Raw genomic sequence first — 64,293 nt, 5'->3', positions numbered from 1 at the left:
TGATTATGTGTGTATCATAGATGTATAATTGTGGAAGGGCAAAGATGGCATTCACCGGGGAATTGTCTCTGACAGACGGGGAAGGTCTGCACAATGGACTCAGACAACCCCTGCTGCTAGCCGCACCTCCTTCCGGCTGCAGCGGAAGTCTACACGCTGCCCGGGCAACACACCGGGAGTCAGAAGCACCGGTAAGTTTTTTTTGTTTTTTTTTTTTGGGGGGGGGGTTAAATGGGGGGCATAAGGCATTTCTGTAGGCAGAGTGCTCTATGAAATGCCTTTTAACCCCCTTAATACCACTCTGCCTCCAGAAATGCCTTTTAACCCTCTATACGCCACTCTGCCTCCTGAAATGCCTAATACCTCCCTATATGCCACTCTGCCCCATAATATTCCTTTTAACCCCCTAAATGCCAGAGTGGTATATAGGGGTATAAGGCATGTCTGGAGGCAGAGTGGCACATAGGGAGTCAAAAGGCATATAATGGGGCACAGTGGCATATAGAGGGTTAAAAGCCATATTATGGGGCCCAGTGGCATTTAGAGGGTTAAAAGGCATATCATGGGGCACAGTGGCATTTGCTGTAAGCTCTTGCGATGTGACATTGTTTTCCCTTATGGCATTCCTGACACCCCTTACTTTTTTTGGTTTGGTTTATTTAGTAGTATTTCTAGTATAACCAAATAATGCGCATTGTAATCATAATGGAGTGCTGTTTGCACTCCCAGACGTGGCCACCAGAGGGAAGCACTGCGCTGCCCATGTACAGAGTTTCTCCGCTAGACTTCTGTTGGATGTCGGCATGCATTACCGGGACCCGCCAGCATGCTTTACCGGGACTCGCCAGCATGCTTTACCGGGACTCGCCAGCATGCGTTACCGGGGCCCGCCAGCATGCTTTACCGGGACCCGCCAGCATGCTTTACCGGGACTCGCCAACATGCGTTACCGGGGCCCACCAGCATGCTTTACCGGGACTCGCCAGCATGCATTACCGGGGCTCGTCAGTACTTTTATAGGATGGCCTCTTGTTCTACATACTTTGTTAAAATCACTTTATATTGGGCTATATTCTTTCATTCTTTATTATTGGCTTTTGGGGTATTAGTGAGATGTGGGTGTCCAGGAGGACAAGTGCCCCCTCTTACCCCCTTCTGCGCATGCCTATGGCAGCAAGTGACTTAGTAGGATGATGTCCTTTATCCATCACATGGTAGAATATTGTGGGTGTCGTGCTGTTAAGCTGCCGCGTAAGGCAGGATAAAGTCATTGCACCCAAACTTTTTATTGCATATTTATTTTATAAACATCCTGCAATACAGGAAGCGCCCGAAGAGAATATTGTTACATTTCACCATAGAGGGAAGAGCAGTGATGATGTAACATTAGCTCCACACCTGGGTTCCAACCGCTCCCCATTACCTTGTGACGTCATCAGGATTGTATCACCAGCTACTATTGCACTTTAAGCCACTTAATAACATTAGGGATGTAATATTTCCCCCGGCCACTCAAATCCTTTTCTATGATAACGTTGTTTACCCCACCATGAAACTGTGACTCGTGACTCGATGAATAAAATTCGATTTCTACTGAACGGTGAATATTGCTGATTCAGCCCGTTTCCCAAATTTCCCAAATTAGTTGAGCAACTAGGTGTAAAACTCAGCCGATCCAACAAATACCTGGTTAGTTTATCTAATTATTCTTAGGATATCTCATATTTCTACATAATATACTGTATATATATATCTATATTATAGATATATATATATATATATATATATATATACACACATAATATATATATCAATATCGATATCTATATAAGATATATATTTACATAATGTAATATATATATATATACACACATCTACATAATATAAATCTATATATCTATATCTACATTATATATCTATAGCTACATCTTCATAATATATATATATATATCTATATCTACATCTATATAATATATATCAATGTATATCTACATACATAATATATATCTATATCCACATCTACATAATATATATATATATATATCTACATAATATATATATCTACATCTATATAATATATATCAATCAACATCTATATCTACATAATATATTTCTATATATCTACAAATATATCTACATCTACATCATATATATCAATATCTATATCTACATAATTATCTCTCTCTCTCTCTCTCTGTATATATACATACATAATATATATCTTTATATACACAATATATCTATCTATCTATCTATCTATCTATCTATATAAAACTACATAATATATATATAAACATATATATATATATATGAGATTTTCTAAGACTCAATATATATAAATTGTAAACAATCCTGACGAGTGGCCGCAGGTGTCCAGTCATCCATTTTAGAATGTAATAAATCTTTGAAAATGCATGAAAGTTTTAATGTTAAATATGGCACTTTATGTAGCATTTGTTTCCTTTCTGTTTGGGGGAAATTCTTTTGGTATTGTAATATTTTTGCCTTTTGTTGTGTTTTATGGGTGAAATAAGCGGCGTACAGCTGTATATGTACCGAGTGTTTTGCTTGTTTTGTTACAATGTAGCATCGCGCATTTATCACAGAATATTATTATTTAATCGGATTCCTCTTAGATGTAAAATTGTTTGAAAAAAATGTTTTTAGTATATATATATATATATTAAATCTTGTTGAGGCTCGTTTATTTTTCTGCTAGGCAAATCGTGGTGATGAGCCCCCCCCGCCCCCCTGTCTAATTATTTTTTCATATGAAATAAAATTTAATTAATTTAAATTAAAATTAAAAAAAATGTTTATATTGGATTGCGCTCCATTCCTCCATGTTTATATTGATATAATACTATTAACATGTTGCTGGGCACAGCATATTACCACACCGCACTGGGGTGAAAAAACAGGGCGCTTAAGCTCCTCTTAACTGACCTGGAGTTGTGGTCGGCCGTTGCCCTCCTCAGCGGGGTACGAGCTCCTGCGCGGCCTGCGGCTCAAAAATGTAGGGAAAGGAAAGGGAAGGAAGTAGGAAGCTGAACAGCCAATGAGAGCACACACTGTACAACAAAGCCCCTCCCACTCTCATGTCTGAGTGCGGAGTGGCACTGGGAGAGAGGAGCCCCTCACATCACTCACAGGCAGCACTGGCGGTGCTACTACTACTACAGAATGGGATCTCAGGGCTCCTAACTCTCGGGGGTCCTGTGGGTTGGGGTCCTCACCATTCAGGGACCCTGAGAGTTGGGGCCCCTAACCACTCAGGGGCCCTGTGGCAACCGCTGGGCAATTGCCTGCTGGGCCATAACTTATCATTTTATTAAATGTTTTGTGCCCGAATGACATAGAGAAGTTGGACAAAATTGGGGTGGAATAAGGACCTGCAACAACTGCCGTCTAGAAAAAGTTGTCTTAATTGTAATACCTTATGAAGGGCAAGTGCGATCCGCTCCCCGCTTCATGGTTATTCTCGCTAGAAAAAGAGAACAAACTGGAGGGTCAGAGGCTTGGATGCACTGTATGCACGGAAGTTTTACATTACTGAGACGGTGGTAGATAAGTGGAACAGCCTCCCAGCGGAAGTGGTAGAGGGTAATACATTGAGGGGGATTAAACACGCATGGGGTAGGCATAAGGCTCCTGAATCTAAGACGAGACCGACGACTGATTAAGGTTCGAGTCGTTACAGCAGGAAAGATGGGCCGATGTTTGTAAAAATAATCATAACAAAGATAAAATTAATCAAAATATTTATTTTTTTCCTCGAGAATATCACAAAATAAATAACAATAATAATAATAATAACAATAATAATAACATTAATAATAATAATAACAATAACAATAATAATAACATTAATAATAATAATAATAATAACAATAACAATAATAATAACATTAATAATAATAACAATTTTTAAATATTAGTTAAATAAATATTTTTCTTCATATTACATTAAATAACAAAAATATCACAAAAACATAGAGCAATCGCATCCTTTTTTTTTTGTAGTTAAACCCTTTCCACCAAAGACATCTTTTTTTAGAATAAATATTATTTTTCCAACAAAGCGCTATATTATTGAGCTTTCAATGTAATGTAATGCAGGACACAAGCGCACAGTTTAGTAGTTAAGTCCTCTAGTGCCCTAACATACTGGGCATTAAGGGCGTTATTGATCCTGTTTTTATAGGAAATAGGGGAAAATAAGCTAGATTCCAATATACGTATAGCACCTTAGAAGCTGTTGGCCAGTAATAAATATATATATATATATATATATATATATATATATAGTATTAAATATATATATAGTAATTAATATATATATATATATATATATATAGTAATATATATAGTAATAAATAAATATAAATAGTAATAAATATATATATAGTAATAAATATATATTATATATATATATATTTTTTTTTTTTCGGGAGCTTTCTTGGAAATGGAAATAAAATATTATTCTAAATATATGATAATGTTAACAGGGGGCTGATTTACCACAGACCCCCCCCAATGTTATATACACAATATAAACGTTATCTCACAAATTAAATAAAATCAGAAATGTTCTAGAACAAACAATACTCGGTGTGACATAGTCACAGGTCAGGAAGAATAAGCGCCAGAATGAGGGCTCCATGGGAGCATTCTTGCTTCCTACTCGTGTTACTGCTGGAAGCTCCTCCGCGGCCGCACGCACGTGCACCCCACCGGGACTTTGATGTAGTCCAATTTAAAGGTGTAGCTCGACTCGTTATTCGGGCAGGGCTTCCTGCGCAGGACCATCATGGTCTGGTGGATGGCCACCGAGTTCAGGCTGAAGGTCTCTTTAATGGAATGGGCGTCGATGCACCCGGTGCATAGGCAACGGGCAAATGCCAGCTTCTGTGGGTACCGGTTCTCATCGTAGTCAATGCTGGAAGAAAAGCGAGATCGTTAGGCTTCTGGGTAACCGTCGTTTGCCTAAAGGGCGTCTGTTTGTGTTAGTTGTAACTGGTAATTGCCACAGGTTGACACGCGCCATTGGTCTGGGCTACCGGCACGGGCAAAAAAATGCCCCCCAAGTGGCTCTTATCTTACCAGATAAAAACTGGGTAGTACACAGAAACGGCCGGTGTTCCTTTATAAGATACGTTTTCACCCGCTGTCACATCTCTCGCCAGCATGCAGCTAAATCCCTCTTCCCCGCTTATTTATGAAAAGATTTATAACCCTTACATATTATTCAGGGTCACCATTAACAGATTTTTCATTTTATTTATATATATATATATATATTTTTTTTAAAAAACCCAACCATTTCTGGTTAAAAAGATATATTTTAACCGGACTTTACAAAGAGCTAGCAGAGCTTGCACTTACTGGTAGGACCATGGCGAGAGGGAACGCTTGGCATATTGGTCGTCGTGGCCGCTTTGCTGAAATTCCTGGACGGGGCATTCTTTTTCCTGCGACCTCTTGCGTCTTCTCTTATTCTTCGCCTCGACGTTCTCCAGGTGAGGAACCAGTTTCACGGCTATATAGTTGTTCCAGGACACGTTCCTCCCGGTGAATTTTCTTACGATCTCTGGCGTTACCTCTTCCTGCTCGGAAAGGCATCGGTGGAGATTGTGTTGATGATGGTCAACCTGGTGGTGCATCTTGGCACCCTTTGAGGCATCGCAGAGATTGATGGACATGATGGCCAAGATGCATAAGGCCCACTGAAACAAAAAAAAGAAACTTTGTTAACATCTAAAAACCACTTCTTTTGATAAATCTTAAGTCTCTTTACAAGCCCCTTAATCTTCTTCCCATCACCAGGACATTCCAATGACCACTTTTGTGGAACCCATTTTTGTCCACCAACTAAAGAAGAAGACCTTGATGTTCTTTTGCCTTTCCATATTATGAATGCCACCAACACGTCACATCTTGCAAGTTTTGTTATTCCACAGAGAAACAAGTTTGATTTTTTTTAAACAAACCCCCCTCCCAAAATATTTTCAAACCTTTTGTAGAAAGAAGTAACGTTCCAAAGAGTTTCGAGACGTTCTATCAGAATGTATCCACAGAAAAGGTTCTTACCATTGGAAGCATCATCTCCATGGCTGGCTTGTCTGCTTGTGTGGATCCGATTATTCTCGTGGTGTGGATCTGATTACTCTCGTGGTGTGGATCCGATTATTCTCGTTGTGTGGATCTGATTACTCTCGTGGTGTGGATCCGATTAGTCTCGTTGTGTGGATCTGATTACTCTTGTTGTGTATTCCACTTCAGTGCCAAGTTGTAACTGCTCAGCGGTGCTCACTTTATATATTGCCCTGCTGGAAAGTCCATTTGCATTGTCAGGGAGGAGCTAGGACTTTACGTACGAGGAAACAAAATTCCATCTCTTCCCCGTCTCTACCTGCGATGTCAGCTCTCAGGCACACGCGCCGGCTGTTTACTTTGTGTATTTGTAATGCATCCAGCTGTGATTTTTAAATGACTGCACATTCCAGGGTATGTCATTCAGATAAGTTTTTTCTACGGCAGGGGGCAGATAAGAGCCCTGTGAGCGATCTTGTCTGCCCTTTTCTCGGTGCTGAGAGAACTCGGTCATCACTTGGTCCTTGCCTAATGTTCATTACAGCCCAAATGCCTACCACGTGCAGTACCATATCTGCTGGAAGACCGTTCCATGCATCTGCCACCCTCATGAAGAAGACCGAGACATGCATGGCAGTTTTTACTTTAACCCTATTGGAGTGTATAATTTATTACCACCTTTAACCCCTTCCAGTATGTTTTTTTTTTTTTTACCTTAACCCCAATTTTTGACTTTAACCCCTTAGGCTTAGCCAATGGATAACATAGTATTAAATATTACTGATTGCCAGACCGTCTAATTATAAAAGTTATTTATGACCTACTTTCTAGGCATAGTTACAGCGCCAGCCACCTGTGCGAGTTTAACCCGTTTGACACCACTTTAAAGTTAAGTAAGAAACCATTACCATCTGGTAATGCTGGGGATGATTTTTCTATACGTGGGTATATGGAGTCCTGTTGCCTGCCCCATATGCAAATTATTATCCCTTGTAGTAATCATATTGTGCTTAAAACTTCATGGCATTAAAAAAAGATGTAGCCTAAATACCTAAAACAATTATTCAGTTCTCTTTAACTACTGACTGATATAGCGCCGTCATATTCCGCAGCACAGTACAATAAGCATTAATGTAGACGGCAAGAAAAATGGCTGCCCCTTTTTTTTTTTATTATTATTATTATTTCCGGCTAGTAGGAGAGTTTGTGATCACAAGAAATACTACCTAACAAGCAAGTTTGGAATTCATTCATAAAAACATCTAGTTCTAGATTTATAGCCGCTGGTTAGTATTGATTTATGGGAAAAAAAAACCAAAGACCTGTTGTATTGACCTAGAAGAGATGTACCCTCTGTCTACCCTTTGGTAGCAGCAGCGCCACCGAGTGGTGAACATGTGCAAGTGTGCTCGCCACTCATTAATAAAATCTCAATTTATAAACAGACAAAAATCGAAGAATCTACATTAATAATATAATGAATACCGTATTTATCGGCGCATACCACGCACCGGGGTATAACACGCACCCCTGTCCGGACCGGAAGTGAGGGAGACGCGGCTGCAAATCATCCAGCTGTAGGATTTATTGGCGTATAACACGCAGGTAAGGTTTCCTCTTCTTATTTTAGTTATAAAAGTGCGTGTTATACACCGATAAATACGGTAATTTTAGAAGTATCCAGGGGATGCCCCATAAACTGAATAAGAATAAGTCTTTTTCCCTGTTCCAAACCTTCAATGTTCAGTGTTACCGTATGGAAATATGGGAAGCTGAACGGTTTGTTTTTACATTTTATGATGTTGTTTATTATTATATTTATCATCATAGAACGCCCTCCACTTGCGTTACATTTTCCAGTCTCTGTGAAAAGTTTCCATGTTTATTCTCACCTTTGTTAAATTATAACCACAATAAGTGGGCAGATAAAACATCGCTATAAAGTAACACAAATGACATCATGTGTTTGACAACCAGGGTCAGGTCAACCCCATCCCAGGATACAGCCGTAGAAAATCCCATAAAACTAACCCCTGGATCTACAGTCTGGAACTGATTCTGTCCAACGCAGATGATGATGTAAAGCAAAGAAGAGTTAACTGTTTTTATTGGGCTTTTATGACTGTATTCATTTTTCTTATCAAGACCTGGAATCAAGCCCTGTCCACCGCCCTGCTTGTTTCAAGGTGGAGCACCTTTAGCCCACGGGTCTTGGCATGCTTTTCCAATAGGCATTGCGAGACTACAATTCCCATGATTCCCAACCTTTGTCTCTATGATCCGAGACATACGTTATTCTTCACAACAAGGAGGAAGCAGAAACAGACCGCATCCCAACGCGACAGTCGTGGGTCTTCTAGACCATTCTAGATCTTTCCTCCTTAAAAGTGTAAGAGACGCAGAGGGCCGTGTTTAAGAAGCAATTCTCGGGGCAGAATTTCACATGAAGTCTCACTGCCATAGCAATAACAGAAAAGGTCCAATCAGCAAGAATTAAGATTATTTTAAGTAACTTGATTATAAATCTTCCGCTGTATTTTTATTTATTTATTGTTAACTCTTTATAAGAAGTCGCCTTTGGTTGTCTAAATGTGCGTGCTACGTAGCGTTAAACAGTTAAGGGTCTGGGGGGGGGGGAAATGGCTAAATAGTGATGCTGAAGAAAACTTAAAAAAATAAATCAATAAAAAAGAAAAAAGAGACAAAAAAAAAAATTCCACAGTAATTTCAACAATTCATAACCATGTGCTTTCCAGTAAGTTGATTTACCAGTCTAGTAACCTTAACCCCTTAAGGACAATGGGCGGTCCCTAAACCCTTTGAAAACAATGCATTTTGAGACCGTACATGTATGGGCTTTGTCATTAAGGGGTTAAAGAAACTCTAAATCTAGAGAGTTAACCCCATTTTTTTTTTTAGACTTATTCTATGAATCTATTGTTTTTTTTATACGAGCAAGTGCCAGCGTCACCCAATTAAATCCCAGTGGTGAACGTACGGCGTCATTAAGCCAATCCTTTTCTTATGTTTAAAATCCACATCTAGCGTATAGAAAGGGTCCCTGTCTCTTTAAATCTATGCAGCATAACACATATACCCTGAAAATTCCCTGCCTGCATTTAAAAACCCCAGTTATCACCTGCTTTTCTTACCCTAAAGCAATGGAAAAAAAAAAAAAAAAAGTTTACATGAACTTCCTAATGAAGTCTTTTTTTTTTTTTGTTTAAATAAAACTTCTTAAAAGGATCGGAATTAAAACATTACACCTTTATACGATTTTGAGGCTGAATTCCCCAATACCGATAACATTGATCAGCAGAAGCGGTAACCATAATGATTTAATGTTGATTGGTGACGCGAAGGCTTTATTACCTTTCGTTAATTAAGGCGTTACATTGTTTGTAAGGACGATTATCTACGTTTTCATCGTTAGAAGGTATCGGCGAGATAAATGTAAAAAGGGGTTTTCTTGTAGAATATTATTTTTCAGCTTAGCAGCATTAGAATGAATGATAAAACAATTTTACAAAATATGTATTTAATCACGGCCAAATGCTAATATTTACCTTTATTAAGCCTTGATATAAAATTTTAGCTTTTTAAAACATTTTTATGCAGAACTATTAGTGAGAATAATAAGCCCAGGGGGAGAAAAAACAGTATATATTTATACATACACATACATATACACACACACCGACGACACGGAACACACCAAGTAAACCGAGAGAGGTTTTATCAAAATACTTTATTCCGGGGGTATGCTGTGTCCCCCAAAAATGTCCCATGTCTACAGAAACACCCCAAGAGACAGCAATGCACTGGCTTTAATGTGTGTTACTAAATAATGCCCCCCACTTTCCTTCCCAACTAAAACAACCTATTCCTTAAAAATAAAAACGCATAATTCTCGACCAAGAACCAATCGAGAAAAATATTTATATATTTATAGGTTTTTTTCTGGGTTTTTTTTTTTTTTTGAAGTTCGGATTGGGACAGCATTCAGGGGGTGAGTAAAACCCAATTCTGGGACTCGGCTCACTGTTTTTTTTAACAGCGAAGACTGCCTGAGAAACTACAAAAAAAATTCATAGGAAAGAAAAGAAAAAAAAAAAACTAAAAACAAAAAAACTGGACACATTCATAAACAGCAGGAGAGGGCAAAACCACGTCAAATAAGATTTTAATATTTTAATCTCCTCGTCTTCTTTCTTTCCGCTAAAAGTTGCCTCTTGTCTGGTCCAACCAGAATACTGGGTAGAGAAGTTTGTAAACCGGGCTCTTACTGGAAATGTCCTCTAAAGCAGGGGTGGCCAGAATAAAGGAGATGGTAAGAGGGGCGATGACACGGCCCCCCAAATCCACCACGGCTGTATTCACGCTCAAACGGAACGTATAAAACCGAGAGTCTCTTTCCACCTGCGCGGGGGGCAGCGCTATACTTTGCCGGGGATTTTGGCTCTCTTGCGCGCGATGGCGTCCTCCACAGCTTTGAGTTGTTTCAGGAGCTCCTCTCTGCGGGACAGCGTGCTCGGTTTGCTCCCTTTGGCGGAGGCGCCCGGCGGCACGGCCTCGGGACCTTTTCCAGGGATACTGGTGACTTTGCTCGAGCTTTTTGGAGGTGGGGACAGAGGACGTTTCCTAGGGGAGAAAGGAACGGAACATTGTCTGGATCCATAGAACACAGCAGCAGACAAAAAATAGAGACTTATTTATTTAGTTTATTTAGGGTTTCTGTACATTATACCTCATTATGGAACAGCTTCTTTATTTTTGCCAATAGTAAGAAATAAAGAACTATTTTTTAACTATATTATAAACTTTAGCGATTCCAGTGGCCTGGATAAAGGAGGGCAGAATGCACCCTTTTGCTCAGATATTAAAGAATCAGTGAGTTTTTCAACTTAAATAAGGCTTCATTTTGTTTAACACTTCCAAAATTTTCAGAGAATATACCCTATTTTTTCGTGTATTATCAGGGAGATTATTCTCCAATTTTATTGACCGAGTTGAAATAGAAGTTACGTTTTCAGGAGATATACTGTACTTTCATGTGGCAGAAACTCAATGCCCCTCTATTCAATTATAAACAGGGGATTGTCGAAGCCGAGCGCGATCACAATTTGGTTAAAAGCCCCAAATCATAAACAGTATCTGGACTTTGCAACCACTAGAATAACCTATAAAGCTTAATGGATCTCTCCTCTTTCTTGCCGACCGCAGAAGGAGTCACTCACCTGTCTGTCTGATTGGGCGAAGGTTTGGCGATCGGTGCTCTCTGGCGGTCCGACCTTGGCGAAGGAGGTTTGCCAACCGGCTTCCGATCTCTGATTGCTGTCAGACAATTAAAAAAAACATCACATTATTTTCTTAAAGCTCTGTTACTAACTGTGGTGATTCATCTACTTTGTTTTTTCATATCGGAGAACCCCAATTTCTTTCCCCCAGCGCTCATGCCATTAAAAGGAACATCTGTCTTAAAGTATCACAGGGTTCTGCACCCACAGAAGCCTCAATAATGTGTTTAGAAACAGCAGGAAATTCTAGATTTTGTGATGTCTGGCTCGCTGTTTGAATTATACATTGTGCAGGGCTGTCTTTTATAGCGTACAATGAAGGCAGGGAGATAAACAAACTCCCAGCTTCGGTGAATAAACTCTTGGGAAGCCTTCCATGAGTAGTTTACAACTGGTGTAAATCATACAAATGTGTCAAAAGGCCACGGAACGAACTATGTACAAACAGGCGTAACTAAAAGAATACACTCGGAGGTAAATACTAGGACTCAGGGATATGCCGGCTGAAGCATGGACAGACATATTGTTTCACGAAAATAGAAATGGTTTTCGTTCTTTGCTATTTAAAGCCAATAATCCAGGATTCCACAACTCAAAATATACACATTTAGTCTGAAAATAGAAATACAGGTAAGGTGGTAGCTATTTTTTGCATCCTAAAATCACCAATAAAATGTCATTTTATGAACATTAAAAAAAAAGGACGCCAGCGAAAGCCTTGTGTAAACAGCTTCAGACTAACTCAACGCCAAGTCTGTTTGGTTTGGTTTAGAAGGGAATCCATCCATAAAACCATAACTTCAAAATAAAGTTCAAGCGTTAACAGTAACCTTTAAATCTAAACATAGAAGGTGCTTAGGGGCACCCCGCTGGTTAGACAAAACCGTAATGAGATAAAAGGCGAAAATAGGGCTCACCCATTAACATTCTCCAGGGGACCCTGAATTTATCTCTCTCTCTCTCTCTATATATATATATATATATATATATATATATATATGTTATAAAATATATTTATAATGATCCTCACCTCTGTCGGGTGAAAGAGCTGCTTTTTTGGCAGGCGGAGACTCCTGCCTCTCCTTGTCCGATGGTTCATAGCGCTTCCTACTCCCTTTATCGGTGGCCTAGAAGAAGATCCAAAAAGAAAAAGTTGAAAAAACAAAACAAACCAGGCCATGAAATAAATTGGGATCAGCATTCCTGGCTTCCACTGGATCAATGCGAAGAAATACCCAGTTGGTTAAAAATACATCATTTATCGCGACTAAGTGACGTGGAGTAAATAGTGCGCGATGCCAAGCGTTTGGATACAGTGCCACTCGAGTTGTGGGTAAATATCATCTGCAGAGAAAGGCCTGCCGGGGGCAGAGAAGTTCACGGGAATCATGGTTCCTGTTTAGTGTCAATGATCTGGAAGGTCACAGCGGCTGGCAGGCGGCGCGCTTGACGTGAAGCAGTTAATGGGATTTCCAGAGTAAACTCCACTTTTGATTCATAAACTTACTGTGGCTGAGAGCCAAAAGTGACGCAGAATGCCCCGGCCCTGCACCCCCCTCTCCATGAATCCCTGGTTAATATTACATTAGAAACACAGCACAGAAATACTTTAAACCTATAAGGAACCGAGCGTTATCACCAACTGAAGAGGAATTTCTCAGATAAGGAACGGCAGCTATGAACGGCTCCAGGGACGCCTGATCACCTTGTTCAGCAGCGTCAGTTTGATGTCCTTGTGTGCGCTGAAGCCGCTGGGGGCCGGTGTTGGAGCAGGACCCTGCGGGTTGGATTTGTTACTGGTCGGCAGCTTAGGGACTTTTGCCGGGGCGGTTTTGGGAGGCTGCGCAGCCGCGTCACGTGTGCGCTTCTCGTCTTTTGCACGTGGCTCTTCAGTCTTTTTCTTCTCACCTGTAGCTGCAATAATAATAATAATAATAAATACAACTGAGTATTTTTTTTTATGATTCTTTTACCAACGATAACATTGATATGACCTAATGTAATACATTTCTAATTTATAATCTAAATTACTAGAATATATTATTAATGTAGCCATTATTCTACATTCTATAGAGTTTCTGTGTACAGAGTTACAAGAAAGAACTTCACCGGGCTGCACTAGCCTTATTGCCCACGTGTAAGCTGGGGCCACAGTTAAGATCAAGGCAAGCGTGTTTTCTACAGTAATCTTTATAAGCAATGTAAAGTTGCTTAAAACATTAGCTTTTATTTTTTTTTTCATTTTTTTTTTATTTATTTGACCTGTTCTTTAAACCACAAATAGCACGGCTTCACCTTTCTCCTTCTTGGCTTGGGCCGGGGTCGGAGAGCGGGAGCTGGCGGAGGAGATGGGGCTGGCCAGGTCGGCGTACATGTCGTCGGAATCGGCGCTGCGCACCGAGCTGCTGCTGGACGACATGCTGGAGACGGACGAGACACTGCTGACGCTGAGCGATCTGAAACACACACGGAAACGTGTAGGTGGAAAGCCGAGCATCTGGAGACCACGCTGCTGTAGGGGGGTCTATTGGGGTTGGACAGGGAATGGTTTTGTATCCCAAAAATCCAGCCACAAAGCCTGGTTTCTGATGCTACTGTCTGAAGATTTCTGGAACAAAGAAGGCATAAAATAGCCCACGAAAAACAATTCACATACAAGCACCCACCTTGATTTCCTGATTGTTGGGTCACCAGGAGGAAAATAGGGAAGAAAAAAAAAAGACCTTTGTGAGTTTGCTGTATGAATACATAGAGCTCGTTTGTACTGTAAAAAGTAATTAACCAAGATCCAATCGCATTGCACTCCCCTACGCCGACCAATGGGACAGCCACGCTCGACGTACCTGGATTTCCGAGACGCAGAAAGAGAGGGTGAAACGGAGGCAGATGTGGAACGCGAAGATCTGGACAGGGAGCGGGAACCAGACTGAGACCTGGAACTGGAGCCACTGTAGCTGCTGACGCTGCCGCTTATACTGCCGCTCACTGTCCGTCTGGGCGAAACAGGAAAGCTGATGGAACCAGCGTGTGGGATAAACACATGGCGTCCATGAAGAAAATCCTCCACTTACCTTCTTGGTGGAGCTTTCCTCTTGGTCTCTTTTTGCCGGCCGACTCTCTTCTCCCCGCTGGGTTTCGCCTGCTCCGGGACGGTCTTCGGAGGTTTCGCGGTTGCAGCCGGGGCGGTGGCAGGTGCTGGCTTCTTGGCATTTTGCTTCTCCCTGAATCAGACATAAATGGGGAACATGAGCTAGGACAATGACCTGCGGCCAAGACGTAGTATCCCGGAACTTCAGAGTTTGTCCTGCTTCCGCCGGCCGTTCTTACCCCTTCACTGTAACAGATGCAGCTTCTCCTTTGGTCTTGGGGGGACCTTTAAGTGGGGCCGGTGACGGGGAAGAGGAGAATGATCGGGACCTGGCGGCAGCAGAAAACATTATCAACAGAGACCTCTTAAGACAAAGAAGACGGATCGGTGTCATGGTGCATTTATTAATGGGATGCCAGCTTCTATAGAAGTATAATTTACGACCGCAATACTCATAGTGACTTTCTTCGATACAGATTCATCAAATACCATAATGATGGTCATACAATTGGAGGGTCTACGGAATTTATGTTCCAGGAGCTTAGAAACGAGATCTCAATGCATGCAGATCATAAGCCCTATAATTTAAAGCTGCACTTGGCACGTCTCTCTCAAATTAAATATCAATTAAACCGCTGCCTCTTCCACTCGCAGACAGACATGGACACGGAAAGGTGTAAGTACATTAATGTCATCTCATTGCAGGGGCAATTATCTTAACAATGAGACCTAAAGTATCAGCTTCCGGGAACAAGTAATACCAGTCGGACTAGTAAGAGTTCCACTTTCATGCCAGAACTATCGTCACGCTCTGCCCGGCAGTGTCTAATACATTTACAGCGCACCCGGCACCAAAGACATTTTAATAATAGCAATACAATTATTTCCTTTATAAAAAAAAATTAAAAAAAAGTTTGGTGGTTTTTAGTAGCAGATTTTTGCTTATGGCGTAGCTAAATGGGGTGTGCTTACCTAAAATATGGACTGTGGTGAGCGGATGGCATGGTAAATAGTATAGCCTTATGTATTGATCAGCATTGTCCTTACAAAGAATGTACACCGATGTAAAGTCCATTATATTATTTTTAAATAAGCTGACAGGTCTGGTTTAGGAGAAAGTCTCCGAGACGCACTGAAGCCCAAATAAAACGGGTGGGGGTTACCTGGATCTGCTTCCAGAAAATGAGCTATGGCGAGAAGAATGACTGGAATAAGAGCTGTAAGAGGATGATCGAGAACGCGAGGACCCCGAACCAGAATACGAGGAAGAATGAGAAGATGATCTAAAACGAAATAAAATACAGAAATAGAAACCTATATGTAAAGCAGCGACTTAACACATTGCACACATACACTGATCTTCGGACAGACTGCTCCTCACATGGCATCTACGATGGGGAGTTGTAGTTGAGAAGGTTAAGAATGCTTCGGTCCAAATAACAGAAACAAAGACAAATAGTTGGGCGTATTTTGTGGCATGGCAGCCTGAGCAGATAAGGCCCCTTTATAACAGAATTATGACTACACCCCTTCTACTGACGTAAAGAAAAATATATTCCTTAATTTAAAATCACAAATAAAAGCGTGTATGAAAGAACAACCCTGTTTGAAGCAGAAGCAAGGGAAGGCAATCATAATCGGCACAAATACTTTGTGACAAGTCAGTGTTAGATCTAACGGTACAGGGTAACTGTTTCTAGAAACGGCAAAAAAAAAAAAATATATGAAAAGGTATATATAAAAATTCAGAAATAACATCTCATGATCAAGCGATAAAACATCCAACTTGCTCCTCGGGTGTATCGGATACGGACGGATAATCCTAGTGATTTTGTGCGCATTGATACATTTGAAGAGGGGTCTATTTATCGGATGATCCGGTGTGGGAAGTGCTAGTTTGTGGTGCGTCCGTGTAGTTGTACGTAAAACGCCCGGACTGTATCACTTCTTACCTCGATGAATTGGATCCGGAATCGGACGAGCCAGATACTCGCCGTCGTCTTCTCCCTCGGCTTGGTGACGCGGAGGCACCGAGCTTCTTCTTCGGGGACTTGGATCGCCGCCACGGGTCCTTCCACTCATCGGCTCTTTTAACCTGCGCTGGACCAGCGGCCGTCGGGGCAGCGGTTACCGCTGGAGCAGCTGGATTCACGGCGGCCAAGGCTGGGGACGGAGCCTCCTTCTTCGGCGCTTCATTTGGACGGCTTAAAAAGAATACGAATAAGAGTAAGAATACACACAAAAATAGAAGTTACAGGGAAAAAAAACACAAAAACCCCTAAATGACTATAAAAGTGTGGATTCCAGGCCAGAAGAATCCTCTCCAAGGCTCTACAACTCCCGCTCTGCAATCTTCACTGATGGATCATGGGTCATAGAGAAAAATTAGCATGAAATACCCTGACAATCCCTCAGCAGGGGGAGCAGGTATGATGTCAGAACCGGAAAATATACATTTGAATAAAAAGAGATAACAAGAGGATAAAATAATTTACGGATTGGCCTTTTCTGCTCTTCTAGACTAATAGAACCTGAGGATAACCAAACAAAACCAAGGTAACCGGCATTGCACGGAATCCAGGCGCTCATCGTGGGTTACGGTCTGGTTGAGCGGGTGGAGAAGAACGAGAATTTGGATTATTTATTATTTTTTTTAACCGGAGAGAAGCATGAAAATCAGAGCATCTTCTGCCAACCTTGCAAACAAATGTCAGCTGTATTCTTCTTACCACACGTGAAACGTACAAATCTGGAGCAAAAAGATACACTCGCAGAAAGGAACGCGGGGACGTTATTTACTCATCACAGAAGTAACCGTTTGTGTTGCGATACGGATCAGTCATAACCGCCCGGAGAAACCGCTCCGTTGGCGAATGACGTTATCGAGTCACATAATCTGAGCGGATTGCCATGGCTCAGATTCACAGATAACTTTCCTTTTTTCATAGAAGTTTCTTCTCCTTTGTGTTATTCGAATAAACCGGTTAAGCTACTTTGCTTCCATATTTACAAAGAACGAACTTTCCGACTGTGATTTTTTTTTTTGCATTGCATAAAAAAAATAAATATGAATAACACCGTGAAAAAACCAAAACTACGTGCTACTTACGTGAGGTGTAACAAATAATAAATTATTAAAAATAATACTTCCCTAATATGGACCGCAGCTGCCCAAAGCGCACTCTCCTCAAAGTGTGAAATTACAAGCGAATCAGAAATGTATGGGGCGCAGGTACATATACAGGGAAAAGAAAAAACAACACAATATAGTGTAGACGGTATGTTCAAATGTGATGGTTAAGTGATGTATTGCACTCACAAGTAAAGAGATAAATCCAACCCATCAATAAGGACTGTACAAGGCTTTAATATTCTTCAAATGAAGATCTAAAGAACAAACTTAAAATAGTGCAGTATCTTTAGGTAAAATAAATATACCAATGGGAATGCACTCACAGATTTTCCATGCACAACGTGCATATACAGGTATTTTGATTAAAATTCCATCAAAATGAAGTCCAATTGAGTCTTTCTTTCTACGCGTTTCGCCCCTTGGGCTTCTTCAGGAAAATCAACTGGTACAAATATCCGTAAATGTCAAAAAACAGCAAACAAAAGGCGAACAAAAGGAGGAGAGACCGCGTCACCTATAATCTTGAATTTATCTTCCGAGTGATGTCTCCTGAGGATCTTCAAGATTATAGGTGACGCGGTCTCTCCTCCTTTTGTTCGCCGGCTAACTTTATTAACAAACGGGAGAACAACTACATCTTTCAAACTAACAGACGAGACGCGATGACAACAAAGGGAAAAGGTCAAGACGCGATGACACACGGAAATACACATAGAAACGGCTATAAAAGAGCAGATATACGAAACGGAAATACACACAGATTGCTGTTTTTTGACATTTACGGATATTTGTACCAGTTGATTTTCCTGAAGAAGCCCAAGGGGCGAAACGCGTAGAAAGAAAGACTCAATTGGACTTCATTTTGATGGAATTTTAATCAAAATACCTGTATATGCACGTTGTGCATGGAAAATCTGTGAGTGCATTCCCATTGGTATATTTATTTTACCTAAAGATACTGCACTATTTTAAGTTTGTTTTTTAGATCTTCATTTGAAGAAAATTAAAGCCTTGTACAGTCCTTATTGATGGGTTGGATTTATCTCTTTACTTGTGAGTGCAATACATCACTTAACCATCACATTTGAACATACCGTCTACACTATATTGTGTTGTTTTTTCTTTTCCCTGTATATGTACCTGCGCCCCATACATTTCTGATTCGCTTATAAAAAAAATAAATAAAGATGAAGTCATTGCCAAGTCCAAAAAAGCTTCTAAAATCTATCACCGCTAAATCTGGAGCGGCGTACTTAAAATATTTGGAAAGATGACTTTTCCCCACTATACAGTTGTCCGCAATGAGCTAGGATTATGGTTATAGAACAGGGGCGTCCAACCTGCGGCCCGCCAGCTGCGGCAGGACTACATCTCCCATAATGCTCTTTCAGCTAAGGGGCTGGCTGAGGAGGATGGGAGATGTAGTCTTGCAGCAACTGGAGGGCCGCAGGTTGGAGATAACAACTGAGGCCGAGTCGGCGTCATTTAAGGAGAAATCAGCAGGTTACATTGCTAATGAATTAACGTAGAACATGCAGGTGGTTGTAACCATCTCTATGGATATTAGAATTACTTTTGCCGTAGAAACCTCCTTGCCGGGGCACTTGTTGGCACCAAGACTGAAAAAGCCATGGTGGTTTCCAGTGGTCTTGGCTTGAGTTTTCCATATCTACAACACGTAAGTGTGACCGAGGCGGGCGTGAGCCGTTATCAGGTCATTACCTAAAGTAACCTACTTCCTCGTGCTCGTTTAGACAAGAAGTGGAAACGTACATTCAGGCAGGGATCGCGGGTAACGCTCCCGTTGCCTCCCATGTTCCCCTGGCCTATGACAGTCTTTGCGTGTAAAAAGGTGCGATTTTGCAACCTGCCAATGTGACTTAAAGTATTTATTTCGGCATTTCATTGAAACTACATGGAATACATCTGCATAAATTAACACGGGCACAATAGACGGGCAGACGCTAATTTCATTAAACTATTTATAGGCTGATGAAACCTCACAGCCCATGAGCTGCAGAGACGTGTCCACAAAATGAAGAACCGCAACGCCGATTATTACTTTAAAGGTGCTGTTCCACTTAGACTAAACACTAGTGTGCTGAGCAAGTATCCCCTAGCACAGGGGCGTCCAACCTGCGGCCCTCCAGCTGCTGCAGGACTACATCTCCCATCCTCCTCAGCCAGCCCCTTAGCTGAGAGAGCATTATGGGAGAAGTAGTCCTGCAGCAGCTGGAGGGCCGCAGGCTGTACACCCTCGCAGATCTGTCATTTTGCTCTCTCTAATGGAAGTTAAATCACATACAAACAGAAATTGTTCAGCTTCTATGGCAACAGCCCATTAGTGCCCACTTGCAGCTTCCTTTAGTGATAAGACTAGTAGGTGGAACAGCACCTTTAATGTTTAATATTTTACCATTTTAAGTTTAAGCCATCAGCAGAAGGCAAGTCACCGGAAGAACATGCAAAGATGGACATGCGCCGTTTTATTAAATAAAATGTAAACAATAATAATTTTTTTTTTTTTTTAAAAGGATTCACAGGTGTTGGATATGCCTACACGGTTTATTTGGAAATAGCAAAAGTATCGCGGTTAAAAGAAAAGAAAAAAATAATCTTTTGGGGGGCGCTTTTGGGATCGTAATTCCGACAAAGCTTTAGGGGCTCACTCGATCTCCCATGACCACCAAATGAATTGCGCGTGGGCATTTAATAAGCTGTTGGGTTTCATTCTTTCCAAGGTGTGCGTGACAGTACGTTCCAGGCAGGAATTGCGTGCAATTAGCGTTTTCCAATCAATGAATAATTCATTTCATTTAAATACAATCTGTACCGATTCCCACTAATGTATAATGTAAAACGCACATTAATCTTGCACAATAAAGCGATTAAGTCACCTAGAGAGTGGATTTGCACGCAGGGGAACGGCAGACTGCGGCATGCCGGCCGGCGGCGTGCTGCAGAGCGGTTGGCGAGTGCATGGTGGCAGCAGGAGCGGTGAGAAGCCGGAGGCCGACGGCTCAAGCTATTTTTAGGAAGCTGCTGTCTAAACGAGGAAGTGAAATTCATCTCCCTTGGCTGTGATACATACACCTTACCTTACGTAACGGGCCTGCCTTCCTCTTATTTGCATAATGGCCGACTTATCTGTGACCCTATCCCCGAATGACATCACTACCTACTTGTTTTTCAAGCGTGTTGTAAATTTCCAATATTACATCGGACTTCCATAGACACCATTACAGCCAAGAGCAGTCTCACGTAGCTTATGTTTAACCTCTACTGTTCCCAGATAGGTAAACGACGCTCCGTTTAGACAACCTGTTGCATTAAGCCTTGGAGCGTTTGAGGAGTAAACCAGGGATTATGGGCTTAAAAAACCCCCCAAAGAAAGAATAAAATCCCGTTAGCGCCTAAATGTTTCTAGACGGGCGACGAAGACAAAAGCATGAATACGTCCGGCAAAAAGAGGATCAGAGGATACAAATTATGGCCATCTCGGCTTTTAAAGATTAGAACATTAGAATTTTAAAACACCGCCAGTCTCCAGCGCTCATCTGCGGCCAGAAAACTGTAGTTGAACTGCATTGGTGAACGAAGGACCGAATGCGAATACAGAATATTTTTAAATGTTCAGAATTATATTATGACTTGATGGATGGCTAAGTGCAGTAGCCTGGGATTTATATATTATAACACACACTAACTGGCCACTTTATTAGGTACGCCTTGCTAGTACCGGGTCAGACCCCCTTTTGCCTTCACTCTTCGTGGCATACTTTCTACAAGGTCTAAAATATATTTATTTAATATATAATATATATATGTATTTAATATAATATATATATGTATTTAATATATAATATATCTATTATATGTATTTAATATATAATATATCTATGTAATAAATATATAATAGATATATCTTTAATAGATAATAGATATATATACGTTTAATATACAATATATATAATATTTAATATACAATATATACATACAATATAATACATTATATATAATACATTATATATATTACATTAGATTGTAACTTGTTTGAGCAGGGCCCTCCTCACCATTGTACAGCGCTACGGAATTTGATGGCACTATATAAAACAAATATATAATATTTTTATATATTTATATATTAGATTAATAATATATATATATTATATATAATATTAAAATATATTTATATATTAGATTATGTATTATAATATATATCATAATATAAATATAGTTGAAATCCATTATCTTGCTCCTACAAGCAAGAAACGCACGACCCCAGGCAGCGGGCGAGACCAGGCATTATGTCCTCGGCTGCCCAGGACAACATAAACACCCGCCTATGAGCCAACGTGAAGTCCGGAGTTAGCAAAGAGTAAATATGGAAGTGATTTCATAGACACGCACTCAAACCCCGCAAACAATGTATTCTTCTATTGCAATAACCTGATTTCATCTCATTGTTTACCTGTCACATTAAAGTAATGCAAAGGGCTTGGCGATGCCAGCTTCGACCTCAAACATGGGCCAGCTATCAATTACCGTATGCCTTGCTGCGTTAATCACATCCATAATAACAGCTAGAAGGGCTTGCTTATCAGTGTTCGTGACAAAATTAGGTTAAAAATGGCACAGACATGACCTCACGGCACTGGCATCTGCATAAAAATCTCAAGACTGTTAGTGTACGGCGGCATTTAATGCCAAAGCATCAGTGGAGCATCCCGTCTTATAAAGTTTATCTAAAGGTTCCAACTTGAAAAAGGTTCTAATTTTGGAGAACGTTTAAAAAAAAAAAAAAAACCCAAATACTGTATGTGTGTATATATTAATATTATATATATATATATAGTACATTTTTTTAAAAAAATTAGATTTTTTTTTAAAGAGATAAAAGGAGGTTATAGTTGCTAGAAAGTTAACGGTATTGATTAGAAAACTGAAATTTTTTATGTCAGGTTGCAAGGTGTTATTAGTTCACAGGATGTGGACATGATGTAACAATTGCATCATAATACTGGAGAGTTACTTCCTAGATAGGAGGAGACCGGATGCAAAGCAAGTTTATTCTGTGATGATGCAAAGCTCAGGGGGGTTCTGTAAGCGTATAGGGAATTATTTTAAACGTATGTAAGAGAAGTATGCCCTAATAACCCTGCACTAACTGCCACCCCTGTGCGCTATTTTTGGTGATGGTGAAACCAGGAAAGTAGGAAGTAGAATACTTTTTTGTATATGTCACAAATGCTTCCTAAGCATTGACAAGAAGAGAGAAGGAATCTCAAGCCTGCCGTGGAAGTACCGGGGTGAAGTGTACATATTAACTTCGGGGGGGGGGGAGTGGTCTCCGAACCACAATGTCAAACACCAGGCTTCAACCTCAACGATGCATTGAAGTAAAACGCACGGGGGGTGAGAATCTGTTTTAGGATGAAGTCCTCTTCCTTCATCACTTGCCCAACAGTATTAGGAAGAAGGCCTAATGATACGTTAAAAGCTCACCATGTCAACCCTTTACGGGGATGGCTAGTTTGTTAGTATACTGTGATTGGCCAGGTGGCGAGCCAATAGGAAACAAGGAGCTGTGAAACGCGTCAGGAGCAAATCTGCCCCATGACAGAACGCATCTCGCTTTGAAAGGAGAAAAGGGTCACCTCCAGCTCCCGGGTTTCTTCTTATCGGCAGACATTCCGATTCATAAACACGGAGCGTACACTCAATAGATAGCGCTGCCGTGAAAGAAATCGCTTGTCTTTCGCAAACAAAGGCCCATTGTTTATGGAAGGATGGGAAACGATTACACGTGGAAGCCATGCCCATTTCCAGCCGCACCGGGAGCTATATTTAGAAATGCTATATTTAGAAGGCATGCCACCTAATAATAGAAACACTCTTCTGGCATATACTTTGGGAAAACACACACACTTGGCATGAATATCTGGAATTACAGGTATATCAGATTGTGGGGTAATTTCACATCCATAATGTCATCACCAGAGATATTGTTACACATGCAAAAACAAAGCCCAGATCAAAAACAGCTTTATGTGTCAAAGGTCACCGTCGGGAGCAGTCACTCAGTAAATGCCCCTGCTGGTGGCCACATGACTACCACTTTATCAGTAAGAGCGAAGCCAGAGTTTGTTTGTTTATTTATTTTTTTTCTGAAATACAACCAGATCCCAAAAATATCCCACTCCCCTTTATCTCAACCACACTAAACAGAAGCACATAAGGCTACGCATGCGCAATAACCGATTGACATCGGGGACCAAGCTGCCCTGGAATGGAAGACGAGACAAACAACTTATTAAGGTTTAAGTCTCTAAAGCAAAAAGAGCACTGAGACTAGACGGGCCGAATGGGGCCGATCTGACGGCAGATTGTGCAATGCAATCCAGTAAAGGCCGGCAGCATTCTCGGGTTGCCATGTCACTTGGGCAAGATTGTCTGCCGGTGACGCCAAGCCGCCATATCTACCGTAAATTACATACATTCATATAGCGGGCACCTTTCTCAAAAGAATGTCTGTCAAGACCCTCCACGGGCATCACGTAAAACAAAGGCCAGAACACGGAGCTGTACCTCAAGGTCTGTAACAGGGGTTCTAATTAACCATCTTTATGCCAATAACCTCCTTTTATTTTATAATGAATAATATAGAAACAGAGAATACATAAATCGGCATTAAAGCCCCCCAGATACTGCTCCTATGAGTGTCTCTGTAAATGCAGGGGAGGAAAAAAGGGAAGAAAGCAGCAGGATAGGATATTAGCTCATTGTCAAACTATGCCAACTTTTGCCACAGATCTGGCAAGTTAAAATAACCCCCCCCCCCAAGCGTGTTCACAGGCTACTGGAATGAACGTGGCAAAGGCAGAAGCTGTGATGGCGACTGCCTTAAAAATAAAGGGGGAACCAAAAGCTTGTTAAAAAAAGGGGGGCAATGTTAATAAATTGTTGTAATTAAGCTATTCAGCTTCATGGCTCTGCAGTCATCCGTTCACGAAATATACCGTGCTTCCCAGAGAGGGGACGAGGGAACGTGATATGCGCGGCTCGGTAGTGAAAGTAAAAGTTACCTCCAGGAAATGTTTATGATGTCATTATTACTACCAGGAAGAGCGACAAGGTAAAAAAAAAAAAAAAAAAAAAAAAGACCATTCAAACAATAAGCGTACGAGAGACACGCTAAGGGGAACACCATGCGTTCAACAGTCCCACGCTCACAATAGCGGTATTATTACTACTCAGGGAAATACAGCCCTGCCAGCCCCAGCTGGGGAAAGTTTGCTGAAAAATCCAGACACTGGAGCTTTTAAGTTAAAATACTTAGTTTTACGAAGTAGAGGGAAGTCAAAGGAGGAAAAACGGCAGAAAACGAGGTCATGATCTAATACTAGAGGACCAGCGGTTTAGGTGAAATTGGAAGTAAAGTTTTAGTTTGTTGAGGGGGGTGGTAGATAAGTGGGACAGCCTCCCAGCAGAAGCGGTAAAAAGCAGAGGATTTTAAATATAGATGAAATACATAGAGCTCCCATGTTTTCCAAACAAACTGGACATCACTCATGTTGGGTACAATGCTTGATATGCAACCATGTATGACAAGAGAACTGCACACAAACCCCCCTGTAACTGATAAGAAACGGCAAGAAGGCCACATTGATAATATAACGGGTTAATGCGGCATCAGCATGAACAACAAAGCCAGAACAGACAAATCCCATGTAGCCAAGAACCCATAGATATTACGGCTACCAATCGCTTCCGGGCTCCTAAACACATTGCGCGTGGCTCCTGGACACAGCAGGGGTGGAAGCAGGCAGAGTAAGAGCAGCGCCAATAACCTACCTGGGAAGGAGCGGAGACTTTATCTTGGTCTTCTCTTTGTCCTTCTCCTTTTCCTTCTCTCTGTCTTTTTGTCGGTCCTTTTCATCCTTTTTGGTCCTCTCTCGCTCGTACTCTTCTTTCCGCCTCTGACGCTCCTTTTCCCTTTCTCGCTCCCTCTCCCGCTCTCTTTCCCGCTGGCGGCGCTCCCTGTCTCTGTCCCTTTCGCGTTCCCTCTCTCGGTCCCGCTGTCTGTCTCTATCCTTTTCACGCTCTCTCTCCTGGGGGGGGGGCAATAAGGATGGGTCAGATTGCCTTCATCAATTTTAATGCAGAATATGACATTTTCATAACTTCCTTGATCTTTGAATATGACTCACTCGATATCGATACGGCTCAGTCTCTGTGTACTGTACTCTGAAATTCTCATACTGGCCGCCACGCCAGAACCGATCCATTTCCATGTCATAGTACGGATCCGCATAGGGGTCGGCGGTACTGAAAAGTAAAAAATAAATAATATATATATATATATAAAAATAAATTTAAACATAAACAATGCTTTGTCTTACTTTGTAATCACATTCTATGAATTGACGGTTGTAAAAATACCCAAAATCACGTTACTGCATCATAACGGCGTTTATAAGGTTCTACAACCTCGTGATCTCCAACTTCCGTTTCAAAACCTAATAACAGATGTCTGAAGTGGCTCAAGAACTGGAACATAGCATTAAAAAAAGTTTTATGGCCTCAACTCAAGTGCCAAAAAAAGCACGTGGATAAGTCCCATGTTTTGGCACACCGACAGAGTGTTTTTCCAGGCATGCTCGTCGGTTGCCGCGCGTTGCGTTCAGGTAGCATGGGCTGTAGTAAGCGTGTGCAAGCGGCTCACTTCAGAATTTCTGTACTTCACAAGTCGCTTTTAAACATGCGAGAGAAATAATTGTTTTGGGGCACTTTTGCATAGAAGGAAAAAAAATATTTTAATAAAAAAAAAATGATACGACGCACCCAGTTTCGCGGACTTCTCTGGTTACTCTGTAATTCCAGTCTCTGAAGTAATCGTTCTCTTTGTCGAAGTCTTGTTCGTCCTCGCCTATCGTCACCGTTAAACGCTTCTCTTCAAAGTCGGGCTCCTGCTCTTTGCGCATTGTGGCTTTTTTTAGGACCTGCGAGGACAGTCGTTTAATGATAAAAGGCAGAAACACACAGAAAAAAAAATCTATAACTTGTTTTACCCAAGTACTACAGCACCAGCCTTCTCCAGGTTAAATAATTTTTTATGTAATGAGGTCATCAAGATGAAATATTTCATGTCATCATACAGCGAACAAAACGCTGTACTAGTGGTGTTCTGCCCCCGGCCCCTGCTCACCTCCTTTGCTTGCCGGAGTCCCCTCTCCCAAGCGCTTTCCGCGGGGGGCTCTGCTACAGGTGGAGGAAGCAGCTCATCCGTGCCAGGAACTCCCTTTTAGGATAAAGTAAAGGTTAAAAAAAATACATCCAATAAACAAAGAATGGGAAAGATGACAGAAACGATGACATTACAAAGCTACAAATCCTTCACACAAACAAGATCTGACACAGATAAAAAATACATCCCTTGCCACGGAGCCATTAAATGTGGGCTTTCTTTTAGCACAACGCACACATCTAGAAGCAAGCGGAAGTGTTCAGGCGCAATGCCGGCTCACCCAAGGGTTTGGAGGTACCAAGGGAAGGGTCACAGGCTGAGGAGTGCCGTTTGAAGAAAAAGGGTCCGGCATGGAGATGAGAGAGTAATTCCCTTTATCGTTCATCCCGGGATGGATAAAGCGGCAGTTCATACCCCACGTGCAGTTACCTAAAAGAAAGATTAATAAAACATTAATGTAGCATCCCGCTGGGCGCTCCAACACGGAGTCTGAGGGAAGACCCTCTAGATTTTCAGCTTGCGAGCCGGGCTCTCAATGTATCGGCTCGTCGGACCCTGCAAACGTAAGGAGCGCCGCGGGAATAGTTGGCGCTATATAAATAAAAGATCATAAACCGGGGTACAATTAGCGCCGATACAAATGTATTTCACGCGTACCGAAAACGCGAGGGAATGAAGGACTATCCGGGAAAGCAGATCCATTAATAAATGAATTAATTTAATTAATAAACGGTGCATTCGTTGACCGGCTCAGACTTCCCCCGGGTACGCTATTAAAGCCTTCCGATTGTTATCGCTACATCTTATTTATAAAGATTCCGTAGCGTTATTACACTATTTACAACGTTATTAAAACAAACAGCGTTTAACGCAACACTGGCAGAAGTACTAAGAAGTGAAATCGACTCTTTTGTAACTGGTTGATGCAATCAAAAAAGCAGTTACAAAGAGCACGGAAAACACTTCATTCAATTAGTTTTGGATAATTTTGAGAAGTTTTTTCTTTTATAGGAAAAGCGTCTGTAAAATATCTTGCGTTCTAATGTAAGGGAGGCTGCAGCCTCGTCACAGGTGCGGCAATCTCGAAGCGGCCACCTGTGCCCAACACGGACAGCTAGTTTGGGCTTTAACCCCTTGGCGACAATGGCTGTTTTACAGTGTTTAGCTGTAATATTCTTAACTTTTTACTTTATGCACACAAAATATATATAGTTTTTTTTTTTCCTCGGGACAGGCTTTTTTTTTGATTATATCTGCAAATTTAGTATAAAAATGTAACCGAAAATGATGACATTTTTGATTCCTCAGACTTGTTCATGGATTGCGGAAGCCAGAAAAAAAAATACCCCAGCTTTCCGAGCACCATTGGGAAATAACGGCTGCCCCCTGGTGGCCACGTACAGCTATAGCAGGTTGGGTTGAACATAGAATCTGCAGGCAGATCGGCCCCGTTCGGCCCGCCTAGTCGCCTGTTTTTCCTGCTGCAAAGACTCAAATGTTAAACCCTCAGTGTATCAGCCTTTTGTTTGCACTCGTCACGCAGCCACGTGCTCCTGACATAGAGCTCTGAAGGGTGTGCGGCCTCATTGCTGCACTTTGGTTTTTCCCCGGCGTTATTAAATATGCCCCGTCTTAAGAACTTGTGATTAAAATGCCTGTGAATGGAATTTTTTATCATTCACAAATATGCCTCGTGTGAGTAACGTAAAAAAAAAACCATGAACATTTAAAGGGACCACATAACCATCACGTGCATTAAAGAGGGTCCCTTTAATATGATGGCGCTGCCGGTACCGCCGGACGATTGGCTGGCCAGAATAAATGACACTGGGGCATGACACAGATCTAAAAAAGCTGCTTGAAAACGCATAATTCGAGATTAACTTTTTTGTTTGGTTTTGCCCAAATCATTAAGAATGAAGGAAGAAAAAAAAAGTATATTTGGGAAATATTGACAGTAATGCTTATTTTCCCAAAGTTTCCATCCACGAGTCGTTCTTAAGACGGGGCATATTTAATAACACCGGTGGAAAAACCAAAGTGCGGCAATGAGGCAGCACACCCTTCAGCGCCAGGTGCCGGTGGATGATCGCGGGGCGAGCGCAAACAAAGGGCAGGAAGCGGCGACGTTACTCACACGATAAACAATACGGCGGGAGGAAAAAGCCCGGCACCTTAAAAGACACCGTTTGGCAACGCTTTATCCGCTAACGCAATTCTATTTTGACGGGGAGCGGTTTATGCAATAATATTCAGACGTCATCGAGCGTGTGTTGGCTTGCTTAACCCTTTGCACACTGGAGGGCTAGGAAATTTAATGCAAAACAAGCTAGATATGATAAATAATAATAATAAAAAAGTCAAAAGAGCTGAATTAAAAATGCAAAAAAAAGCTGGGTCAAAAGCTAGTATTTAGAAAGTTTTGGTATACGCCACAGATGGGGACAAAAACACGGCAGAGCCGGCTTATGGAGAGGCATCCGGGCAAATAAGACGCGTCGCTGTTGTCTCTTTTGACAGAGAATACTTTAATAACCTGAAGTGATATTCTGCCAATAACGGCATAAATAACAGAAAGGCATCGAGTATACCCAAAGTTTATCCAAAAGCGTTTGTTTCATAATGTAATCGATCGTGGAGCGCGTTATTTGCCGGTCTCCCCGCTCTCACGGGAAGCAACGTCGTCTTACAAGCCGGTGTTTGCTTCTCCAAGTAATTCGCTGGATGAACGGTGAATTAACAAAAGGCTAAAGCTCTGCCTCCCGTGTACCCGGGGCTAGTACCGTGCAGAACAGGCAAAGCGCGGGGGGGCGTCGGGGGCGACGACATGAACATACATAAATACAACAGCTTTAAAGTATATTCCTTGCCGTTATGTTTAAAAAAAAAAAGTAGGATAACGCTTTTGGGCATGCAACAGGACAGCAGCAATATTTTACACAAAAAAAACGTTTTTGCAGGTCTCTTCATCTATATACCTGCCGGCACGGCCTCATTTTTATAAAAAAATGAAAAGGTTTGGACATAAACAGCATCTCCACAAAGCCCAACATCCCCCTGGGAAGAGCCACGCACTCAGAGAATGGAAAGACTATAAATGATACCAATTGACCCATTTAAGCGCTCAGAAGATCAAAGAGGTGGCCAAGAAATGTCCCCTACTATCTGAAGCCTTCCCTGATCACCCCGCCATAATAATAAAAGTTACGCATCGTACCCTTCATGAAGAATCGGCAGGTGAGTCTCGGTCTGGTCTTTCTCTCGTTGGGGTCCTTCACTTCTCCTTCTTCCAGATCGTCGTCCTGAGGATGGAGATACACCAACAAGGAAGAAATCAACAATCCGATATGTTCAGATCGTTAAACTGGGTAACCTTGTTTAATATCACAATTTAATATTTGATTCCCGATTTCAGTAAAGGTATGTTTACAGGTTCGCTAAAAAACAGGATTATTTCCAAGAAACAAGACTCTAGTCTCATCAATCCTCACGGAGCCCCAGCCTCTCACATAAGTAGCAGCGAGTCAGTATCTGCACCTAAATGGGACGCTTTTGGGGGTCACGCATACAAAGAAATTCTGGTTTAAGGTTTGAAACAATGTCTTGTCACCCTAGCAACCAGCCAAATGTCCCAAGACATAGCCCAGCTGTTGCTATGGATATAAAGCCACTTTTCAGACTTTGCACCGGGACATGGAATTGCAGTGAAATACTTCCTTGGCAGAAGCAGATGCCTAGCGATTAACTGACGGAGCGGCAATCGCCGTACAGTAACCGGCACGGTATGTATCCCATATTACACAAAAGGCTTTCCCGAAATAGCAAAATGTGTTACAAGGTCATGTGTCTACATGAAGCGGCCCGTAGGGTTTGTGTAACTAGGTTGTGTTTTGGTTTCGTGTCGGTGTCAGTTTGCATATAATTCTATTTTGGTGTCTGCTTTCTAAACCATGCGCCGGTTTACCAGCACCATTCAGTAAGTCCCTACAGCGAGTACAAGGAAGCATAGAACGTAGAATCGTTTAATATTACACGCAACTTCTTTAAAGATCTGAATGACCTCAATGATGAGCAATGTCATTCCTGCTCTGGGTAAGCGATGGACAGGTAAGAGATTGGGAATGGGGCATAGTGCTAGGACAATAACACCGCTGAGAAATAATAACGTGTATTATTAACCAGAATGTGAAGTGTATTTTCCAATTCTCTTTTACAGATTAAGGGTCTTTGAAGCCCACCATAAAATAATTGAAGCAGGACACAGAACTCACATCTATTTCGCCTTCATCCATTTCTCCGTCATCATCCTCCTTTTTATCTTTTTGGGCTTCAGCGTCGTCCTTCTGGTCTTCTTTTCCATTTGGCTTCTTGTCATCTGTAGGAGAGTCTTCTTTTTCCTTGTCCTCTTCATCGTCAGCTGCCAGTTTCTCGGCTTCCTCCTCTTGAGCGGGTCCCGTTGGGTCTTCTGGCACCTCCTCGTCATAGTCCAGTTCATGTTCATCCAGTTCTCGCGTCACGGAGGAGGCCTCATCGTGTAGATCCGCGGCTCTTTCCTCCTCTTCGTTGTGATCGGGGGAGGTCGGGTCATCTGGGATCTGCTCATTATCCGAGTCCTGGGACTTTGACTCACTCAGATGGTCTTCTTCGTCTGAATGCCTAGAATCAGGCTTAGGAGAACTGATCTCCTTCACATCTTCATCAGAATGTCTGTCGGGGCTTGGAGAAAGGATTTCTTGTGGCTCTATTCTCATCCGATCCTCCTCTTTATCCAGTTCCTGATCCGAAATTTGGTCTCCGTCATCCTCATCATCTGTGAGCGGGGGCTGTATTTCATCGGGAGAAAGAGGGTCCTGGTCAGAACTCTCTGGCGTAGCCATCTGTATCCTAAAACAATTTAAAACATTTGATAAGCTCAACAAAGCAACTTCAGGCGGCATCGATCTAGGAAGCTAAACTCTCTTGCCATGATGCTGTTCTAAGCAGTCCTAAATGCAGTTGCCCACCAACTATCAACCACGGCTTTTTGGTGGCAACAAACTCTGGCTTTAACAATGAACGACAACTCACTCGGTTGAACGCTTCTACACATCGTCAAAGCCTAAATAATAATACTCGTAACTGTCATGTAACTTTAGCCATTAAAGGAACACCTCCTTCTCCTACCGCTACTAATTTCTCTTTGCGCAGAACAAACCTTGCTCTTGTTCGTGGCTCAGGGCCGCACAGAGTAGGGAAACTTACCGTTACAGAGGGTGATTGTAATAGAATTTCTGCTATTGGATTCTTACCTCCCACAGGCGTTACCTTACATTTATCAACATTAAAAAGGACACTCCATCCATCTTATGCACTTACGATAGTTGAGTGGCACCTTGAAATTTTGACCCCCTTGCATGAGGGGACTACAGGGTTTCTGTCTGGCTCTTTTCACCCCCATGTAGCACCTATCTGTAGGGGGTATATGGACTGGTGCCCTTATGCTCCAAACCCTACACACACTCCTATCTTTATCGTGTTTTTAAAGCATGCCGAGGGTATGCCAGCGACCACACGATGCCGGGGGGGGTTAGAGCGGATCGCTGATGGACGTGGATCAATCGATTAAGGTACTCCGCGGGCACTTCATTGTCTACCTGCTTATAGCGCATAAAGCCCCAGGACATGCAGTGAATATGGGGCAACGCTGGGGTCCCAACAGCTGACGGGTGTGAATACCCTGCAATCCACTCCACCTGACCGTTTCCCGATACCCGGAACACGCTTAGTGTCAGGGCGCCGTCTGCCACACACATAATTATTTTTCTCTTACCGATGATCACTGGGTTGGGGCATCAGCCGGTGACGGTAGGAAAGAGACCAACAGGAAAAGCCTGTTCTCTTTTGCCGTTAGAGAAGGGGCTATGCCATCAAGTGCCCTAATTCTACTTACTACGGGTAGCTCCTCACACACATACACACACTGCAGGGACAGTATACCCTTTACCCCCCATCCATACACTGCAGGGGCAGTACACTGGTACCCCCATACACACTGCAGGGGCAGTACACTGGTACCCCACACACACACTGCAGGGACAGTATACCGTTTACCCCCCATCCATACACTGCAGGGGCAGTACAACGGTACCCCCATACACACTGCTGGGGCAGTACACTGGTACCCCCCTTTACGCCACATACACAAACTGCCGGGGCAGTACACCATTTACCCCCCATACACACACACTGCAGGGGCAGTACACTGGTGCCCCCCATACACACACACACACACACACTGCAGGGGCAGTACACTGGTACCCCCCATACACACACACTGCAGGGGCAGTACACTGGTACCCCCCATACATACACACTGCAGGGGCAGTACACTGGTACCCCCCATACACACACACTGCAGGGGCAGTACACTGGTACCCCCCATACATACACACACATTGCAGGGGCAGTACACTGGTACCCCCCATACACACTGCAGGGGCAGTACACTGGTACCCCTCCCCCCCATACACTGCAGGGGCAGTACACTGGTACCCCCCATACACATACATACACACTGCAGGGGCAGTACACTGGTACCCCCCATACACACCAGGGGCATTACACTGTTACCCCTCCCCCCCATACACTGCAGGGGCAGTACACCGTTACCCTCCATACACACGCGCTGCAGTGGCAGTATGAGGGCATCTGTGGCTTTTTTACCCCCAGCAGCGTTAATTCTGCTGCACAGCCTGCCCGTTGCACTGAACTCACGGCCTCCCTGGCACTCGGGCCTGGCCCTTACCCGAAGCCCGGCTCTCCCGGACTACCGTGCACCCGGCTGCCTGGGCCCGGCTCACCCCACACTCAGATCTGCCCATTGCCCTCACTTACCTGATGCGGATAGAGTGTGCTGTGGACTCCTCGGTCGGGCGGCACACCGGAGGCCAAGCGGGAGCGCGATACACGGATCCCCCTACAGGCTCAGGCCGACCGCCGCCTGACGTCATCAGCCAGCGACGTCGATCATTCGCCTTTCTCTGTCACACAGCGTGCGGGTTAATGCTTCCGCGTTTGGCCATGTTTAGGGTATCAGTACCTGGGTATGTTCCTATCATGGTGTATTTGGGGCGTCAGGGTGTATTTGGGACATCAGTATCTGGGGTATTATATGTATTTTCTGTATTAGTGCCAGGGTATATCTGAGGTATCAGTATCTGGGGTATCGGTATCAGGGTATATCTGGGGTATCAGTGTCAGGGTATATCTGGGGTATCAGTGTCAGGGTATATCTGGGGTATCAGTATCAGGGTATATCTGGGGTATCAGTGTCAGGGTATATCTGGGGTATCAGTGTCAGGGTATATCTGAGGTATCAGTGTCAGGGTATATCTGGGGTATCAGTGTCAGGGTATATCTGGGGTATCAGTGTCAGGGTATATCAGGGGTATCAGTGCCCAGGTGTATTTGGGGTATCAGTGCCCGGGTGTATTTGGGGTATCAGTGCCCGGGTGTATTTGGGGTATCAGTATCAGGGTATATCTGGGGTATCAGTGCCTGGGGTGTATTTGGGGTATCAGTATCAGGGTATATCCGGGGTGTATTTGAGGTATCAGTATGAGGGTATATCTGGGGTATCAGTGCCCGGGTGTATTTGGGGTATCAGTATCAGGGTATATCTGGGGTATCAGTGCCTGGGGTGTATTTGGGGTATCAGTATCAGGGTATATCCGGGGTGTATTTGGGGTATCAGTATCAGGGTATATCCGGGGTATCAGTGCCGGGGTGTATTTGAGGTATCAGTATGAGGGTATATATCTGGGGAATCAGGTGTCAGGGTGTATTTGGGGTATTAGTGCCCAGGGGGTGTAGTTGGGGTAATAGTTCCTGGGGAGTATTTGGGGTATCAGCGCTCGAGCGTACTTGGGGTAATAAAATAGGTCTGCACAGAGAATACATTTAGAGAGTTCCCGATATAAAGTGTATATATATGACATATAAACAATACAAATCGCTCCAGTTAGCGAAACGTTGCAGACTGACGAGGACACAGAACACGAGAGTCCCCAAAGTGTCTTGGAGATCACAGTTGCTAAGATCATTAAAAAAATAGTACTACTTGCAGAGAACTGCCTCCCAGGGCTACTCAGATCTCTGGAGATTCTAAGAAATCTGGCGCATTAACCCTTTCAGTACCTGCCTGCTCCTATGAACACAGTTATGCAAAACACATTTCCCCTGCAGATTGCCAGATAACCGTGATATCCAGTCACCTTCTTTCACCAAACATTTCCTCATTCAAATAAGAGAATAAGGAATAAATGTCCTGGAAGAATATTCTTTTATTCCTTTTTAGATGTTAAATACATTTTTAAGTCATCATTAGGCCAAATAAAGCATAATAATAAATATAATAATAATAATAAAAAATAGTTATTTTTATTATCGTATTGTATTATTTTTATTATTATATTTTATTATATTATTGTATTATATTATTGTCATTGTATTACTACTATTATTTTATTATTATTATTATTTTATTTGTGTTAATATTGTATTGTTTATTATTATTAAGTTTATTATATTATTGTATTTTTTCTGTATTATTATTGTTTTATTATTATATTTTATTATTGTATCATATTATTAATGTCATTGTTGTGTCACTACATCGTGTTATGTTGTGTTATTATCGTATTATTATTATTTTATTTGTATTCGTAATATTTATTATTATTTGTCGAGTACACGCTCCCGTAGCTGCACAGATGCTGTGCCCGTGTAATGTTTTGGAAGCACATTATGTCGTATCTTATAAGAGAAAACATTTCCTCCCAAATGATTTCTTATAATTAGAATTCTACGTCTCTTATTTTACCCCCGAGTAATTAACACGTACACTCGCCAATTAGTCAAGCGCCGGCGGCCACCGAGTATACTAACAACGAGTGCAAACCAAATGACACAAAGCCAGCTTCGTGTTGTGAGTCCCTCGAGTGATCACCCACCCCTGTTAATAATGTTTCCACCAGCGGAGAGAGGATTGAGGCACAATTCACCTATAGTGACCCCCTATGCCTTGTAGTTTTTTGGGGGGCCTCAAATCCATGTGTCCCTTTTTCCTCCCCTGATGCCCCTTTTTTCTAGGAGCTCGGAATGTTTGCTGGGTATGAGGGTGTCACAGGGTTCTATAGCCCGAAAAGCCCCAATAATTTGTATAGAAACAGCAGATCGTGGGTTTAGATCATAATCTTAACCTAGAGACTCAGAGGCTTAGATGGAATGTTTTATCTTTACCAAGAGGTAGATAAGTGGAACAGCCTCCCAGCAGAAGTGGTAGAGGTTTATACAATGAGGGAATTAAACATGCGTGCGATAGGGATATGGCTCCTGAATCTAAGACGAGACCAACGACTGATTAATGTCAGCAGGAGAAGGGGGCAGACTAGACGGGGCCGATGTTTTGTAAAAGAAATAGTTTAAATAAAATGTAATTAAAATGATTTTTCTCAGCATTTTACCTATTAGCATATATATAGCAACTATGAATTTGATGAAAAAAGTGGAATGTGTGCCCTTATAACATGCCTTCTGCAGGGTTAGCTGGTCAGCAATCGTTTTAATGCGTAATCGTATGGCTACTCATCCTCTCATACTCTTTGCAGGTTATCCAGAAAAATGCACCTGACTTCATGTAGCCTACCCATCGCATCAAACAAAGAGCATTGCGTTATGACATCATCACGTCATCATCATGACAAGTGGTGGAGGAATGGGGCAGACAGAGGAGACTAAAGTTCCGTTCTGATCATTTCACGCTACAGTGAGTATCTTATTTATTTTTTTTAGACGCTCTCTTTAACCCGTTTGCTTTCTTTGATTTTTGTGTACTTGTTTAACCCCTTTATTACTGACGGGTAACGATAGCGTGACTGAGAGCCATAAGTGTTTTAAGCACGGTCCTCTAGGTCAATAAGACCCAGGAACACCGATTTGTGGAAAACTGTGTGCTTTATTTACAAGTGCAGAAATCAAGCACCCCAAAACAAAATCATAAAATTAGAGCCTCGCTCCCCATTGGAGCCCTGTCTGGCTTACTCCTCGCTGACCCAGGGTGACCAGCCGAAATGTCTTCTATTTTAAACCACCCTGCCATACCGAGCTAAGCCAGGCTGTGATAGATTGAACAGATAGATTGGCGGTCTCCGTAACTTCTAGCTGTATCTACCCCAATGACATCATCTCAGGTGTAGTCTAATTTATGGTGTAATAGAGCATTAAGAACTTTATGTAACCAGTGAGAGGACATAAACAGAGACAACTTTAGTCAAGGGAAGAGTTTAGTTTAAGTCTCTTGACACACTGTAGAGAAATCCAGTTACAAAGTCAATAAAGATTTAGTCCACCATAAACTCCATGAAAGAGTTAACGTCATATGTTTCAGTAGAAAGCTGCATTTGATTACATATTTGGAGTTGAGGACCCCTCTAAATCATAGAATATAAATAGAAAAGTTCACACAATGTCTAGCCAAACTCTGATTGACATTGAAGAGCATGCAAGCGTTTGATCAGGGAGAGCTAAAGGAGAAGGCAGTTACCATCGCCTCAGGTGCCCAGAAGAGTCCTCTGTAAGTTCCACTTAATGGATTTCACGTTATTAAACCCCCCTGCCTTCGGCTTTATGTACTGTATGTACTTTTCACATTTAGCACAGGCACTCGACCTCCCTCGGAGACGCAAAATGCTGTTTTTTCTTAAACTCTCGAGGACCACTTGGCTTTTAACCTGATCATTCACTTCACCCTCCCTGTGGATTAAAAATTCCACTCCATTGTGCCTCTTTTTTGATGTGTGACTTGTGAACGGCTAGGCAGAATAGAAAGGACGCTTATTAACCAGGAGGCTTACTGTTCCATCTTAAAAGTATAAATTGCTCGGAATTAATCCAGCTGGTGCTTCACGGTACAATAACACATGTGATTCCATAATGCCGCGGTTGGAGAATTAACAGAGTATGACCGTTACCTAATGCGTGTCTCTATACTGTGACCTTGGGGGGAATTAGACCTCATCCGGCAGGATCTTTCTTGTAACTTATCATGTGGTTGTCAATGTTTCTTTCGCTGTCACAGCTATTCTCCAAGGGACATTACCCTAAAAAGATAGAATTTTGGTTTAAGTGAAAGCTGATGGTCCTTGGCATTCCGAAGCTGTTTCTGTTTCTCTCTTTTATTCAATAATTGCATTGATGAGCTCTATGCACATTTTCACCACTAGATGGCAGACACACTAACTTTGTCATTTTGATTTTTCTCCATGGTTTCGCCGTCACGTATTGGGTAATGGAGGGCATTATGTGGATTCTGGGATCTCTGGTGTTTATACAGATTGAGTGGAAATAGCATTATATAGCCATATGTCATGGTAATTGCAGAAAGCACTTGACAATTCACAGTTTTAATGGTATTTACAGATGAACATCAATATTTCTTAGGTTTGCGTGGGTGTGCGTTCGTTTAGTCTGGAAGACTCTACACTGCTGTATATCATGAGTGCATTCTTTAAATTGACCATCAGGGGGCAGGCTTGGAGAAAGTAATATATTTTTTTACCCAAAAACCTTGCGTTTGGGGATAGGATTTTCGTCTGTTCTTATCTGTGCGTTCTCTGTCTTTTATCAGTGATCCAGTAATTCCTTGGTTTTGCATGTGTGTAAAATATGAAGCATTAATGACAACATCTAGCCCATAACAGCAGCAGCCAGTGGCTCTTACCCACAGAATTTGATGATATGATTAATATTTTTGCATGTCCAAAAAAGCCAAGAGGATCCTGGCACACAGTGCAAAGCATTTCATATCTTTGTGTCCCTGTCACTGACAATCAAGTCCACAATTCCGCTTCCACACCGCTTATAAGAGCTTTCTGGTATCCCCCCGTGCTAGCGGCACAAGCTGTATAATTAACGAGTGGCTCCCGGATATTTACATAAACAGTCACTCCGTTAGTCATCAGACAAATCCCTACCGCCGATCACAATGTTGTGATAGACTCTCCGCAGCCCAATATTATAGTATTTCAATCCATCAGAGATTTAGAGCTGTACGTAGATACTTTGTGTTCTTGTTTTTTTTCTCTTATTCAAAGATCTTAGAGGGCGGTTGTCGAAAGGTTGGGGTAAATGGGATTTACATGTAATTATCGGCTATGTTGTTGTTTGTTGTCTGTGGATTGATTGGATTAGTAGGAAAAATGATTAAACTTTGTGGGCATAAAAAGTTTTGTATGTTTTCAATGTTTCCTAACATAAAAGTATCAAGACTTTTACAGAACCAATGAAAACAAGGAGGGGGGGGGTGCTACTCATTCTCTTCTTTGTATGTCAACGGACTTAAAAGGGATTTACGTGTCTCTAAAGAACAATATCGCATATTGAGCGCCACGAGGTAATAAGGTTTTAGCAGCTTTCAGTAAATTTTAGGTGAGGGATTGGGAGTGCGTGTCTTCATTTTCCTTGAGATGGAATTCTTCGCCCAACTGAGGTATTCTAAAGGATACGGCATTTATTGGATCTGTTCACCGAGTGGAAAGCTATATTTGTATACGATTTACATCACTCTAGAACACTGAAGACATACTTGGATTTAGAGTAAAACATCGTATGAACGCGTGCCCAACATCCCAATGGAGCGTTTCCGCCTCGTTCAGACTAGCTTAGCCGATCACTGGAGGCTAAACATTAAGACTGGGCCAAGAAGCTGATGGGCCAAGGTTTGGAGAGGTTCCTAGTTGAGAACTGTGTCACTTATTGCAACATGGGAGTGAAGTTGGCCACATGCGAATTTAGTGAACGGAACACCTCTGGCTCTTCCCGCATCCGTACAGAATGGGATTCTAGAATCAGTTCAATGGATATACTCTTTGCTGGATAAGATGTCAGATTTGGCTACGCGAGCCTGTATTTAGTCTCAGGTAGGCATGAGTCAAATGTAAGACTTATTCTGTGTTGGCATTTCATATAGATTGTAAGCTCCCAAGAACAGGGCCTTCTTCTCCTTCTGTGCCGGTATGTGTGGAAGTGTGCCAATGTCTTTTCCCGGGTTCACCTGCAGCCAATGGAAAGCTTAGTCTACAGGGCTGCCCTGCTTTAGAACAGGAGAACGAACCCAGGTACGGAATGAACCCGGATCTGTCTCATTAACCCTGCGTTCCCCAAACACTAAGACAAGCATCATTTCCTCCTCAATAAGTGTTTTCATCGTATGAGATGGAACTCCTCGGCTGGTTGCATCAAAGCTTAAAAGTCAATACGATTAATGGAGTTACATATGAACGCCCTGCCTGCAATCTGGAAATTAATAGAGCAATCCGACTGCCGAAACAGATTATTGTTTAAATCGCTGCTCTTGAACTCTGTTTTTATGCCGTGTGAGAGACAGCAGCATAGTTTAGCATCACATAACAAGCACTTCACATATGGAGAGCGGCAAGAAGACATTGTGTATCGTCCGCTTGTTTTGCGATCTCTCTATTAACATCTTTTTTAGCTTTCGTGGGGGTTATACCCGTAAACCCCCCGAAGAGGTACCTTGGAACCGACGTGGATCCTTTATATCCTTTATCTGTGCAATAGGAAACCGGCAATTGGAACCAAATCACGTTCCATCAGATTACCCTTCAGAGGGACTTTAGAAAAATCTCCAGTACCTTAATTATCTGCTTAATAAGACGCTGACCTCTCCGCGTGAAAATCATTTCTGTAGCCGCATACTTCTGCTAAACGATGCAAGCTTGATCAATATCCAATCTTCATCCATTTAAAGACGCGTGCATCCGATTCTTCCCGGACGGACAGCCTACCGTTACCCGTATCTTGATGTGTATTTTTCAGGAGCTCGGTTTTGGAGTAATCCGACGACTCAGTCGTTTATTTAATCTGGTTCTTCTTGTTCCAAAACTGTAGGAGATCCTTTTTAAACATCGCATTCTCTCACGTTATTAAATCTAATGGCTACATATTCTAATGTATTACGTATAGTCATAAATGCATTAAAGCTATGGATTTTTTTAAATCAAAGGGACACTTACAAAGTGCTTTAAATTGCATTTTTCATAGGTAGGGTTGCATAGGGGCCACTGGAGTGTCCTGTTAATGCGGACAATAAGTAAGACCCCTTAACTATGCGGAACAAGCATTTTGGGGCAATATCCAAATGTCTATAGGAACCAAGTATTTTTAATAAATTAAGTTGTATTCATACAAGACCTGTACACGGTTCTACTCGCGATGAAAACTTGGTAATGTACTTTCACCATCTTTTCTGGAGACCACACAAGCCGGCAGTCAGCGTTTGATGCCCCTACCTGTGTGTTTGGAAAACTCATCATTACTTATAGATGTTTTTAAAGGATTTCCCATCATTAATGAATGAGCGCTGCTAATACGAAGCTTCCACTCGCTGGCTTAACTTTCCCCCGTGAGCTGGGCTATTAATGTACCGAAAATTTCATTATCCCTTTACTTGGACACACGGCATGCAAGTTTCCAGCGGTGTTTGTATTATTCATATTCTTACGGCTTTCGCAACTTGTTCCCAGCACCGCTGTCTAAAGCCGCATGAGGAGGATGCCTCCGAACTGTATTTATAAAACAACATGAGTTCCCCTGAGAATTTGAAGCGGATACACCACGGGCCAAGCAGCCTGGTCTTCAGCCTTGCCATTCACAAACCTGATCCGGATGGGGACCCGCCATTGGCTGTGGTTACATCGAACGATTAGAAGAGAAGCCCGTTGACAAAGGAGTTAAACGTAACGAGACGTATATTATTACCTTTTTTCTCACGGTTTTTAGGCAAAAATATCCACGTTTATTATTCTTCCTGATTCCTGAAAAAAAAACCAACAATTAAGCCACCTATGCGTTCCGTGCTTCTTTTGGCTTCTAAATATGTTACTGTGCCTTGTTGCGCGTTTTGATTCGGGTCATAGACAATAATTTAATCACTCTAACGTGACCCGAATATCGCCCTTAGGGGTGTAAGAAAAATCGTTACCCAATTCATAGAGCAAAATTTGTGGGCCGTGCCTTTCGACGTAGAATTGATTTACCAAAGTGACTCCAGGTGGGGGGGACAGTCGCTCGCGCAACCCCCATGGTACAGTTTGACTATACGCTGGCACTATACTAATATCAATGTGATACAAACATATATATTATATATATATATGCTAAGCATATTTATTAAATAAGATTAATCTCAGATTTTAATGGTATTGGTTTCCTATTAACAAAACCTTTTAAGTTTTCAGTTATCTAAGAGGGTGCTAGATAGGTGGAACAGCCTTCCGGCAGAGGTTAAACATACATGGGTTAGGCATAAGGCTATCCTGAATCTAAGACAAGACCGTGAATGTAATAAGCGTATTGGTGCACATGCAATAATGGATGTCATCATTAGTGAGCAGTGTTCATTTACAGCACCCTAGAAAGGGTCAAATGCATTAATCTTTGAGAGGCAGATGATGAGGTCGGTGATTGGGGCCGGTCCGGCGATGCATGGAGTGATTGGCAGCCAGTTCTGTATGCCGAGTAATTCAGGATTCCCCGTTTACAGCCGCGTGTGACAGTTTCAGCACCGCGGACAGCAGCTCCCATAGCGTATAATGAGCCACAGACGGGCGGCTTCAATGAACCGGCTTTTAAATAAAGGGCAGACAGCAGTGCCTCTCACGCTGTGCCCCTCACGCTGTGCCCCTCTGTGAATGCATCAGGAGACAGGTGGGGAACAGGAGGGTCCGAGCTGCTGAAGAACGGAGGAATCACTGCATGGCCAAGAGGTTCTGCAGCAGCAGCAGCAGCAGTAGTCGCAGGCTGTCGGTGAAGCTCTTTTCTTCCTGGGTGAGTCATCCCACTAAACAATTGAAAATGAATGGAATGTGAATAATTGTCTATAACTTATAAGCCTATTATCCCTGGACCCCCCCCCCCACGAGTATGTATTGTTTAATTCACGTTGTGAGACATACCCACACACTCAGTCCTGTGAGCATTAGCATAGTGTAGACTCCCTCCGCAGCCCCTCGTGTTGGGTCTGGGGACGAAGCCAACCCTTCCTCCTCTCATAGGCTGATGTAGGAGAGAGGAGCTGTCAGCCCCATATAACTATCAGCATCAGACGCGCCGTCGAGTAGAGAGGGGCTTTACAGGCTCAGCCGCACAGCTGGTACCCGGGGCTGCCACGGCACGGACTCGGCATCCGACGAGCATTCTCCGGCAGGTGAGTTTCATAGCTGAACTTTTTTTTTTCTCCCCACCCCATTGCTTTGATGAAGAAAGCCAAAAAAAGTATCCCTCAACCCTCCGGCTCCGATTCTCTCCAGATCCAATTTAGGCAGCGGAATTTCTATGCAGCGTCTACTTAAGTATTTAGCATTATTAGTACTTTTATGGCTTTTATAACACAATAGGATTTAGCCTCCCGTCCCACTAACCCTTTATATGGGGGGGGGGTAGATTTGCAGCCTGCAGGCAACACGGCAAAAGAAATACATTTAAATAGGATTGAGTAGTTATTACTCTGCTTCTGTATGATCTCAATAATTCTTTGTTTGTGCCAGGCTATCCTGTGGGTTTTTTTTCATTAATATTTTCTCAGCTAAAATTGTATTTTTAAAGCCCTGTTGACCAAAAAAAAAATAATCTACCGTGCCCATGGTTTCTAAATAGCCGTGCTATTGTTATGTTTGTGTTAATGCTTTTCTAATGTAACGGTAGAATGTACCTTGCTGGTATTCGAATCATCGCTCAGCGTGACTTACTCTCACCTGCGGCAATGCATCCAGATTCAATGGGCTTTTACAGGGAAGCAATAATAATCAAGCGATTGCCAGCTGTTGGGCAAAGCCAGCCGGACAGATGTTTTATCGGTGCTAATCTAATTATCGCATCCTCCTTCCACGTTATCGTGTTTTAGCAAAACAGCCCTTTTTTTTTTTCGCCTAGAGAAAATTAGGGCCATTACATGGGGAGGGAGAGCTTTAGGGCAAATAGCGGAAACTTTAAACACAGCCAAGACCCTTTTGGGTTCGGATGAGTGTTTTCAGCAAACGCAATTAACTCCTCATCTCTTAAAACAATATTTTAATCTTCTTGCTTGTGCCCCTATTTCAGTTTGATGAATGTATACTATAGGAGGTTCGGGATTCAATGAATAACTTGTGGGACGTGACTACTAAATATTGCTACGTAACGAATAGTAAGTCTTGAATTATGCTCAGTTTACCGTAGCAATGAATATGCAAATGGTTTATATGTCCAATTAACATAGAGATAATCATGTGGAAATGTCAGATATAAGCAAGAAAGTCACTGAAATCACACAAAACTACTTTCAGAAATAGCAATCCTATTTTGACGTGAAATAGCTTATAAAAATGAAGTTTACAGAAATCTGTTCTTCCTATTAAGGTATAAAAAAAAACATAATTATTAAAGCTTGCTTTGGGTATTAATATTTAAATCAAACCCCATCTCTATTCTGCTCTGTGAATCGTGTTAATAAACTACGACTACAAGCAGCACAAGGAAAAAAGTAACAATATAACGCTGTCACTATTATTATTTATTATTATTTATTGTTTTATATAGCGCCATCAAATTCCGTAGCGCTGTACAATGTGTGGACAGGACATAACAAGTAGTATATAACATAACAAATTGACTAACAGAGACAACAGGTGAGGGGGCCCGGCTCAAAGAGCTTACAATCTATGTCACACAGATTATAAATCATATTCTAGATTTTGGGTAGATCTATTTCCTTCTTCAACGTCTTATCCCCCTCCTCGAAGTATCGTTAGATTTCTGTGCAGGTCCAGGATGGTTTTCATTGAGTTTAACTTTGTTGTTAACAGGCTTCCGTTTAGAATTCCCAGAATTCCATGAAATGTTAACACTTGTGCATTTGGGTTAGAATGTGAGCGCGTGTGTGCGTGGAATTTGATTATGCGATCAAGAAAGTGTTGCCAAAAATGATACAAACCTGTTTTACTATATCCAACATGTTTTGTTTTTTTGTTTTGTTTTTTACTGGGAATTCTCATTCAAACTTTTTCTCCACGTAAGTCTAATTACAACCCCCCTAATTGGTTTGTATCCCCTTATACCAAGTCAAGCCCAATTAGAATGCACGGTGTCTGAAAATAGCGGGCACGTTTTAACAGATAATGCTCTGATTGGTCGGATGATGGAGGGGGGGTGGCAGTGTTGGCAATGCCTCCATTCATGTCCCTTTTTTCCACCCCAATGGGTCCCGCCTCTGGATGGCAAACCCCTTTTATACTCATTTCCATAGCTAGCAATTCATAAGCTTTGCGCAGAAATTCCTTATCAAATTATTTTTTATTTATAAATATTATTATTATTATTAATTTTTTTTTGAAGGTTTGTACTCTAACTCAGCAATAAAATCATTTTCTTTAGGAGCATTCCACTAATTAATGCGCATGTATCAATACACACTATTCCATTATAATTATGTAAATTATTTTAAATTAATATTTTTTTAAGGCTTCATCAACAAATCCTGAATGGGGAATCAATCAGTTGGTAGAATCTACCCGTCACCCAAATATATACAACGCAACGTCTTGTTAGCAGATAAGCCAGTTTTTTTTCCCAGTTATTTTTTTTCAGTTAAATGAAAGAAACGCGGGGTATTAGATTGTTCTTTTTTGTGTGTTTTACGCGAGAACACATTATCCGGCCCAAAGTATCTGATTTACGCCTCCGGAGCGCAGAGAAGATACAATAAAACTGGACAGAACTTCCCGTGGTTTATGGAGAAAACATATCGCTAATCACTAAAAGATTGATTGTAGAGTCAGGATCAATGAAGAAATGTCAGTTTGGGTTAATCTACTGCCAGCCGGCTGAATTATAGTATTTAGGACCTCGGCGTACAATTCATTTGGGGCTTTTGCAATATTAAAGCTTGTGTTTGTTGCTGTGCTGGAATTTTCTCATTCACCTTCTGAGGCTGAGAGTTATTAGATTTATAGTTTAACAGTAGCTCTACTTGCTTTGTCCATTTACAGTATATATGTATATGTGTTTATATATATTGTATATTATTATTTCTACTGTATATATTTCCCTAGTGTGTGGGAGTAAAGTCATAATAAAAGCATGCTGTACCAATTCAAGCGAATGAAGCGGAGTTAAAGCCGCTGGGGCAAAACTCCTAAGGGATGTGTTTAATAAGACCCATATCTGTCAGCCTGAGAGCCGTCGTTAGCAGAAACTAAAGCCCATGGACCGATCATTGATATATGGATACAGAGCGAGTAGCTTGGAGCTCAATAGCATGTTAAAGGTATAATTCAATGTTTTCCAATCTTACTGGCCGATGGGTGAGAAAAACTGAATTGGATGGGCCGTGCCGCTTCTGTGATGGCTGCCTCGTTCACGCTTTAATGGCTGAGTGTTCTTCTTTTACCTAACTGTGTGGTCACTTTGCATTTGCAGATGGCACCTTGGATGACTCTGAAGCCATCTTCTTCTGGTAATCCTGTACTCCATCTTAAGCTCTAAAGTCACCATGCAACATCGCGTTCATAGCCTCCGACCAGGCGCCATGGGGATACTTGGTTTGTTCTAATAGAAGGACCCCCAAGTTGTCACTAACATCATGGAGAACAACAGCAGGTTTGATAGCCCCACCAACATCTCCTTGGCTAACAATGACTTAGTGTTTAGCTTGATCGAATACAAAGCCATCTCTGTGTTCCTGGTTTTATTAATCTGCGGAGTTGGCATAATTGGCAACATCATGGTGGTACTGGTGGTATTCACTACCCGTGACATGAGAACCCCAACCAACTGTTACTTGGTCAGCCTGGCCGTTGCCGACTTAATGGTCCTGGTCGCCGCAGGGTTGCCGAATGTTTCCGACAGCTTGGCCGGCACGTGGATTTACGGGCACGCCGGGTGCCTGGGCATAACGTACTTCCAATATTTGGGAATCAATGCCTCGTCCTGCTCAATCACGGCGTTTACAGTGGAGAGGTAAGATTGTGCGCGTTGTCACCTGTGCTTAATGCGCTTGAGCCGCTAGAGACTGATTAATGTAACGCTATTGTCAATAATTCTTTCTATTATTATTTAAGTGAAAAGATAAAGAAAATACGATTACTTCGAATGTTTAACTGGTTGGGAGATTGGAATATTAAATGTAAATGGCCTGTTGATATTTATTGTCCCTCTAAATGAGGATTAATTATGTTTTTTTTTTATTTTTTCCAGATATATTGCAATTTGTCACCCGATGAGAGCCCAGACAGTCTGCACAGTGTCACGGGCCAAGCGAATTATCACCGCCGTATGGATATTCACATCCATATATTGCATGCTTTGGTTTTTCCTGGTTGATATCCAAGTGAACAAGAACCAGCAGGTGGAATGTGGCTACAAGGTCTCCCGTAACCTCTACCTGCCGATATACCTAACAGACTTTGCCATTTTCTATGTCATTCCGCTCTTTGTCGCCACCGTCCTCTACGCTCTGATTGGACGAATCCTGTTTCTCAGCCCAATACCCCAGCATCCGGAGAGCACCACGGAGCGATGGAGGGAAAAGAGTTCGAAGGAGAAAAACGGGTCGCAAACAGAGGGGAACAAAGGCAGCAATCGCCCCAGGCCAAAGGGGGCGCTGTCTTCAAGAAAGCAGGTAACGGAAAACCCCATTATTAATAGGAAGCTAGTATTCTAATTGGAATAGTCTTATTTAAGCATATTATTGATGTGTACTTGGATTCCATACTAATCAGTAAAGAAGTGGCATTGTGGTTCCTTTGCGTTCCCCGGTATGAAACTCTTATTTTTGGTAGGCACTTTGTGTCTTGTTAGTGTTCATCTTAAACCGTATGGCCTGGCGGTAGATCCGTACAAAGCAATGTCACGTTTTAGAGCAGCGGTCTTCGCCATCCAGCCTGCGGAATCATATAAGTACAGTAACTATGCGTCTCATTCATTTACGGAGGTCATTAAAGGGCTAGCGGCGACTCCTGCGCTTGCGGTAATAGATGCTGTGGTTTGCTGATTAATGGCATGAATTAGAAAGTGTGTCTAGGGTGGAATGTGGTTGTTTTCATGGATGTATTCTAATGATATTATCTTTAATTATTATTGTGTATGAATTGCATGATCTTGTGCCTTATGGCCACCAGGGTCATTGTGATGGCTTTCGAGTTCTGCCCACCAAGCTTGTTAGAAAATATGGTAATCATAGCCCCATCCTAATGGCTCCTCTGTGTGATTGAGATCCAGGAGTGGACTGAGATCAAGGGCCGGCTGGATACACTCTATCCGCTAAGCCATGTTTACTACACGTCATAGCACAGCAAGCGGCCACATGCGCACGTCAGGGATATACTACAGTATTACGTCTGCTGCCTGAACACTGTTATGTAGGATGGGTTATTGGGCACAGCTTAATCTTTTAGTAGCCCATAAAGCAGATTTAACTTAGAACATGCAGGTGTGAGCATGGCTGAACACCAAGCCCCCCCAGTTCCTCTATACCTGTGTTTGGCCTTAGCCCTGTCTGTACCCCATCCACAAACGTTACCTTTAGATAATCATTATTTTTGTAGGGTCTCTGTAGTATCTGAGCCCTAGCTAACTATAAGCTGACCATGACCTACCGAATATATCGTGCCAGGCTGCCATATATCCACTGGCGCACCCAAACCCAAGAGCAACGCCTTCCGTCCCACGTGAGATAACCTTTTTCCCATCTTATCACGTCGTCTTATAGACTTCTTATAATGATCTCTTTATACGAAGTAACTCCTCGCACCAGCCAGGGTTCCCTCCTCTGACACCGGATGTTATGACACTCGTCGAAGGCCATACATTTAATAGCGCGGGTTTAGCAGTTATATGACAAGTGCGTTAACAGTTTTACGCGAGAGGATTGAAGCACTTAGTGGCCATTTTCTCATAACACGGAGATAAGTGGCTACTCTGCTCTCCAAGCCGCCGGCTCCCCAAGCCGTCCTCCGACCCCGCGTGACTTTTACTCTCAGGGTACTAAACGCCATCGGAAGGCGCCGGCTCTGCCCCGTCATAGAAGAAAACGAAACAGAGATATTCAGTTAACATTGTTATCCAACCCAATCCTAAAATAAATATAATTAACATTTCCCCTGACCCTCTCCACAGTTTGTAACCCTCCACGTCTTTATTAATTAGTTAATTCAAGGCTATTAAGGGATTCCAGAGGAATTTTGATAAAGTAGATTTTATTTTGCTCCTACCCAAATAAAAAAATGATAAAAAGCCCCGTAGCTGAATTTTTTGAACTAATAATAAAATATCTTTTTTTATATATATATATATATATATATATAGACTCGTAGATTACTGTATGACCCAAAATCACCCCCCCCCCCATCAATGGGCCGGAAATCCATTACCAATTTTTCTTCTTCTCCGACTGTTATTGTATTGTTTATTAAAAGCCGACTCGATACATTCTCCGAGGGGATGTTGCCTTTCGAGTGGATGTGACCTGCTGTGAGACGGGATTGTTTTACCCTTTAACGTCTACTCTTTTTATGAATAACATCACAGTATGAAGGAACGGGCGCTCATCTCGAGACAACGAGAGGCGGAAGGAGAGGAGAAAATAGACACTTAATAGAAAAAAAAATGTACTTATTACAGAACGTACTGAGCCCAAAACTCATCTGGCTTTTTTAGATTTTCCCCGCTCTGCAGGCATGTTTTCGATATATTTTTCTAGTTTTCTCAAAGTAAAGGCAGTGATTAAATAACACATATGGTAAAGTCTAACCAGTATAACCAGTTCCTCTGTGTAATGGATAAATCATAGGGACAGAAGGGGATGTTGCCCCAGGGTCCAGGTAGTTTTAGATGAGTAATACCATAACATATTGAATGGGGTCCCTTTTTTGTGATGTGTAGGGGCCCCTAAGTGGTTCCTTTTAGAGAAATCGTGGGATTTAACTCAAGTAAGGGTTATAGAACTCTATGTTTCCCGCTGTCCACTTCGTACCTTGGAGCCTAAAATATATATCCTGGATCTACAAGGAATGCATGACGTTCCAATGGACCCAAGAAGTCCTTTTAATGCCGTATGAGATTGTTAAGTATTTTATCGGCAGTGAAACGTAAGCACAAAGCACGTCCGGCGTCCCGTGACAGCGATTTGACTCGTCTGGAAGTACAGCGCAGAGCGAGAGCGGAATTAATTTTCCGAGCTAACGCAATAAGATGTCTTTACAGGTCAGCTCCGACCCGGGAACACACTCTAAGAATAACCGCAGCTCTGCGTGGTCTCTGCCTGATTTACGGACTGTTGGTTTTTGGAAGTTGTATTAGGCTTCGCGGCGTTCTGAGTCCATGTGGATGTAACAGATTATGTGCGTTTGTACTCGACGGAGGAGGAACCTGCTGGTCTCTTCAGGTCAGCTCTTTAAATAGGTGGCTGATCTCCCTGAGGAGGGCAGTCACCCGGCAGCATCTCCTCGAATTATAAAACACTTGGGGACTTGCTCAGACACGATGGCAACATAGAATCTTCTGGCAGGTCGGCCCCGTTCGGCCCCCGTCTAGTCTGCCATGTTTTTTCTGCTGTAAAGACTCGAACCTTAATCAGTCCTTGGTCTTGTTTGAACTATGACTTAAGTATTGAACACATCGTTAAGTTAGTTTAAAACTGGTAAACCCATCAGTCGCATCGTAGAGGGATCATTTCATTGTACCTACGTGAGATCTGGATTAATGACCTCCTGCTTGAACACAACAGAGCTCAAGCAGGGATATTCTTAGAATCTTTCCCATGTTACGTTGTGTATTTATCAACCACTCACCATTGGCATCTTAAGAGCTTTCCAGCGGTGAGGTGGAGAGGTCCACTAAAAAAAGAAAACATTTCTGGGAAAGTGCCGGATAAAGACACTAAAGACACTAATTTAAACCAGCATCCCCATAGTTTAATATATTTTTGGTTTCAAAACCAAAAAAAAAACCAAAGTTCTGTGAAAAATGTTTATTTTGGGAAAAAGGATTTTTATAAAGAAAAATAAGGACCTGTTTTGTTTTTGTTAAAATGAGCAACTACAAATAACAACTATATTAATATATATTACTAGAAAAAAGATATCCTATAGCTGTGGGGAGCCAAATCCAAACTCTAGGCATCCAATTCATTTTCTTAGAGCAATAAGTGGGGGGGGGTAGTTCACATGACACGGGCGTAACGTGATGGAATCTATCGATCCGTAATGTTATATAATTAACGAGGAGACCTTTCGCATCAGCTTGATATTTTCTCGCGTGTCATGTCGGTTGTAACAAATAGCATGTTTTTTTACCTTGTCGTTCACCTTTTTATTACTTGCGGTTGTAAACATAGATTTTTATGTCATGGGCTTGTAAAGCGCTTAATCGTGAGAAGAAAATTCTAAATCTCTGTTTAAATATAAAATAAAATAAAAACAAAATAATTGTCCGAGCTGCACAGAGGTTCCAATTTTTCCTGTTATTGTAAGAGTTTGTATCTATCTACGTCAACGCCATCTGCATTTTATCATTTATTAATATTTCGCACCCAACGAGCATCGTCTTTACCTAATAAAAGCTTCACCTTATTTCCTTGACTCTGAATTTGTCATCCTTGTATTTTTGTAGGTCACCAAGATGTTGGCCGTGGTGGTCATACTTTTTGCTCTCCTTTGGATGCCCTATCGGACATTGGTTCTAGTCAATTCTTTTATGGGCAACCCTTACCTGGATCCTTGGTTTCTTCTCTTCTGCCGTGTTTGTGTTTATGCCAACAGCGCCATAAATCCTGTAATCTACAACCTTATGTCTCAGAAGTTCCGTACCGCCTTCAAGAAGTTGTGTAAGTGTGGACAAGAAGACACCCAAAGGAGAAGTATGTACTTGACCACTACCAGTTACAGTATGGTGAGGGATGGAGCCACCGCTGGAGCGGAGAAGAAAGATAAGCCAGCTCCTCAGAAACCCACCGCCCTTCCAAAACAGACCAGTAACGCGAGAACCGAAGGGGAGCTATACTACAGCGTGGTCTAACGTGCCCGTTTGCAAACGTCCTGGTTCATAGTCTATGTACGATGCGAAAGTTGGTGCCAATCCATGGGGCATATTTTACATCAAGAGCAGCAAGGACGGCATTCTTATTGAAATATAGAAGAACAGATCCAAATTCTTTGGTCATTTTGCCTTCCTGTAGAAGTCTAATTATGTACTGTGTCTTGTAGAAGAGCGATGAAGTCTCTCGGCATCCCATGCACAGGCTTTATGTACGAGTCATGTTTGAGCTTTCATAGATTTCCGCCAACGGTATGGAGCCATTTTCCGTAATCAGGAGTCCTCCATGAGATGCAGGTCAAAACCCCTACTTTAAATAGCATATACCAAGTTATTATTACTTGATTTATTTTAGCGGGCATTTAAATTAGAGAAAAAAAAACAAATTCAAATAGATGGATGGGTCAAAGATTGGATCTTTAACTTTGATTCTAATAACATTGTTACATAGTTGGTTGGCACCAAAATATATTTGATTCTGGTCAGAATCCACAGTCTGCCATGGCTGAGCCAAATACCTTCCTCTTCCTATGGCAATTTACTCCACATGCTGGGGGTACACAACCGGATTTATCATCCAACGTCCGCTGCCCGAAGATGCCAAACCCTACTTTATCATCACATTTCTCCGGCCGGCAAGATACGAACATGGAAACAGCATGATGTCGTGTGTCATGGCGTCCAAGGGCCTCAACGGAACTTTTGAAAGAAGAAGAAGTTATTGAAGAAGTGTATTTATTGACACTTTGTATGATGGCTTACCCATCCAAAAGACCTACAGTAAGACAAATACCAAGGCCAAACTATCTTTACTATTTATGTAATCATTTATTGTGAGGTACATGCTGAGAACATTATTATTAACGACGTCAGAATATAAGAGCATGCCCCTCTCATTACTCAAAGCGGATCCCACACTCTGTTAACCCCCGCTTGTAAATTGCATACTTTTGGAGACGCGTCTGTAATTATTACTGTGTTGTGTATCATGATGGGATCTGGTGAGTACGTTGCATCCCCCCCAAAAAAATGTATTTCTAAAAATAAAAGAGAAACAAAATTCTTCTGGGAGAGATGGTTTGATGACGTTTTTTTTTTTTACGTGTTTCTTTTTTTTCTGTTTATCGGGCATTCCATTTATCGGGGACCCTTTTGTATTTTCATTCCGCGTTCTTTAACGGAAAACACTGTACCCTTGCTCATGCAGTTATTAACGAAAAACGGAAAAGAAATGTTACATCCTAATTGAGATATCTCAACACTCCGCGCCCGGAACAGGAGCAACCCCCTGCGTCTCTGCCGAAGACAGCGTACAAAAAACATGTAGGAGGTGGGTTGAACTCCTTAGCTTCTTAAGAAATAAGTTATTTATTGGCCCATCCTACAGTCGGTACATATATATATATATATATATATATATATAAAATATGGCATCCACCAAAAGAGGACATAGAGGACCCCCAGGTATATCCCCATTAGCATGTGTCTTAAAGAGCAATTTTTGTAAAGATCAATTCTGGTGCAAATTGCTAAATGTGGAGTAATCAGCAGGAACGTTTGGTTTCCATGGTGACTGTCACATTGTGAACTTTGCATCAGGATCTTCTTCATATAGTGTCCATATACCAAAAGCAGGTAAGAGCCAGTTGGTCCAGGTCTTAATTGAGTTTGGGGAAAACCCCCAGTTTTCTTGATGCGTGTCCCCTTAAAACCCCACAGCGCTCAATGTAATCAGATAATATATATAAATATTAAAATAATAATAATATATAAATATATATATATTATATAAATATATATATGGCTCCCTGGAGCTTTGAACCGTGGGAAGTTATTCACAATGTAAACTAGCTTATAGAAAGGAGTTATTTAAACAAATTAGAATCCCCTTTAATCAGACATTTGAGATATGCAAATATCGGTAGATCAAATGGTTTTCTTTCTTCTTTTTCTTATTTTTATGCTGTGAAGTATGCAATTTGCATATATATAGTCATACAAATCCTCCAGAAATGACAGAATAATAACGGAACGCACTGCATTCTCTATTTGTTTTCATATTTAATAAATGCATTAACGCTATAAAAATTCATTACCCCCCCCCAAAGGGCTCTCTTGGCACGCATTACACGTGCGGCTTCTTACTGATGCGACTGTTCCGCGTTCGATTTCTTCCTGGGTCTCTTTACCGATACATTATATTTATTTATAATCATTTATTTCTTCATTCCCGCTATTATAAATCCTGGCCCTACTCCGCCATCGCTTTCATGTTAATACCATAAATATATATATTATAAAGAGTATATATATATATATAGATATTATAAAGAATCTATATATAGATATTATAAAGAATATATAAATATATATATATAGTATAAATAATATATATAAAGATATTATAAAGAGTATATATATAAATATATTATAAAGAATATAATAATTACTTTGCCCCAATAAATCATTCCCTTAGGGGCCCTTAAAGCTTAAAGCCACTCTTGATCTGCGCGCATTGGCCAAACCAGATCTGTTTAGCCTATAGCAGCACTCAGCAGAGGGGACTGCATAGTTAGAAGAGCACAGAAAGGATCCAGTCAGTGTTGAAACTATGCCTGCGGTTAAGTAGAAAAGGAACCAAATGCTTGTTACCCAAGGAGAAAATACCCCAAGCTAAAATCGAGGGCCAAGGTGGGGTACCCAGAGTATGGCCGGCCAGTATGCGCCTGCAAACCTGTATTTAAAGGGACAGTTTTATCATGGATGGATCCACATTGTTTCCCCCTTGGGATCGCTTACATCGGGAGTGTAAATGATAACACTGGTGGCCGCGTGCAGCCATTGTTCACGGACTGCATACATTATGTCAAGCGAAACAACGCAGCATAACATCATATCGCCGGCAAGCTGCTGGGTTTGGAGAAGGAGATGAAACCTGACATTTTTATTTTATTTTTTTGTGTTTTTTCCCCTAAAATCCGTCAATCTATATCTTTCCCGCCAGCGCCTGTCATTCCAAAGCTCTCTTTTGTATAATAATCAGAATCCCCTGATTATGTATTTTTTTTTTGCTAGTTTATTGACCGGCTGGCGGCGGAGCACAAAAGGATTCTGCCGTGGAGCGGGAACGCGGTTTTGTAGAGTGGCTCGAAGAATGACGCTTCGTGATTGTAATATAAAGCTTTGGAGAATTAACCCTTTTACTGCCAGTGGAGAAAAAACACACATTTCCAGCCAAATTCCCCTAGTCTTCTGCAGTCAGAAAGGGGGTTCGGATTAACCCCAAGAGAGGGTCCGTTAATTACGGAGCGTGATATTAAAGGGCAAAATGCACAAACAACATAATGAATTAAACAGACATGAAAGACGGATCCTAATGAACCAGTAATTATTCGGGGTTTTCATCTTTTTTTATTTTTATTTAAATGCGTAAAAAAAAAAGAAAATTTAAAACGTAAAATATTTAAAAAATGTCCCCCCCCGACAGAAAAATTGAATGGGGCACTTTCAGGGTAAGTAAGTAAACAAAAAATCAACAATAACACCCAAAAAATACACAATAAAAACCTGCGAAAATATTGGTGCTGCTGCTTATTTATGCAGAGTTTTAAATGTGGCCTTATCGCCATAGCAACCAGGCCTGGACTGGCCATCAGGAAAATAGGTATCTGGTCCCTAAGTGAGTGGCCCCCAGCGATATACCTGCAACCACATGCCCCGAGACGGTAAAAGTGTAACGCCACCATACAAATAGTTTAATGGTTGCTATGGTGATAAGACACCGTGTGCTAAAATTTCTATTTTTACACAAAACCCCAAACATAGAGTTGAGGGGCACACACGTAGCTACTGAGGGTGCTGGGAGTTATATTCCTCAACTTAGTCTTTTTTGTGGTGTAATGGCAACCTACTTTCCCACCAATTACATATTGTTTGCTTTAGCAACATTGTTTTTGGTTATTTATATGTATATATATATTATTGTTTTTATATAATATAAATATTTTGACCCAAATTGGTGTGGAGAGGAGGGAAAGCTGCCTTTCTCAGTGAGGGAGGAGGCTGGTGGAGGTAATCAGAGAGGGCTTTCTGCACCTGTGTGACCCCCAGGTGGTCAGTTCAGGCTGCAGACACAGGGGAGAGAACCGGCCACAAGTAAGGGGGCTTCTCCTATATATATATTTTAATATATACAGTTTATGGGGGCTTCAAACCACCTTCACCTCCTCTTACAAACATGTTTACAATGTGTCAGGCGTATTGTTTATAAATCTTGTAGCAACTTCTTACCAAAACCCCCTGTGTCAACACAAACATTTTGAGTTGAAACTGACAGGAAAGTTCCTAATGGGAACATTACACTGAAAGATCTATAAAAAAATATGCAATAAATGACATTTTTGTGAAAGCTTCTTATTGAAGAGACTAAAAAAGGGGGGATTTGGGCTGGTGGGGAAAAAGCCCAAAACACAAGTCATTTCTGACTAAAAAAGTACACTTTCGTGTCATGAAACAAAATGTTTTTAGCTTTCAGACCTTCCATTTCGATGAAATTTTTTTTTTACATGTATCCCCCATGTTTATGAGGTAATTTATGAGATAATTTAGTAATACTAAGCCTATGGCAGTTACATAAACTGTGCACTATAACTTATTGTGGCCTCCATTTTGTTTGGCAGGTCTATGACTATGTGGGACCTCAGTTTTGGGGGACATTAAACACACGGAAAGTTCTAGAAGCATGGTGAGGTGTTCCCCTTAAACAATGTGCAATAGGTTTATACGTAGGGGCAGTAATAAGCAGCACCTATTCTGGGTTATAATGCCCTAATCTGAAATAAAGCAGTGAAGTCTGGGGCAATAAAAGCGATTTGAGGTAAAAATATAAATAAAATAAAAACAAAATATAAAACAATATTTCTTTGAACTATATACACATTAACCATGTAATGTAGGGAGAAATCTTATAATTACAGTACAGTTATCGCTGCTTAAATACAATTTAGGTGCATTTAGGGAATGTCCCTAAGATCTAAGAATGACCCTAAGAAAAAATCCATTTTTTTCACATTTAACCCTATGCATGCCAATTGCCATTAAGGAAGGCTGTAAATGAGACACCCCAGGGCTTAAAATGAGTCTGGTTGGGGAAGGGTTAATGAGTTTACAGTTGCTATATGATATATGACAGCGGTATGTGTAAATCCTTATCCTTTGCCTTATGTTACAGCATCGTTCTGCAGGATAACGGTTGGTACGGGCGCGATCCGGACTTGTTATTTTCATGTTAATGAAACTTGAAGTGGAATATGGAAACGGCGCAGTTGGCCTTGACTGTAATTGCTGTTGGCAGGTAATCGTTGGCGCGCATGGACGTCTTGCCAAGCTGCCTGGATTCAGATGGGTACCTGTGATTACCATTCACTCTTCTTACTGAGCGCTGCCTACCTGCTGCAGGGTCGGGCCGTCAGCCAGCCTGTAGTACATCGCGTAGATTATAGAAGGGAGTTAAATACGGTAAAAATATATATTTTGTTGCAAGCTTTAGGTCTTATCGCCATAGCAACCCATGGAAAACTCCTGCTGATTGGATCGTCCTATTGGTTGCTATGGAGATTAGACCTTTAAAATATTCCACAACATCAGTTTTTACATATACCCCCTTTTATTTTATGCTATCCGAGGGGTTCATTCTGTGAATGTGATGTAGCTCGTTGACGCGGAATCTAGAGGGCTTTGCGGCACGATCCCACGTTTTTAATAAAACCACTTAAATGTTTCTAGTATGGATTTTTTGATTAAAAAAAAGTGTTGCAAAGAACGTAAGATAGATCCAATAGATAACGGCAGATGTGTTGTATTTAGATATTAAGAAGGAAGCAGCAGGAATGATTTCATCTTGAAATTCAAGACAACTGACCTGAAAAACGTCTCTATTCCTGCAGCTCGCTGAAGACACCCAGGTATCAAGCTGCACGGTGTGAGCGTGCGTCGCAAGTGTGACAGACGCGGAACGCGCCAGGCTACAACATAAAACTCCGGATCGCCCGTCTACTCCAGATAATCCGACGCATCATCAGATCTGCTTCATGGTGTGAAAACGTGGTGAGTCGCCATAACCTTATCTCATGCAGGTTTTTTAATATGGGGGACGTCATAACACAAAATCTTGCCCCCCTGCAAGCTGTGTTGAAGGGGCAGTCCCCATGTACTTATCCTGTTTTGTCTTGTAACATGTTATTGAATGTTCATACCTCCCAACTTCTACCCCTGGTGAATCTAATACTGCACATGCCTAGTATCCATTAAAATCGAGAGCGGGGGATTGCAGTGGGGTCAGAAAAGTGGGTCAGAGTTAGAGCTCGGCGGGACGGAGTGGCAAAATTGGTGCAGCTGGGAGGCATGAATGTTTAAAAAAATGATTGCACAAAAAATTATCCTGCGTTATCAACAAATATCTTGTGTATGCTCGATAAGAAAGTATTATATGCATCATTTAGAGAAACCTCTCTACTTGCCTTCCTTGGGACCAGGTAACTTAGGTTATCCAATGTCTGCAGAACTTTACATGAAATATTTGTGGTAAGTAGAAGGAGGGTGGCATTTGTTGTCTCGATTTGCGGTTTAAATGCGATGTTTATAGTGTATGCATATTTACAGGTGTAGTGGTTTGTTAAAGGGTCAGTGACGCCCAGCCGTGACCATTAAGTACTTCATCCTCCAAACCATTGTACGCCAAAAAAGCTTTAGTTAATGTGCTAACATCAGTTATAGACGTTGCTGTAGTAAATGCTCTGTCATCTGAAATACGATGTAGCCATGCAATTGGATCGCTGCAGTTTGTTATAAGTATCACAAATCTCAAAACGTGTACTTTTATTCATAAAGAAATACCCTATAAAGGCACCTGAATCCATTACATTTTTAGGAGTAGATGGCCCTTTAAGTACTAAAAGCTTTGCTTTAAACGTTGTGCATTATCCCCTTGTTTTCCCCAGAGTAGATGGCTGATTATTCAAATGTATTCATAATGCAAACTTTCACAAAACATTTGAACTTTCATCAAAAGATACGTGTGAGGCATGATCCTGAAGTGTTTAATTATAGGAAATCAAGTCTGATATTTTGATGAGCCAGTGCACACCAGTGATTGATTGTAAATCCTTATCTAGTTATCTGTAAAAAAAAAAAAAAAGACCGAAAACATCCTTTTCGTGTCATGTATTGTAAACAAGGGTGGCACTTCACCCTTCTCGGGGCTGTATGGCACAATGTTCCAATATCACAAGTGCTGTGTATGTTGATGATTGGGGTTCTATGTTGTTACTATTTCTCAGTTGTGCTTTTGTTACTTTATAGCCACAGGCTGATATAGGATGCTCTTCTTCAGTGTGAAGCTTCGAAGGGGTGCCCTTCTTCTGTTCCATGGGAGCGGGAAGGCACTCCGTTACTGCATACTGTAGCAAAGTAATTGGAGCTACCAGTAAACCAATGCCCCCTTCCCATCCACTGGTGCCCTTAATCAGTTGTTTGGTCTTCCTTATGGTTAAACCCAACCTTGTGGATAACTGGGCTGCTGTGTGTCAGGAACGCCCAAAGATCTGCTAATGGCATTCTACCAGAGTGGCAGATTTTAAGCCAATGTCACGCAGCTCACTAGGTAGAATGTTAGTGTAAGAGCTGAGAAAATGTTGTCTTGTTAGAACTGAAGTCGACTATTGGCATATTGCGTTCTTTTCCTTGGCTGTATCATCCATCATGGTTTGTCGACAGAGTCTGATCATCTTCATTTGAGAGCCACGACATCTGGAGCCACAGGCTCTCCTGGTATGAGGGAGCTTCTCATGGGAATACCTGACCTCACCTCAGTATCCTTGTCACTGTTGCTGCAGAACCCATCTGGCCATTCCAAGGCTTGGGAAAATTCTTTCTCCCAGAATGGAAATTATAACCCAAAAATACATTATCGATAATGATATTAAATGTCTATTATTTCCTACCATCAGCCCCATTTGATGTCATCACCTAAATAGGGTTTCTGTAGACAGACATATTATACTTGCAGCCGAGGTGAGTTGAGTGTCACTATGACTAATGCGAATTCCTGCATGTATCGCTTTTTGAAGAATTATTATGTAGGGTAACCTTAAATATGCTAATGTTAAAGTCTTGGACAAGAAATCAATAAGAACCTGAAATGAAAAAATAAAGGTTCTCATGAAATACAAACCATGTTTCCTCTCCACAAGACATATACTCTGTAAGATTAAATAAAGTACATGTAGTGACCAGGTATTGTAGGAACCTAGAACTTCTGAAATTGGATGCATGCGATGAATGTCAGCTGGTCTCATGTACTAAGGTCCACAGGACGGAAAAGGTCTCTTCCATGGTTGAGGTTGGTTGGTTCTATGGAAAGACAAGCAAGTAGAAGCCCCAACGACACAATCTCTACTACAAAGGTCATTTATACTCCTGGTCACTGTCCCAATTCAAAGTATTGAGGATGTCATTTTTTAGTGCCCTTAGGGCTTCCTCAGTTACATTTGACAGATGGAAGTCAACAGTGGCCATCTAAGTGACATAGATCATGGATGCTGAGCATTGGGCTACTCCATGGAGAGGTGGAAAGCTGGTGGTTGTAGTTCAATAATGGGTGGAAAGCAACATCCGGGTTATCCTTTGACTAATTGGTTGGAACTGATTATGGAGGCACCCAATCTAAATGTAGACATCTTGCAAATGTACTCAGTTAAATCGCACATTGTCATAGCTGGCTCTGGTGGAGGACAACAGGAAGAGCATCCCTTGGGTGCAGCGTGGTCCTGTTTGCAAAAATGGAGGACATACCAATTTGTAATGATTTTACTCCAAAAACTTGGCATCCATGAGTAAGCCTGTCTGTTTCTGATAATCACAGCTAATAACTGGCACAATTCTTGGGCTATTGGAGAAACGTCAAACTGACGCATGTGAAGGAATTTCCATAGCAACCACTTTATTCTACCCCAGCCAATCAATACACTACTTTTTTTATTGGTACTTTTCTTTAGAATAAGAACAAAAGCCTTGCTGTCGCTATTTTTATTTTTATGGATTATTTAACACGTAAAGCAAAGGAAATGTTTTACAAACCAAATTATTCTCAAACAAAGAAGCTTCGCGCTGAACCCGGCTTTTAAACTTCTCACACAATGTCTGGTTTAAAAGTTCTTTCTGAATTTGACGGATGTGTCTATGAAGCAGGGCGTCCGACATTGAACCCTATTTAGCATGGACCCGTGATTCAGCGAAAGGTTGTACCGTGTGCCCACACTCACCGATAGTATGCTTTTGTCTGTTACGGTATCCTGGTGACCTTGATCATGGGTTATCACCCTCGATTGAGTAGTAACTCTGCACCTTACATGTCTGTAGAGGAAATTACACTTTCACGTCTTGTTGTTGGTGATGGTTTCTCCTTGAACATCCTTATTTTTCAGTAGAACATCTTTAACACTTGATAAGCCCTTAAGCAATGTAGCACATTATGCTCCTTCCGCATATACACCGATTCCCATGTAGAGCTGGGGGAGAAAACAAAAACTTTTCATCATCTTCCCCCTTTAACTCCTGTGGGAAGGCAACCAGGACGTGATAGTTTCTATCTGTGACACTAATGGCAGCTGAAACATGTATTTATTCCACATGGAGGCTCCACGGGGTGAACTTTGCTACTTTCCACTATTTTATGGATATGAGTCAAGTATTTTTTCCAGTTCTTCTTACCCAGTACCAGTGGGCTGCACAGTAATATATGGACCAGTAGACCTAGTGACAGTATTACCCTTGCCTGTTGTCACCTATCCAAATTCTATGACCTATTGTTTTTTTTTTAATGTTTGGCTAAAAGGGTGCCAATAGTTGTGCCACACATAGATTTAACATTTTTATTTTAACATTTTTCCCACCTTTTTTCAGATAAACCTCTGTTGCATTTGTAATTGTTTGATATCCATGAGGGCAGAGTATTTTTGAGTATTTTTTTAAGAAAAGATCAAATAGTTAAACAATAAAGACACATTTTCACAGTGTTCTTTTCTCATATTTACCAAGGGTGCCAATATTAGCGGAGGGCACTGTATGTGCATACTTCTTAATTGGATGTCACCCAGTAATAGCTATAACATTAAACATTCTGAAATTGACCCATCTTGACAGTTATTTATTTATTCACTTTGCATTGAAGCAAATTGTGACCTTTCAAAGCACTTATAAAAATATATATGCTAAAATGTGACATTTTAAACTATTCCTGTAAACCAAGAGAGAATCGGGCTCCCCTCCCACTTCATGAGGTTAATCTCCCGATGACAGTATCTTCCGTTAATTTATTAATCAATGATCCCCTGGCTTTTGCCTGAAACGGCACTTACGGAGTGATAGATCACCAACAAACGCTTCCTCCTTTTATTAAACTGCTCTTCGAATCAACACTTATTAATTAGAGGGCTTGCAATTTGCATGGCACGCATAATTAAGTTGTGAATTTGATTATGGTGACATTCCGCGGATTTTATTGAAATTACCTTGCCACCTAATTTATTTGTGTCATTCATTAAGAGATATCCGAAGAGGCCCGGCTGCCTGCCACGCTCCGGGCTACACAACAGAACAAGGCTTTTGTTTAATCAAGAATCGCTGTATTACCTTTACTGGGAGAGGGTTGGTCATAAACAAAAATCAATACTGTAGGAGTTAGATAAATGATAGTGAATTACGCTCAGATTGTTACGGTATGGATTTAATTATTAGGTTTTGCACTGAAATTAAAATGTTTTAATACTTTTCATTGATTGCATTTGTGTGCACATTATTCATCAGCGGCAGTACCATTTATAACGTGCATGCTGACAATTCCAATTTTTTTTTGCGTACCCTCCAACATTTATATGACCAATGAGGGACTTTTTTTGTTTAAAGATGTGTGAATAGAGGTGTGGCTAGCGGGTAGGTCTTTTTTTTGTTGTTGCAACTTTGTTACTTAATAACAGGTATTAATGATACCGAGTACATTTTATTTACACAATTTCGTTTATAAACACATTTCCGGCTCATACCCGGCGAGCTTTCAGAGTACGTGTGAGTGTGCATTCATGTGAAAGTCTGAAGGTGTTAATCCGTGAGTATTAGAGGTTTATGTGAATTTGTCATTGTGTGAAACTATGTAGATGTGTTAATGTTTGTGTGCGGGTACAGTGCGTCTGTGTGTGTGACTTTGAATGTATGATTGTGTGTGTCTGTGTGTCCTCTACATAAACACCTAAATTCATTTTTATCTCTAAAAAAAAAAAAAGCATCTATTTTGTCTTATTTTGATTTACGGTTTTAATTTCTTCAAGAGTAGCTTTGAGAAGATCTGCAGCAAGCAACGCATCCTCTATATTTATGATAGACAAGCCGGTTACCACTACCCATTAGGACTAATATGAGCCATGAAAATCATGGCTGCAGATCAGTAGAACAGAGTCCGTAATGTGAGAAGCTTCCAGCCCATCACACCAGTAGAAATGGAGGCTGCTACCCCCAGGCCACTGAGGTGGGAGAAATGAGGCCCCCTGTCATACATTGAATTTCTAGGAGACCCTTTTTTCACATCAAAGGCCTTACATACACAGTATTCATACATAAAGTGTTAATATCAGCCCTGTGATGATTGCTTTACCAAAACTGCTAATGGAACATCAGGTTGATCTCTCGAACACTTTATCAAATGACGATAAAACAATTATATATATATATAAATATATATATATATACACACACGTATAAAGAAAATGTTATGCACATTCCGAAACATTAACACTGATGCTATCCAAGGATTGAAACATCTTGTTGATTGGCGCTTGTTAACCCACCTGCCAGCAATCAGTTGATTTGGAGACTACTAGAGAACCTGATAAGAATTGGGCCTGGCTGAGTGCATTGAGCGTGTGTGGTGGGCCGTGAGAAGAATTCAATGGTGGGAAGTTTCTTAGTGGAGTTGATACATTGTCTACGATAATAATTGCATGTAGCACAGCAGGGGGAGGTTTGCTGCAGATACACCGCAGTAATACATGTTTGATGCCTCCTAAAGGTTTAAGCATAGACACTTATTGTAGTAGGACATAAGTGAGTCAGTCTGTCAATATCAGTCCAGTCCAGTCCAGTCCAAAGATATTAGTTGATCTTGCAGAAATAAACTTCTATAAAGGAAAACTCTAACCTGGTATGGACAAAGAGAAACAAAAGTGTACGGTATTTTTTGACTTTGGTTGTTGAGGTAAAA

At 41.6% G+C, this 64,293-nt stretch overlaps 3 protein-coding genes across 4 annotated transcripts; 1 reads left to right on the top strand and 2 right to left on the bottom strand.

The window, feature by feature from the left end:
• Positions 1 to 4,510: 4,510 nt before the first annotated feature.
• Positions 4,511 to 6,296, bottom strand: IL17C (interleukin 17C). The gene is made up of 3 exons (XM_053449519.1): positions 6,091 to 6,296; positions 5,386 to 5,726; positions 4,511 to 4,939 (listed from the first exon to the last, which is right to left on the bottom strand). The coding sequence occupies exons 1-3, from the start codon at positions 6,109 to 6,111 to the stop codon at positions 4,690 to 4,692; spliced, it is 612 nt and encodes a 203-aa protein (XP_053305494.1). The 5' UTR covers positions 6,112 to 6,296; the 3' UTR covers positions 4,511 to 4,689.
• Positions 6,297 to 9,822: 3,526 nt separating this feature from the next.
• On the bottom strand, positions 9,823 to 33,833 carry ZC3H18 (zinc finger CCCH-type containing 18). 2 transcript variants are annotated; one of them, XM_053448706.1, is made up of 18 exons: positions 33,732 to 33,833; positions 31,130 to 31,742; positions 30,076 to 30,160; positions 27,139 to 27,287; positions 26,820 to 26,912; positions 26,456 to 26,613; positions 25,822 to 25,939; positions 25,466 to 25,722; positions 16,431 to 16,682; positions 15,642 to 15,761; positions 14,718 to 14,807; positions 14,462 to 14,611; positions 14,057 to 14,383; positions 13,686 to 13,846; positions 13,096 to 13,304; positions 12,421 to 12,517; positions 11,331 to 11,427; positions 9,823 to 10,734 (listed from the first exon to the last, which is right to left on the bottom strand). In XM_053448706.1, the coding sequence occupies exons 2-18, from the start codon at positions 31,733 to 31,735 to the stop codon at positions 10,530 to 10,532; spliced, it is 3,174 nt and encodes a 1,057-aa protein (XP_053304681.1). In that variant the 5' UTR covers positions 31,736 to 31,742; positions 33,732 to 33,833; the 3' UTR covers positions 9,823 to 10,529. The 2 variants fall into 2 exon arrangements, with proteins under 2 accessions (XP_053304681.1, XP_053304682.1); XM_053448707.1 differs by having other exon boundaries at positions 13,096 to 13,298.
• A 12,559-nt stretch (positions 33,834 to 46,392) lies between these two features.
• LOC128467520 (thyrotropin-releasing hormone receptor-like) lies at positions 46,393 to 52,350 on the top strand. Its single transcript, XM_053449182.1, has 3 exons — positions 46,393 to 46,910; positions 47,148 to 47,571; positions 51,561 to 52,350. Exons 1-3 carry the CDS (start codon positions 46,534 to 46,536, stop codon positions 51,963 to 51,965), a joined length of 1,206 nt encoding a protein of 401 aa, XP_053305157.1. The 5' UTR covers positions 46,393 to 46,533; the 3' UTR covers positions 51,966 to 52,350.
• Positions 52,351 to 64,293: the final 11,943 nt, after the last annotated feature.

Source organism: Spea bombifrons, chromosome 10, assembly GCF_027358695.1.
Source record: "Spea bombifrons isolate aSpeBom1 chromosome 10, aSpeBom1.2.pri, whole genome shotgun sequence".
NCBI lineage: Eukaryota > Metazoa > Chordata > Amphibia > Anura > Pelobatidae > Spea > Spea bombifrons.
Note: the sequence above shows the minus strand (reverse complement) of the source record. Positions and strands in the feature narration are given on the sequence as shown.

Bases quoted from the DNA above. Each gene is read 5' to 3' on its own strand.
- LOC128467520 (XM_053449182.1), top strand. From the start codon at position 46,534: ATGGAGAACAACAGCAGGTTTGATAGCCCCACCAACATCTCCTTGGCT. The intron at 46,911-47,147 runs GTAAGATTGTGC...TATTTTTTCCAG, and splicing joins ACGGCGTTTACAGTGGAGAG to ATATATTGCAATTTGTCACC. The intron at 47,572-51,560 runs GTAACGGAAAAC...GTATTTTTGTAG, and splicing joins CGCTGTCTTCAAGAAAGCAG to GTCACCAAGATGTTGGCCGT.
- IL17C (XM_053449519.1), bottom strand. From the start codon at position 6,111: ATGGAGATGATGCTTCCAATG. The intron at 5,727-6,090 runs GTAAGAACCTTT...TTTTTGTTTCAG, and splicing joins TGGAGATGATGCTTCCAATG to TGGGCCTTATGCATCTTGGC. The intron at 4,940-5,385 runs GTAAGTGCAAGC...CTTTTCTTCCAG, and splicing joins CTCTCGCCATGGTCCTACCA to CATTGACTACGATGAGAACC.
- ZC3H18 (XM_053448706.1), bottom strand. From the start codon at position 31,735: ATGGCTACGCCAGAGAGTTCTGACCAGGACCCTCTTTCTCCCGATGAA. The intron at 14,384-14,461 runs GTAAGTGGAGGA...TGTTTCGCCCAG, and splicing joins AGGAAAGCTCCACCAAGAAG to ACGGACAGTGAGCGGCAGTA. The intron at 13,847-14,056 runs GTGGGTGCTTGT...TGTGTGTTTCAG, and splicing joins CCAACAATCAGGAAATCAAG to ATCGCTCAGCGTCAGCAGTG.